The 72,089-nt window shown below is 43.0% G+C and overlaps 3 long non-coding RNA genes across 4 annotated transcripts; 1 reads left to right on the forward strand and 2 right to left on the reverse strand.

Moving 5' to 3' along the window:
* Positions 1-7,984: 7,984 nt before the first annotated feature.
* LOC122919206 lies at positions 7,985-12,099 on the reverse strand. 2 transcript variants are annotated; one of them, XR_006386764.1, is made up of 3 exons: positions 11,884-12,099; positions 11,525-11,618; positions 7,985-8,588 (listed from the first exon to the last, which is right to left on the reverse strand). It is a non-coding gene; the product is annotated as an uncharacterized LOC122919206 (long non-coding RNA). The 2 variants fall into 2 exon arrangements; XR_006386765.1 differs by lacking the exon at positions 7,985-8,588 and adding an exon at positions 9,547-9,783.
* Positions 12,100-22,917: 10,818 nt separating this feature from the next.
* On the reverse strand, positions 22,918-30,588 carry LOC122889749. The gene is made up of 3 exons (XR_006380961.1): positions 30,224-30,588; positions 27,467-27,776; positions 22,918-23,127 (listed from the first exon to the last, which is right to left on the reverse strand). It is a non-coding gene; the product is annotated as an uncharacterized LOC122889749 (long non-coding RNA).
* An 18,536-nt stretch (positions 30,589-49,124) lies between these two features.
* Positions 49,125-52,258, forward strand: LOC122919207. The gene is made up of 3 exons (XR_006386766.1): positions 49,125-49,247; positions 50,271-50,456; positions 52,224-52,258. It is a non-coding gene; the product is annotated as an uncharacterized LOC122919207 (long non-coding RNA).
* Positions 52,259-72,089: the final 19,831 nt, after the last annotated feature.

The raw sequence follows: 72,089 nt of genomic DNA on the forward strand, positions 1-72,089 counted from the left end.
TTCAGAGGACAGAGAAAAATGGAATATTTCTCAATGCATTTTATGAGACCAGCACAATCCTGATATCAAAACCTGAGGAAGACATTGCAAGAAAATTATAGTACCTCCATGGATTTAGATTAAAAAAAAAAAAAAAAAGAAGTTATCACCCAGTACTAGCAAATCAAGTCCATCAATAATATAAAGAGAATACATGATGGTCAGATGAGGTTTATATCAGGAATATAAATTGGCTTACCATTTGTAAATCAATCAATGTAATTTGCCATATCAACAGAATAAAGGGAAAGACATCTTAATATGTGCAAGAAAATTTGATAAAATTCAACAGATGTTCATCATTAAAATTCTTATCAAACAGGAAATAGAAAGAAGCTTCCTCAAACTGACAAAGAATGTCTACGAAAAGCCTACAGTTAACATCTTAACAGTAAAATATTGAATGCTTTTCTCTAAGATCTAGAAAAAATAAATGATGTCTGCTGACAGTAGTTCTATTCAACATTGTATTAGAAGACCTAGCCAGTGGAAAAGTATAAAAAGAAATTTAAGGATCAGTGGTTGAAAAGCAAGATGTAAAAATTATCTTTTACATGTCAGTTCAGACCTGACATGATGGTATGTTAGGAAGTCTCAAGGAATCTGCAAACTAGTTTAACATAATTTAGGAAGGCTGAAGGAGACACATTAATATCTACAAATCCATTATTTCTTTACACTGGTAACAAAAAGCTAAAAAATGAAATTTAAACAACAAACCATTTAAAAACTCCCCCATTATCTGGGACTACACTTAACAAAAGGAAGGCAAGACCTCTAGCTGAAAAGTACAAAACATTGTTGAGAGATAGTAAGGAAGATATAGTAAGTGGAAAGACATAATCACTCACTGGGAAACCTCAAATTGTTAAGATGTTAATTCTTATCAAATTGATTTATTGATGCATGCTATTCCAATTAAAATCAGTATTTGTAGAAGTTTATGAGCTGATTCCAAGATGCATATGAAATGCAAAGGACATAAAATATTCAGGACAATCTTGAAAAAGAAGAATGCAGTTAGAGGAATGAAAATTAGTGTAGCATGCATCCTAGACCTAGAAGTGGAAGTTAAATTTATTATACACTTTGTAGAAGAGAGCTTAGAATACACTTTGTAGAAGAGAGCTTAGAAGAATATCTTCATGATCTATATGTAACAAAGATCACTTTGGACACAAAAAGCAGTAATCATTTAAAAAAAAAATGATGAACTAGACTTCTCCAGACTTAGAAAACTTCTGCTTCTCAAAAAAAAAAAAAAAAAAAAATGTTGGTGGCTGGTTGGTTCAGGTCTTGATCCTAGGGTCCTGGGATCGAGTCCTACATCGGGCTCCGTGCTCAGCAGAGAGCCTGCTTCTCCTTCTCCCCCTGCCTGCTGCTCTGCCTGCTTGTGGTCTCTATCTCTCTGTCAAATAAACACATAAAATCTTAAAAAAAAAAAAAAGCAACAAAAAACCAGACAGTGTCGGGAAAGTCAGATGGCAAGTCACAGATTGGGAGAAAATACTGAAATGCATATATTTAGTGAAAGATTTGTATTGAGAGTATATAAAGAATTCCTACAAATCAAAAAACAACAATTCAATATGAAAATGAGCAAAATATTTGAAGAAATGCTCAACAAGTGAAGTCCCCTGAAGGTGGACTGAATATACGAACAGGTGTTTGGCATTCAACATCAGGTAAACTCAATGAAAAGCACAATGGGTACGTTTATTACTTTCAGGACAGCTAAAGAGGAAGACAATAGAAAAGTTGGTGAAGATGATGAGCAGCTGCTATACTTATATTTTTCGGGTGCGAGTATGTGTTGGTACCACCAGTTTGGAAAACTCTTTGATGATTTCTAATAAAATTAAATATATACCTATACATACATATCTATGACCCGGCAATTCCACACCAAAATATTTCTGCAAGGGATAAAGGTATATGTCCACAAAATGACTTGCACAAAAATATTCAGCTGAATGCCAGTGACACCCAAATGTCCATCAGTAGGGAAATAAACAAGTTGTAGCATATTTCTACCATGGGATATTACACAAAAAGAACAGACTACTGATACATTATAGCAACATGGACGAATCTCAAAAATATTACATTAAGTGAGAGAAGCCAAGCACAAAAGAGTATAGATACTACATGATTTCATTCCAATAAATGAATCTGTTTCTGTGGGGTTAGGAATAATCAAAATGGGGCACCTGGCTGGCTCAGGCAGGAGAGTGTATTACTACTCTTGATCTCGGGTTTGTGAGTTTGGGCCCCATGTTGGGTGTAGAGGTTACTTAAAAATAAAATCTTTAAAAAAAAAAGAAAAGTAAAAATAATTTTTTAAAAAGATTTTATTTATTTATTAGAGAGAGAGAGACAGCACAAGCAGGGGGAGCTGCAGGTGGAGGGAGAGGGAGAAGCAGGCTCCCCACTGAGCAGAGAGCTAGACGCAGGGCTCCATCCCAGGACCCTGAGATCATGACCTGAGTCGAAGGCAGCTGCTTAACTGACTAAGCCATCAAGGTGCCTCTAGTCAAAATAATTCTATGGTGTTTAGAATCAGAACAGTAGCTGCCAGGAGTGGGGGATGGATTAGATTGGGAAGGGGCAGGAAGGCGTTTATTGGGAAGATAAATGTTCTTTATGTTGATCAAAATATGATTACACATTTGTCAAAATTAATCAAATGATACACTTAAGGTTTATGAATTTTACTGTGTGTAGATGATTCCTCAGTAAGTGCATAACACAAAAAGCGGATAGTGAGTGGAACAAGACTGTACAGACAGTGAGTGCTGCAGGAAATCGGAGGAGAGAAGCATGACTCACCAGGAAGGATGGATTAGTAAGCCTTCAGGGAGTAGGCAGAAAAGGAACTGAGTGCTGTAGGACTGCAGGTATTCATAGGGAAGGGATGAAAGGGCTGCGGTGGGTGGTTTCACCTAGCCCAACCCCTGCAAAGAGCTTCTAGTAATTTCCAATCCCGCGTACTCACACCAGCACTGTGGCTCCTGATGAGTCAGAATCACCAGAATGCGCCTTCAGTAGATCTCTTTTTGTAACTTACTGACAGATGGAAAGAAGGATAAGGCGTACTAAAAACTCTAGGCCAATCAAATAGCTTTGGTGCTTGCAACAGCCCTACTCAATAATTCACCAAGTTCTGAGCTTATTTTGAAATCATCTTTCTGCTTGGTTAAACAACACACAAAGTAATGAGTTGGGCAAACTGGAAACACCCCCAGAGCTTTTTGGGAGCTGATGAGCTATAAAATATAGATAGATAAGAAGGAAAATAAAACATCCCTCTTGAGTGTTAATTTTCATATTTTAAAAAGAGACATTTGACATCATTTCCTAGGCCTCTTCTACTTCTAAGAACATTAAGGTAAAGCTATGATTTGCCGGGCGCCTGGGTGGCTCAGTAGGTTAAGCATCTGCCTTTGGCTCAGGACATGATTTCGGGGTCCTGGGATCCAGCCCTGCAATAGGCTCCCTGCTCAGTGGGGAGCCTGCTTCTCCCTCTCCATCTGCCTGATGCTCCCCCTGCTTGTACTCTCTGTCAAATAAATAACATCTTTAAAAACAAAACTCTGTGATTTGCTAATTAACCTAATCATATTCTCTGTCAAATAAAATCTTTTAAAAACCTTATGATTTGGTAATTAATCTGATCATATTCTCTCTCTCTCTTTTTGTTTTGGAGAGAGAATGAGCTGGCGGGGGGGGGGAGTGGGGCAGAGGGAGAGAGAGAATGTTAAGCAGGCTCCACACCTAGTGCAGATCCCACCTCAGGGCTTGATCTCATGACCCTGACTCATGACTCAAGCTGAAATCAAAAGTCAGAGCTACCCAGGCATTCCATTCTAATCATATTCTGAAATGGAAGGTCTTTTATAATATGACCCCAAGATCCTTTACCATTGAAATCCTACCCAGACCCCCAATAACCACATCCTTCCTCAGACCTTGGTCCCTCTGAGCCCTCCTACTTCATTATGTCCTTCTGTGAAGAATGTGTTTCCATCCAAAATGCTCTGCCCACTGAATCCTTCCCACTCTTCCAGCCCACTTACTCAATAGCGATTCCTTTACTAGGGTTCCCCCTTCCCTGCATCCCTACAGTTTTTGGAATTACTATCATTTATTTGGCAAGTATCATCTTTTGCCTTGTGTTATCATTCACCCTTCAATGCATGTTATGTTTTCTACCATCCCTAAATTTAAGAGGAATTAAGATAAAACTTACAAGGTATCTCTCCTCATCCAAATTTCCCATGGCCTCTAGATGTGTTATTTATAATAGATGTTCAACAAATACTAATGGTTAACCAGCTGGTTCATCCAGGTTATGAAAGATCCCTCGGACACTACTCACATTTTAGAGTATATGATTATATGATTTTGAAAAAACAGGAATCAAACATGCGCAAATGCCAGTCCCCCAAAGAGGGGCACATTTGCCTAGAAAGGAATGTTTTCACGAGAAGTCTGGGAAGCAGTGGCAGTTCCAATCTCAAACCCTGAGATCTTAGATTTACAGTGATGTTGATGAATTGGGATAGGTTATCAACAAAGGCAGACCAGCTAAATCACAGACGGAGAAGCATAATAAACTTTGGCATCTAATATGCTTTGCTAAATTAAAGTTTAAAAAGGAAGACATGAATAAATAAAATAGCTAGTTGAAGGCCAGCCTATTAAATGAAAATGAATCCATGAAACCTCCAGAACAAACTATATGCCGCTTTGGATACCACTTAATCATGAGACTAAAAATATCCCTCAAACTCTCAGCTCACTTGTAAGTTTGCTGAGGATGAATTAGACAGCAAGATGAGAGAATTGGTTGCAAAGGAAATTTGAATTTCTTTAAAAATTCTAATCTGCTCATCATTACCAGGTAGGTGGAGGCCACATAAATGGGGCACTCTGGTGACATCAATACCCTGCTTATAACAGTTTAATAACTTTCCATGGCCCTTAATATAAAATTCAAAATCCCTCACACTCCACAAAGCCCTGCAAGTTAGGAGGACTTTCGTCCATATCTGCACTCTCATCCCGGTCAACTTGGGCTGCTAAAACAAAATCCCACAGACTAGGTAGCTTATAAACAACAGGTACTCACTGCTCACAGTCGTGGAGGCTGGGAAGTCCCAGATCAAGACATTAGAGCAGTCAGATGAAATCCCTCCTTCTGGGGCGCCTGGGTGGCTCAGTGCATTAAGCCTCTGCCTCTGGCTCAGGTTATGCTCTCAGGGTTCTGGGATTGAGCCCCGCATCGGGCTCTCTGCTTGGCAGGGCACCTGCTTCCCCTTCTCTCTCTCTGCCTGCCTCTCTGCCTACTGGTGATCTCTCTGTCAATTAAATAATAAATAAAGTCTTAAAAAAAAAAAGGAAATCTCTCCTTTTGCCTGATAGCTGGTACCTTCTTGCCATGTCTTCATATGGTGGAAGGTTTGGGAAGTCTCTGGAGCCTCTTTTACAAGAGCGCTAATTCCATTCATAAGAGCCCCACCCTCATGATTTAAATGCTTCTCAAAGGCTCCACCCACTAATACTAGCACCTTTGGGGATTAGGATTTCAACACATGCATTCTAGGGAGACCCAAACATTCAGACCACAGCAACTCTCTTCTATTTCCTTCTTTCTCTGTGCTCTAGTCCACTGGTTTTTTAGTTCCCCAAACGCCGCACGTTACTTTCTGCCTCAGGGCCTTAGGACATGCATTTCTCTTCCACTTGGAGTACTCTCCCCTTCTTGCCTAGATACTTCCTACTCATTCACTTCCCTCTGGCCTCATGGTTTTTTGTTGTTCGCTTGTTTTGTAGATTCATTTATTTTTTTGAGAGAGAGAACATAAACAGAGGTGGAGAGTGAGTGGGAAAGGGAAAGAGAATCTTAAGCAGACTACCCCCTGAGTGGAAAGCCTGACACAGGGCTCAATCTCATAACCCTGAGATCATAACCTGAGCCCAAATCAAAGTTGGACGCTCAACTGACTGAGCCACTCAGGTGTCCCAGGCCTCATGTTTTCATGTAGAAGTGCTTGAACTGGAGTCATCCCCATGCCTCTCTATCTTTCCCTTCTCAGCTAGTTTCTTGGAGAGTTTCAGAGGAAGAACTAGGTATGCGTAGCTTAGCTCTTTGTTTTCCTGGTTTGCTGGCCGGAATGACATCTTGAACTGCTTGTGCCCTGGGTAAGAGACATATCCCTGAAGTAAGAAGGGAGGGCCTGCACTTGCCCAGCAGGGCCAGTGACTAAGTAACAGAAGATCCATGAAGATTAATCAATAATATTGCTGAAATTTTGATCTTTGTTTCTTTGCTTGCTATATTTAACTCGTAAAATACAAAACTCAAAAAGGGAAGAAAAAGATGCTGAAAATCCCATTGGGTTCTAAGCTTGGATTCATCAAATGTAACCCCAGCACGCAGCCCAGTTTCTGCAAATAGTGAATGTTCCATAAATATTTATCAAATGTATGAATTATTTAACCTCTCTGAGCCAGTTTTCTCAAATGTAAAATGATGATGAACCCTGCCAATCTGGCAACATTATATGAGTTTTCAAGATACTATGTTACAGCAATCAGTACAGTATCTGGAGCGTGGTTAAATGGGTAAATGAGCTGTGGCTGTTACTTTCTGGCTACAACAATTGAGAATAATTCCTCTTTAAACTGTGCACTTCAGATATAGCCACAATGTCATTGTGGGGGCGCTGGAGTGACTCAGTGGGTTAAAGTCTCTGCCTTCGGCTCAGGTCATGATCTCAGGGTCCTGGGATTGAGCCCCGCATCGGGCTCCCTGATCAGTGGGGAGCCTGCTCCCTCCATCCCCCAACTCTCTCTCTGTCTGCCTCTCTGCCTACTTGTGATCTCTGTCTGTCAAATAAATAAATAAAATCTTAAAAAAAAATCTTCACAATGTCATTGTGTCTACCTGACTGGTTCTGATATTGTTCATAAAAATAACATAAAGTTGGGGCACCTGGGTGGCTCAGTGGGTTAAGCCTCTGCCTCCGGTTCAAGTCATGGTCCCGGGGTCCTGGGATCAAGCCCCGCATCAGGGACTCTCTGCTCAGCAGGGAACCTGCTTCCCCTCCTCTCTCTCCTGCCTGCCTTTCTGCCGGCTTGTGATCTCTGTCGAATAAGTAAATAAAATCTTTAAAATTAAAAAAAATAACATAACGTTGATTTTAACCTAATATTACATATACCAGAAAGATAATCTACAATATAGAATGAAATACCACTGATCTATTCAATGTGCACAGAGAGACTTAAAAGCAAATTACCCAAAATATGCAATAGTCTCCAGTTATACTCTGATTCTGATGTCCCTTACAAATATTCCCAATCTAAGTTACTGAAAAAGCGCCTTCAAAATCACAGGGTAATACACCTTCTGGACCTAGTTTAAATCTGCTTCTTATGTTATTCTATGTGAACTGCACTGTCCACAGCATTCTGTCCCCGTCCGTACCGCACGAGCCATTCTGGGTAACAAGACTGTTGTGCTAGCTGTGTCTAGCTGTCATTTTCTTGGTGTATGATTTCGCAAACCCAGTGCCTGCACATCGACCTTTTGTATCAGTTAAGCGTTTCAGCAATACATGCGGTCAGGTGGTGCCTCCGGATGGAGATCAGAAGACAGGAAATGATGCATTATTACTGAGGGCCAGTGGGGTAAGAGAAAAAGACCTTTTGTATCTGATATCTGTTGGAAGTCACATTCTGATAAATATGGAGTGTCTCCAATTTCTTACATGACTTACTGATAATTTTGTCTCTTTGTATTAAAGATCTAAGTGACGTCTGCTTCCAGTCAGGATAGAGAAGAATGTGAAATACCTTTATTGCTGAGGTAACTACCAGAAAAAAAAGAAACAGACCATAGAAAAATGATAGTTTGTTTAATGGAACTAGTGAAGGGCAGTAGACGCAAGCCAGGAAATTTTGATGAACTGATGTGTAGAGAAAAATCTACCATCAGTGAGAAGAGAGTTGTGGATCACCCATTCTTGAGGGTGGATGCCTGGTCCAGGGGAGATGAGAACAGTCAGCCATGGATGAGAAGAAAGCACCAAAGTCTTGAACGATGGTGAGGGCTCACTGGATGAGTTGGACTTTGAAAGAGTCCCAAAGACAAAGTCAAATCACTTGTTCCAAAAATCTACCTTGGCCCCCATTCCCCAACTAACACATTTGAACCCTGAATTTTGCAGAGAAAGCAATAATGGCAAATGGTTAGCAGAAAGATCACATTTGCAGAATTTTGCTCTTATTCTGGGGCCCTGGGAAGCTGGAATTCAAAGATCAACCAAAATTATCTAAAACTGAAGTGCAACCTATTCCCAGTTCAAAATATTGATAAGATCCAAAACAATCATCCCTTGGGCAGTGGGCGTGGCACTGGACTCCTCAGCCTAGTTAAACATTTGGTCCTGCTCCAGCTCAGATGGATTCCAGGTGAAATCTGAATGATCGGCAGTACCCTTCTTCTTCAACCTTACCCGCAGACAGAGGAGGATTTTCACTCTCTGGGGAAGAAAACAAAAATATAATACACCAATCTCTACTCTTTTTTATTTGTTTGTTTTTAACATACAACAAGATTGTTGGGTCTGCAGTTCCGGGAGTGCATGAGAAACAATGGAAATGACTGCCTGCAGCCTGTCTTCCAGCCCTCTACCCCCTCCCCCTTTCCTTAACCCTTGACTCTCCCGCCAAAAGGTTGTATGCCCAGGTCACATCTCCATAGGTAACCTGATACCTATGCCGGAAACAGAAGTATCAGGACCCTCCACCCCATACCCTCTGATCACCAAATACCCTACCATATATGGGTGTGAGCCCATGCCCTGCCTTGGCCAGATAAAAGACCTCGCCCCCAGCTCCCTCCCAGTGCAACTTTCCCCACTCCCCTTTCCGGAGTCGAGGAACCTCACCCAAGGGTGCCCACCTCCTCTGGGCACATGACTTTCCTGGCTCCCCTTCTCCTGAGCCCTGAAACTTCCCCACAGAGTGCCTTTAATAAATCTTTCCTTGCGCCCACCTTGCCTGGTGTTGTGTTTACCTCGCCTGCCAAACTTTACAAGGGATCGAGTCTCTCTGCTCAGCGGGGAGCCTGCTTCCTCCTCTCTCTCTCTGCCTGCCTCTCTGCCTACTTGTGATCTCTCTCTGTCAAATAAACGAATAAAATCTTTAAAAAAAAAAAAGTTCTGATACATTTCCTGAAGAAGCCAGAAAGTGTGACCGTTTATAAAGAGAAGAGCAGTCACAGGAAGCAAATCCAGTTAGAATTAACGATGACTTTAAACAACTTGAACCATTAAAACAACCATCAAACAAACATTAAGGAATTTCTAGGAAGAGATGGATGTAACAGGTAAAGAGATAGAGGCATTTTAGGAAAGAAATTGAAACTTTAAAAAAAGGACCAAAAGGGAATTGTGGAATTGAAAAATATAAAATCCAAAAGTAAAAACAAAAAACAAAACAAAAAAAAACACCAAAAAAACCATTAAGAACAGATTGAAGGAGCGTCTGGTGGCTCAGTGGGAGCTTCCTTTGGCTCAGGTCATGATCTGCGGGGGGTGTTCCAGCCTCTAGGGAGCCCAGCATTATGCTCCCTGCTCAGTGGGGGGTCTGCTTCTCCTCCTGCCCCTCCCCCATCTCGTGCATGCGTTAATGACTTGTGGGATAAGATAACGTGGTCCACATGTAACTGGAATCCTGGAAGGAGAAACAAATGAATGTCACCAGAAAAATCATTTGAAGAAATAAGGCCCAACATTTTTCCAAATTTGATGAAGAATATTAATTCACAGGTTCAAGAAGCTCAGCAAACCCTAATCAAAATCAGTACAAAGAGACCCACACCTGGGCATATTCAAACTATAGTCTAGCCCAGCTCAACTTAGCTCCAGAAGGAATCTGCTGGGTAGCAAGCCCCACTCCAACCTTAACTAGCAGACTTTTGCTCTCTCAGAAATAAACAAAATGAAAAGATCATATCTAGTTATAGTCCTAGTTTTCAAACTGCTGAAAATCAATAGTAATATCTTGAAATAGCCAGGGGGAAAAATAACTAGGAGAATTGTTATTCTGGACCTTAATCGAACAAATATATAGAGAGAGTAAATAATGGAAAGTTTGAGCAAAATGTTTATACAGTTTTGGAATCCGTGAGAAACAGAAAAATCTGGTGTGAGTGCATTGTTTCCAGAAGGTAGCAATGAAAATTGAAGGTAAGCATGGAAAAGAAGCTAACACGTGACACTCTCACATGGGTATTTATGAATGTTCACTTGTGAGAAGTTTCCAGGAGGAAAGGTGTGGTTTTTTTTTGTTTTTTTAAGATTTTATTTATTTATTTGACAGGCAGAGATCACAAGTAGGCAGAGAGGCAGACAGAGAGAGAGGAGGAAGCAGGCTCCCTGCGGAGCAGAGAGCCCGATGTGGGACTTGATCCCAGGACCCTGAGATCATGACCTGAGCCGAAGGCAGCGGCTTAACCCACTGAGCCACCCAGGTGCCCAGGAAAGGTGTTTTTTTTTAAAGATTTTATTTATTTATTTGTCAGAGACAGAGGGAGAGAAAGCGAGCGAGCACAGGCAGACAAAGAGAAAGGTGTGTTTTTAAGAGAGACCAGAAGCCCACAATAGGTGAAAGAGACCCCATTACGTTACAGGAGTACAAATCTTTTTGCCAAAAACCATTGTTTCCCAGAGCACTGAGAAAACTTGCAAAGTTTCCAATTCCTATCCTGCAAGAATACATGGGCACTGCTGGTGTTTTTTATTAGTCTTGGAATCAGAAGAGCATAAGAATATTAGAGATGGACAAAATATGTTCTGATTTTCAAAAGGGTAAAGAAGCTGCATTCTTAAAATGTTAGGTAAGTAGTTGACATGGCCCTCCATGATTCAGAAATGTGGGATTACTTGATGAATCTTTGTTCTTACCTGGAAGTAGGAGCACTTAATTAAAAACATACAAAGCCGAGTTAACATCCCTTCCTTGAGGAGGGTAACAAGATTCATCAAATTGGAGCACAGCTGCTAACATAGTTCATCTGGAATTTAGCAAAGTATTTGGTAGTCTTTCATGAGGTTTTTGTGGAAACATTAGAGAAATATAGAATATATTTAAGAGTGAATAGGTAGGGGAGCGCCTGGATGGCTCAGTGGGTTAAAGCCTCTGCCTTCGGCTCAGGTCATGATCCCAGGGTCATGGGATTGAGCCCCGCATCGAGCTCTCTGCTCAGCAGGGAGCCTGCTTCTACCCCTCTCTCTCTGCCTACCGTCTGCCTACTTGTGATCTCTGTCTGTCAAACAAATTAAATTAAAAAAAAAAAAAGAGTGACTAGGTAGTTTAATAGCTGGTTGAAGAGTCATTCTCAGAATGGGATGATCCATGGACAAATGTTAATCAGCATACAGAAATGTCTATGCCATCCATTCCCCTTCCTCACCTCTCAGTGCCACGTTAGCCCACGGCGACTCCGATCCTTCCCACATCACTCAATGGAACAACCCTTGCCAACTTCCCCAGTGACGGAGTAGTTTCTAAATACAATGAACATTTTATTTCATTTGCTTTCTCTGGGGCATTTGACACTCTGAATACATAATTCTTTTGAAAATCCTCCAAATTTGACTTTGAAGTTGCCACTACCCCTCGGTTTACATCCTATAGTTTTGCCAACCTCAACCTCACAGGGTTCTGACCCCCCACAAACCCTTCAAGGCTGGTGCCCTCCAGGGTTCTGTCCTAGACTTGCTGCTTTATTTTAATCATTTTCCTTGGGTTTTCTGATTCACATGGACTCACCCTATGTGCTCGCTGATAGTGCTCAGGTTTGTGTCTTCAGCCCAGCTCTGTCTGCGGGAGGCCAGGCACATTCATCGGCCCTTGGGTGTTCCACGGCTGGCTCACAGTGTTGTAGACTGAACTTATGGCTGCTCCCATCAAAAGTAGTCTTTGCCCCCTTCCTGTATTCTCTGTATCCGTGAATAACACCCTGTCTGCCTACGAGTGCAGTCTCATTCCTTCTTGCAGTATTCCGTGGGTCACGTTGTGCTCACCACCACGCCCCCTACCCCTGGGCCCAATTCCTATGTTGAAGTCTCAAGCTCCAATGTGACTACATTTGGAGATAGGGCTTATAGGAGGTGATTAAGGTTACATGAGGTTGTAAGGGTAGGGTCCTCATCTGATAAGATTGTTGGCCTTAGATGAATGAGGAAGAGAAAGAAAGGTTGTGTGAAAACGCAATGAGTAGGCAGTTGTCTATGAGCCAGGAAGGCGGCTCTAACCAGAACACCACCATGCACACATCCCAATCTCAGACTGCCAGTCCCTACAATTGTGAGAAAATAAATTTCTCTTGTTTTTTTTTTTTTTTTTAAGAATTTATTTATTTGACAGAGAAAGATCACAAGTAGGCAGAGAGGCAGGCAGAGAGAGAGGAGGAAGCAGGCTTTCTGCAGAGCAGAGAGTCCGATGTGGGACTCGATCCCAGGACCCCGAGATCATGACCTGAGCTGAAGGCAGTGGCTTAACCCACTGAGCCACCCAGGCGCCCCAGATTTCTCTTGTTTTTTTTTTTAAGTCCACTGGCCTATGGTATTCTGTTCTGTCGGCCCCATTGGACTAAGATGCCATGAACAAAGTCAATGTCCTACCTACTCCATTTCCTTAACATATGCAGAATACTTTCCTACCTCAAAAATCTCAGTCTCACTGACAGAGAATCTCATTGTTTTTTGCCTTAATGACCTCCATGAGCTTTCCTGGTCTTCACTTTGTACCCACCCCCCTATTAATTCCTTCCCTTAATGTCAGAACCACTCTTCTAAAAATATGAACGTGGCCATGTCATTCCCTGGCTTAAAATGTGTCATTTGATCTCAATTATTTTCAAGATAAAATCCAAATTTCTTAGCAACACAGCTGGGGTCCTTCCTGTTCTGACCCCTGTCTAATTCTCCATCCTTATCATCTCATTATTGACCCCTTCAGAGCTTACGTCCCATTCATACCCCCAAAATGTACATTTTTCCTAAACTTTAATATTCAAAATCTGGTATACTTTTCTACACTTTAATATCCCTGGGAACCCTGTTTCAGGAAATGGTAGGTTCAGATGAAGCATCCATTATAGGAGTTAGACAAGCTTCATACCCCTCTCATGAGGAAGACAAATAAATAGTTACATAACACAATACGATCAAGTCATACTAGAGATTTGTTCAAAGGGTCATAGATCACAAAGGAAGAAAATAAGCAAAACAAAATATTATGCCCAGTCCTCTGCCCGAGGCTGCAAGAGGCATTTTGTAAAGAGGAGCTGTTGCTTTTGCATGATAGAGATTCAACAGAATCTTCAAGGATGAGTAGAATTATCTCCTACCTGTTCTACACGCCTCCGTAAGAATAGCACCGGCATAGAAGGGGCTGCACCCTCCCTACTGAATGCTTGATCATCTTAATAAAAGTCTTGTCCACTTCCACCTAGCAAGGCCCTAGAACATCAGTGGGTACTGAGCATCCTTCCCCTTGACTAATGAACCATTTTATGAAAAAAACTGTAGGTGTGTCCCTGTATAGTAAGTGTCATTACAGTTCCGGCCAATAAAATAGCCATAACAGGAAGAATATTTGCATTCACACAAGGCACTTTTAAATGACTGATCGTTGCACTTATGCAATGTCCTGAGAGGCCTATGCTGTGATTTCTCGGTAACGGTGTGGGAGACCGCAGATGCCGGGGATCATTTCTGTTGGGGATATTTGGGGGGAAAGGGTCTGATCTTCATCTGTGTGGTGATCTGTTTTTATCCACTGACAGTGAAGGTTTTAAGCAATGGTTCTTTATGGTAATAGCTACACTGATGACGTTGGCGGTAATCCTGGGACCAAGACATCCCACAATGCTCTAGAAGGGGTCTTGATAACGGTAAGCCGTGATTTTCATGCAGGCATCCTATTAATTTAATGGATGTTGTATAACGGTTGTTATATTTTGGCATAGGAAATCTATCCTAAATGTTAGAACTGGTTTGAGGGAACATAATAGGATCTAGAATACATGTTCATGCTATTTTTGCTATCTTACTACAGGAGAAAAAAATACATCACTTACAAGATACCACCCTTTCTTTCAAAACAGACCAAAAAAAAAAATAGAGTAAGGGAAGTAAGAAAGGAGGAAGGGAACAAATATTCATCATCCGTGTCAGATATTTTTTACAAGTTATTGTGTGTAATCTTTTTTTCCAAAAATTATTTTTACTAACATATAATCTATTATTTGCCCCAGGGGTACATGTTTGTGAATTATCAGGCTTTGTGTAATCCTTTTTTTAAAAAAGATTTTATTTATTTTAGAGAATGAGAGAGAGAGAGAGACAGAGAGAGTGAGGGTGCGCGCAAGCAGGGTGTGGGGTAGAGGAAGAGAAAGAAATTTGACAAATTACTCCCCCCTGAGCAGGGAACCTGATGCAGGACTTGATCCCAGGACTCTGAGATCACGACCTGAGTCCAAGGCAGACACTTAACTGACTGAGCCACCCAGGCACCCATATTTTGTGTAATCTTTTTGATAATTCTGCATGGTGAGGAAATTTTAGATACGGAGAAACTGAGACTCAAAAAGGGAACTGGCCAGTGGCCAAACAGAGTTTAACTTGGCTGTGACATCAGGTCTGTGTACTTGCCAAACCCTCTACAAGCGTTGGTCCCTACTGCACCCAGACAGCAACGCACTGATAAGGCACAGGGCACACACTTGAGGCAGCTTCGCTCTCCTCCGTCCCTCTGTCCTTCGGTGCTCCAGCCCTGTTCCCAAGCCTGTGTGCCCGTATTCCGCAGGCCGGACAACACAAAGGCGAAGTCATTAGGAAGGTCAGAATCAGGCCACCGCCCCACCTCCAGGCTCTGCTGCTCGCGAGAGGTAGGATCCGGAACAAGTATCCACACTCTCTTCCCCGGCCTCCTTTTTCCCTCCTGCAAATGAGTAAATAGGCTTGGTTTCTGAGATTCCCACCAGCTCCTAACAGTCGGTGATTAGCAAGTGCCTGCTGTATTACTGATCCTCCTACAGTAAATTACCTTAACAATGAGATCATTTACATAATCGGGGAGGTGGCCGGCTCCTGCCGAGCTAACGGCTGGCGCGTTGGCGGCTGTACCTTACCAACAGCCGGGAGCGGGCTCCTCGCTCCCGAGGACCGCGAAGCACGCTCAGCCGAGAGGACCTCACGCCGGCCGCAAGGACACCTGACTCCCAGCGGTCAGGGCTGGGCTTCCCGGCCGAGAGCGGACCAAGCAGCCTCCAGATCAGGCTGCACCGAGCCGCCCGCTCCTTCTGTGCTTCTGATCCCCAAATAAACCACATTCCTGTTTCTCCTATTCATACAAAGTCAGGAAGGGAAATTTCCTTTATTTTGTTTTTGTTTTTGTTGTTGTTGCTGTTTTGGTGTGGGAAAGAACAACAGTAAGAAAAACACCACTTGGGCGCCTGGGTGGCTCAGTGGGTTAAGCCGCTGCCTTCGGCTCAGGTCATGATCTCAGGGTCCTCGGATCGAGTCCCGCATCGGGCTCTCTGCTCAGCAGGGAGCCTGCTTCCTCCTCTCTCTCTCTGCCTATTTGTAATCTCTCTCTGTCAAATAAATAAATAAATAATATTAAAAAAAAAAAAAAGAAAAAGAAAAACACCACTTGCAGCATAAATGGGAGAGAACATTTGACCTTAGAGAATCACCCAGTGCTGGGATGGAAGGTGATTTTTCACTAACTCCCTTGGTTGCAGATGGGAGGGGCCAGGGGGCAGTGCCCCAGCCTAGACTAGAAGCCAGCTCCATGGCTCCTTTGCGAAAGATCTGGAAAGAGCATTTAGGAACTCTGTCTCCGCCTTGACACACTCCCCAGCTGTACCACCCCAGGGTTTCCCACCCCCCAAACTACCAAAGACATCTTTCCGGATGTACTGAGGAGGGGGTGTGGGAAATAAAAACGATAATTAAGACTCTGGAGGGTTTTTATGGTTTTATTTGTTTGTTTTGGTTTGGTTGGTTTGGAAACTAAAGTTTTAAAAGTTATTTTTTGTGAAACAGTATAGAATTTTTACGATTGGTGAAAAGGAACACAGAAAATGAACAGCACTTTGTGCTTCTTAACAGTGAAAGAAAAACCCCTTGACCTCTTCTCTAAATTTCCCTTTAATCAATTTGCAAACCCAAATAAATGATGGAACTTGGAGGAATCCCATCCTCGGCTCTAAGGACGATTACATTCCTCCCTGTTTTAGAAACAAGAGACTATTTGTTAGTTGTATGTAGAAGGTTTGCCTTTAATGTGATTGCTCTGTCAGAGTACAAGCTATCTGACTGCTAAATGTATAATTCTGCTTTTCTTGGAAACATGATTAGGCTTTTTATCTGGAATTTTTGCTCAAATTCCAGTAAATGCATATTTGCTTTTAAATTCTTTCAAAGAAGAAACAGGTATTATTAAAGGACCCTGATCCCCATCATAAAACACTGAAATAAAGGCACAGTCATTGCCCAGAGGAGCAGTGGAAGAATTTTATGTTGTTTTTCTTGCTCACTAGATGGTTTTGAACAGAAAGACCGGGACTGGTTTTGAACAGAAAAACCATAGGAGTCTGATACACATGCTTATGAGGGTTATTAAATGGGAATCAACTGCAAGAAACAGCCATGTGTTACACGGTAAGAGGACACCCAGCTTCACGAAGTGCCTTTTCATTTTTGTGTTGCCTCTGAAGAGCCTTTTAATAAGCAGAGATCTTCTGTAAGAGCTTGAAAAGTAACCGAGAAGTTTTTTTCTTTACTGAGGAAGAATTTGCCCACCCTAGCCCTCCAGCTCCTGGGACTACGGGAGAACAAGGTTGGCCTCTGAGGTAGTGACCTTGGTTTCAGTCTGGGGTGTAGCATTTCCTTTCAGTCAAGCTGGAATCATCCCAGCAGCTCTTTTGGTGGTGTAATAGGCCAAGGCATTTCTTTAGGATCCATGCTTTTGGAAAAATGTTAACCTTCCGGTAGTTGAATATTGACTCCAGGAGGCCATGGAGGGAATGAGAGAATGACCAGGTGCTTCCTGCTGCAGCCACAGGTGGCACAGACAGGTACAACCCACCAGTAAACCTCCCCCACCCCAGGCAGAAGAGGTGGGACTAGCCATCCACCCACCAGCACCTCACCCTTCCATGATTTGCTCCACCCCTGTTCGTAATGACCCCACCTCTTCTGGAGGGATTAGGGAATAGGGTGAGGGTAGAGAGGTTAGGGAGAAGGGGTGTGGTTAACTCTGTGGGGTACTGACAAGAAGACTGTCTTCTCACCCTTTGTTCTTGGCTACATCTAAGTGAAAAGCAAAGAAATTCAACCTCCTCACTGTTTTACCTGCTGTCACAGTGGCTTCTGGGCCCCTTCTTACTCCTAACTTCTCATCATTTACAGGTTCACCCCCACCCTTGGTTTCTGGATGGAATCTGGACCTAACCTATAATCTAGGGTATTTAGGTCACTCTACCTCTGTGTTCTTGTACTCAGCACCAACCTTGGACCTCAAGGAGATAAACGACTTCTGCTGTCACTCCTGCCCCCATATTCCCATCTGTGCCGTCTGCTTGCAGAGCACCACATTCCTTTCTGAGGATGAATCCTACCTTACTTTTGCAGTTCCCTTTCCCAGCTGAACGGCCAGTGTCTGGTACACTGAACACTTCTCACGTTAGCCCAGTGGGTCTCAACAGGAGGCAGCATTTGGAAATATGTTTCGGTGACAGGAAGGGGGGGGCATTTTTGGTTGTCACAGGGACTGAAGAGTACTGCTAGCATTTAGAGGGTGGGGGACAGGGGAACTAAATAATTTGTCCTGCCTAAAATGCCAGGGGCACTGATGTTGAGGAACTGCTCCTGCCCCATGCGGATGCATGCCTGTCCTGCTCTGTCAAAAGTGCTTGAAGACCCTTAGTACCACCTGGAAACTTCTTGGTCTGCTTTCCTACTGTGGATCTTCTCTTCTCCCAACTTGGTTTTGTGAATTGGAAGTGCAATCAACTCCTTTATTCTCTCCTGGAAGATCAGCCTTTCCATGAGTTGGGCCTTAGAAAGGCCCAAATTTTCTTATCCTTGCCCACTGAAGCCTATTTCTCCAACTTGAGATATATATATATAAAATTTATTTGACAGAGACACAGTGAGAGAGGGAACATAAGGAGGAGGAGTGGGAGAGGGAGAAGCAGGCTTCCTACTGAGCAGGGAGCCTGATGTGGGCTTGATCCCAGGACCCTGGGATCATGACCTGAGCCGAAGGCAGATGCTTAATGACTGAGCCATCCAGGTGCCCCCACAACTTATTATATTAGCTTAAAGTATGTTTACTTTACAAGTTGCCAATTTTGACTCTACCCTCTCATTGAAATTCTGCTTTCTCTCTCTTGTTCTTGAGCTTGGGCAGGTGTAATCTTATAGGTATATGGTACCAACTCTAGCAACTCATCTGTCTTCTATCCTTACTTCCTTGGGCAGCCTGGCTTCAGGGGTCTTCCATACTAGTCAATGGAGAAAGACAACAAACAAATATTAGTTTGTTTGGGTCGCCATAACAAAGTACCACAAGCTGGGTGACTTAAACAAGGAAATACATTGTCTAGCTATTACGGAGGCTGGAAGTCTGAGATCAAGCAGTGAGTGGGGCTATGAGAGAAGGATGTGTTCCATACTCCTCTCTTAGCCTCTGGTGGCCTACCACCAATCTTTGGAGTTCCTTGGCCTGTAGGACCATCACCCTGATCTCTGCCTTCATCTTGATGTGCATTTTTCTTGCACACAGGTCCCTCTATCCAAGTTTCCTCTTTTTATAAGGACACCAGTCATATGGGATTAGGGACCATCCTATCTCAATATGACCTCATCTTAACTAATTTTATCCACAATGACCCTATTTTCAAATAAGGTCATATTCTGAGATACTGGGGGCTAGGACTTCATATGAATTTGGAGAGGAACCTAAGTCAACTCATAAAAGTTTATTAGATTGTGATAAGTACTAAGGAGAAGAGTAAAGCAGGGAAAGGGGTTTGGGGAGCATAGAAGTTGGGGAGCATATTGTTTTTAAGGGGGGTCAGGAAGAATGTCACTGATGAGATGAAATTTGATCTGACCTGAAAGCAATGGAAGAGCCAGTTATCTGCATATTCGAGAGAAGAAAATTCTAGGCAGAAGGAAGAGCAAATGCAAAAGCCTTGGGGTGGGAGTGAGTGAACATGTCTGAGGAGCAGCAAGGTGGCCTTTGTGGCTGGATTGGAGAGTGACAGGACGGATGTAAAGAATGGGAGCAGAGGGAGCTAGGGGAACCAAGACCATATGGGCCTTTGAAGGCTTAGTAAGGCTCTTAAAACTATTTTCTCTTCAACTATCTGGACCTCTTATCCAGATAGTTTAGGCTGAATAAAATACCAATAGCTACCAGTTATTGAACATGTGCAAGTGACTAGCACCATGATGCACTTATTTTAAATTTTTTAGCATATTTTTCCTCATTTCATCTTATTTTATAGACGAGAACACTAAGACTCAGAGAGATTCAGTGATCTGTCAGGTATCACATGCTCAAGTAAGTGAAGCAGATTGGACCCTTAGACTTCTTGGCTGTTTGACTTTAAAGTCCATGTACTTGACCTCCATGCTGTATGGCTGTTATGGGTCAAACTGTGTCCCACCCACATTCATAAGCTCAAGTCTTAACCTCCGAGCACCTCAAAATGTGACCTTATTGGAAATAGGGTCATTGCATGTGTAATTAGCTAAGGTGAGATCAAACTGGTGTGGGGTAGGCTCTTCATCCGCTACGACTATTGTCTTTATAAAGAAGGGATATTTGGACAAATGCAGACACAGATACACACGCAGGAAGAATGCCATGTGAAGATGAAGGTGGAGATTAGAGTGACGTTTCTATAAGCCAAAGAGTACCAAAGACCACCAACAAACCACCAGGAGCTAGGTGAGGGGAATGGAACAGATTCTCTGTCACATCCCTCATAGGAACTAGCTTTGCTGACACATTGACATTGGAGTTCTGGCCTCCAAAACTGTGGGATAATACATTTCTGTTGTTTAAGCCTCTTAGTTGCTGGGTGCTTTATTCTGGCAGCCCTAGCGGATGAATGTAACGTCCATCTATGGTTATTTATATTTACTCATTGTGGTGATTTATAGCTAAAGGCCTTTTCCATCTTCCACAAGACGTATGTTTCTAGAATATATCATCAGAGGTTTATGAATCAAAATTCCATAAATGTGGACTTACAAGTTTACAGATGTGGCTGGATCTTGGAGAAAATCTTCTTGAAGATACAAAAATTGAGGCCCAGAGAGACGAAAGGACTCGCTCAAGGTCACAAAGGAAATCCCATTTGTTTGTTTCCTTGCTCTTGCACTCTGTTCCAGGCCACCCTGACTTTTCTCCTTTTTGGCCTGTTTAGAGAAGGGTCTATCCTCCTCTCTTGCCAGGAGGCAGTATATGTTGGCCTTTGTGTTGGGACAAGCTCCTGCTCCCTTCTTCACCAGAATTAGCCAGAGTTCCCTGAGGTCAATAGACAACGCAGACCTCCTTATTCTAGCACCAGCTACAGTGGATATTTGAAGATCATCGATCACATTTCCACACACTTTCCTCATCTGCTGTTCTAGGAGAAAACTCTCTGAACCTCTATGCTCTAAACCTTGAGGTCTGAAGGACTTTTGATTCTATGTGGTACCCGGTACACATTGCTTTACTCAGAATGTAGTAATTAGTCTTGGGGGAAGCATATGGAACTTCTTTGTCCAAGCATAACCTGGGAGTGTTTGATGATTTGCCTCCCTTCACCTTCTTGAGAATCTGCGAGCAGAACTAGTAGAGGTCTGGTTGTCTCCATCATGCAGTCCATCTTGCTGTGCTCTATTGAATATATCCAGGGGACTGGAGCAGCAGCTCTGTGGTCCTGGACTGCCAAAGTCAGCGAGCGGAGGTCCTAGAGGGAGAGTCAATCAAATCTGGGATTGAGACACCTTGGGGAGCCTTGCTGGCTCCATGCTACCTTACATGGTTACCTCCCATGGTTGCCACATTACCAACAAATCATTTATGTAAGAGGAAGAGGAAATGGCTTCTCACAAGAGCTGATCATGCTTTTCCTCCTTCTCTACATCCCCTAGGGATAGCCTGAAACTCCAAATTTGAAGTCAAATATGTCATCCTGATTCAGCAAGATATGAACTGGGTGTGGGGGTTTTAAACTTCTTAAACATTGGCCTTGGATCAACAACTCATGGATTTCAGTTTAATTTTGAGACTCAGGAAAAACACATGTGCAAAAGCAAGCTTTTAGTCCAGTCTAGTATAAGGAGGAACAGAGAGTCTTGCTCCAAATTGTTGTTTGTCTGACTATTGAAATGTCATCGTCATTGTTTCATCCATGTATTAAAAATACACACACACTTACTTGGGGGAAAACCTTAATATCAGTTGCTACATCCTAATGTGATTCTGGGATCTGAGGGAGAGAAGGTTCTTTTAGCTGGAGCACAGCTAAGCCAGGCTGCTGCTGGGCGCATACGTTCTGTTTAGTTCTCACTCCTGCATTCAACATTGGTTTGGTGATAAGAGGCAACACGGAGGAAGGGGATGTTGGAGGGGGAGAGATAATTATTTCCAATGGCACAACTTTACCACGGCCTGATGCACAGTGAGAGGGAGGTGAGAAGTCTGGACAATCTCCCATCTCCCTACTGCCTCTCAAGCTTCAGGCCAACGAACGGGTGGGTTCCAGAACGCAGGCCTAAGGACTATGTTCCATCAGTCATCAAATGTGCATTAAACATTGACACTGCACAGAACTCTATTACACAGTTTAGGTATAAGAATGAGCGTCTAGGGACACCTGGATGGCTCAGTGGGTTAAAGCCTCTGCCTTCGGCTCAGGTCATGATCTCAGGGTCCTGGGATCGAGCCCCGCATCAGGCTCTCTGCTCAGCAGGGGGCCTGCTTCCCTTCCCCTCTCTCTGCTTACCTGTGATCTCTGTCTGTCAAATAAATAAATAAATAAACTCTTTAAAAAAAAAAAAAGAAAAAAAGAATGAGTGTCCAATCTATGGTTTCTTCTCATGAGGCACTTAGGCTCTAGTTAGGGAGATGGGATGTCTGCAGAAGGTCTCTCTCAGGTAACCTCCATGAAGCTGAGTGGTTCCTAGTGGCCCAAGAATGCATACATGTCTGGAAAGCCCTGGAATGGTCTCTACAGTGTCCCAAGTTCTTTTCCAAACAAAGAAATCCCTAAGATCTGTCTGGAACTATCATCAGACTTGGTCTGATGGATCATTTGATACGAAGGAACTCTAAAAAATTTTTTTCCATGTGGTCCAAACAAAGTTCTTCTCCGGCCCATCTACCCACTTAGAATGACCACATAATTTCTCTCCCCCTCCCCCTTTTTTTCTTTTGAGGGCATGGCGGCTTGCAAATAAAGCCAGTTTGCTACTGATGTATGTTGGGAATTTTCTGTGCTTCTCTGAGTCCAGACTCTACCCAAAAGGGAAGAGACTCGGCTCCCTCCATGTGGCCTAGACACAGGTAGGAAAATTGAGAGACAGGAGCAAGTGTCCAGAGCCAATGGGACTTCAGGCTGGCAAGGAGAACGCTGGACAGAGGAAGAAAGCTGAAAGATTGCTGCTTCACAGCTGGGCTCAACATCAGACCAAGACACATCCATTTCTACGCAGGCTGTCCATTCCCCATTTCCTTGGCATCATTTTTTCCCTGGTAACAAACTAATTATAACAGACCCATCACTCAGCAATTAAGAATAATTTATATTCCTTTCTCAAGGGAGAATCAATCCAGTGTCCCAGGCAGAATCCCTTAATCATTCTGTTAACTACAGAAGAAGCGGGGAGCTCCTTTTATCCAAGCCACCTCCACTATTGTCTGGCCTGCTCTACCGCCGCAGGCAGTAAATACCCTGCATTTTGCACCAGATGCATTGAGTTCTCATTCTGTAATCTGAAAACAGAAAGAAAACAGAAAGAAATTTAATAGTAGCAGGAACAGACTGTGCTGCCCTTGCTTCACATTAAATTATTCCTTGCCTCCCGGCATTAAACAATAGCGGGCAATAAAGAAAACCCCAGGAGCCCAATATTCTTGGGATTGTATCAGGATGGAAGATTAAACTCCTAAACCATTCAAGATGTCTCCGCTTTGTCCCTCAACATAGAAGCCCTTATTGCTATCCCCACTGTTTCCGAATGAAATATATTTCTGCAGTGTTACAGAGAATTTATGAGTAGCTCAAGGCCTCCTGTTTGAAGACACTTTCTTTCAAAAAGAGGCAAAGGAAAGAGAGAGAGAAAAAAAATCCAGACCTGAAAATTAGAATATACTTGCTTTGTGTGATTTTATTTAAGAAAATTTGATACCTGTGTAAAACCTAGGTTGCCCATGTCGGTGTCTGAACTAGAGCAAAGAGAAATGTTCGGTAAAATTTCTAGTAAAGCAAAACTTTCATAGAATCAAAATTTAGGCTTCCTCTCTGAAGTGATGAGTCATTGAAATTTGGAAGCTGTGGTTCATTTTTCAGTGTAAGTAGGAAATTAGAACAATATCAAATACTCCAGCCTCATTTTCACTACAAAGTCAATTCCAATCAATCTGTTCTCAGTTCAAAATAACATGTCAGGTTTGGTAAAGGTATTTCCAAATCCATTTTTCTTTGCTTTCATCTAAATTTAAATTGAAAAGCTTTCAGGTTTTAAAACATTTTTTTTTTCTTTTGTCAGAGAGAGTGAGCACAGGCCGACAGAGTGGCAGGCAGAGGCAGAAGCAGGCTTCCTGCTGAACAAGGAGCCCAATGTGGGACCCAATCCCAGGACGCTAGGATCATGACCTGAGTCAAAGGCAGCCGCTTAACCAACTGAGCCACGCAGGCGTCCCAAGTTTTTGGGCTTTAGATGATAGGTAACTCTTGAAAGCTGGAAGGTAGGTGCTCCCGGGAACAGGAGCAGTTTGGAATGGGAATGGGTGGTTGGGCTGCTGTGGGCAGGAGGAAGGAGGGCAACAGTATTAACTAAGCTTTGCAGGAGTTCTAGGAGTCACCAACCACAGTCCTCCAGAAGGCGCCCCAAGTGGAAGGAGGAGGGCAAGGTGAAAATGTTTTAATTTCTACACAAATCCTATTCAGGTATACACACCAGGAAACTACCATAGTGGCTGTTTCCCAAATCAGAACACATGTGTAAGGGCCTATTTAGCCAGAGTGGCCCCACCTTGTTTGAGCAGCCATTTTGTTGTTTATGCAACTTAATTGACCCTACCCCCCCCTCCCCCAGGGAAACTTACTTAGAAAGCAAGTCGGGAAAACCAGTGCCAGGTAACAAAGCCCAAAGACAAGGGTGGGTCAGGTCAGGTGGAGATAACAGCCCAAATGCGGGGATGAGTCAGGTCAGGTGGAGACATCCGATCAGTAAAGCGCGCACACTGTCTCCCTAGCTACCAAGGAGTGTGGGCCCCACCTTTTGGGCGCCAATTCTGACCAAGGAGATAGACTAGTTCAAATAGCTACTATGGGGTGAACTGTAATTCAATTGGCCACCCGTGTGTGACCTAGCATGACTGTGCAGCTTTCTCTGTGTGTTACAATCTCATTGGCCACCCATGTGTGGCCAGGCCCAACCACGTGGCCTTTGCTCTATAAAAGTTAGTCTGTGAGGCAGGGAGGGGTCGCCTTCTCTGTAAGAGGCGGCCCGACCGGTCCGTTTGATTCTCAGTGCGTGGCGCGAAATAAAGCTTTGCTTGGCCTTTGCTTTATATCAGTGTCTCTCCTTTGATCACGGACCTAACACGTGGTTCCCTATTGGAGACCCCAGGTGCCACGATTCCATAATTTGTGAGCACAGCTTGCTCACAGAGACAACCATTTATCCGATGTGCTGCAAGCACCAAGGACCCTTCTGCTCGGTATCCCCCCCAACTGCTGACCTTGGGACCCTCCCCATAGTATTGAAATCATCTGCATCTGAATTACTTCTGGTAACTAAAAAAAGAAAACCCAAGGCAGATGGGGTCTTACCATAAGACCAACAATAAAGTTGTTGACAATTCTCTAGCCCTTACAGAATCCATACTGTACTCTGGACTTTGGAGGGTGTTACCTTTTGGAAACGATGTCCCCTCTTTCCAGAAAAATGTATAAATACATGGAAGTTTGTAATTAACCTAAACGGTTCTCAGACCTCCAGAAGACCCCACATGAAGCTCACCCAGCTCTGAATGTCCTCTCTTCCATTCATTCTCCACTCCTGTTCAATCTGTCATTCAGTCTCCTCCATGAAATGAAGTCTTCCATGGTTTTCCCCATCTGAAGCCCTATATCTCTCACCCCTGCATTGCTGCTTTGTGTTGTCTTGGAAAGTGTGTTTTCTTCTCAGTCACATATGTCTTGCCTTCCTGAATGGTTATCTGCTCCTTGGGAGCTGGTATGTTGAGTTCTTCAATTTTGTATCTCCAGACCACTGTGTGGGAAAGAGGCACTCTGCTATGCCTCTTACCCAATGCATAATTTCCCCCCACTATGATATATTTCTGATAAGTGCACAATTTCCCCTTAACATTAGAAAACAGCAACTGATACAGCAGCTACAAGTCCATCACTTGCCCTCCCTGCACCCCCCTCCGGCAGCACGTTTTGCTATTGTCCCATAAGTCCTTGGGTTTCTATTCACATTTTCTTCAATCTTTTTTCTGTTGTTTCTTCAGACTGAAAAACTTCAGTTAATCAATTTTCAGGTTTACTGGTTCTCTTTTCTCGCCATGTCCAAAAATCAATTAAGCCCAACAGTGAGGTTTTTTTCCCATTACAGTTATCAGCGAGGTTTTCACTTTAGTTCATTTAGTTGTACTTTTCAGTTCTAGAATTTTGATTTAGTTATATTTTTTAAAATTTTCATTTCTCTATTGAGATTTTCTATCTCTTCCCTCATTAGATCATACTTTTCCTCTCCAATTTTGCACATATTTTTATTTGATTCTTTGAACATATTTATTATAACTGATTTAAAACTGTTGTCTGCTCAGTCTAACATCTGAATTACCTCAGGTTCCGTTACTATTGACTGCTTTTTTTTCTTGGCTATAAATCACATTTGTAATTTTTTTTTGGTGTGATTGTTTTATTAAATATTGGATATTTTGAATTGTATTTGTAAAGATTCCGAGTTCTGTTAACCTCCTCTAAAGAGTGCTAATTCCTGTTTTAGCAGGTGGTTCAGTTACCAGCTGATCCCCTGAACTTGTGTAAGCTGAGTTTAGTACTTCGTTATAATGTCTGTGGGAAGTCCAAGGTCATTTCCCAAGTTCTTCTACCTTAATGGTAGAAGAATCCTGTCAAATCCTGTCCCCTGTCCCTGAGATTTGTCAGGGCTTAGTTTAGCCTTTGTTAATGCAGGTCTTGAATAGGTCTTATTCTAGAATGTTTGGTGATCCTTAGGCCAATCTTGCCTACCTCCCCAGCCCCCCGCCCCATTTTTGAGAGTCAAGTTTTACTGAAACACAGCCATGCTATTCATTTATGTATTGTCTTCGGCTGGTTCTATGCTACAGTGGCAGAATTGTGTTGTTGCCATAGAGACTATATGGCCTGCACAGACAAAAATATTTGCTACGTAAATAAAATCTTTAAAATAAAGGGGGGGGGGTGCCTGGGTGGCTCAGTTGGTTAGGCATCTGCTTCTCGGCTCACCTCATGATCCTGGGGTCCTGGGATCGAGCCCTTCATTGAGATCCTTGCTCAGGGGGAAGCTTGCATCTTCCCCTGCGCATCTCCCCATGCTCGCTTTCGCACTCTCTCTTTGAAATAAATAAATAAGATCTTTTAAAAAGTATTTACTACATTGTCCTTTGCAGAAAAGTTTGCTGAGCCCTACTCTAGACTATAGTCCTTATTCCTAAGTCAAAGCCTTCCTGGTGTCTTGGCTGGTTTCCAAGGAGTGTTTCTAAAATGCTACGGACACCTGTTGATTCTTGGGGGCTTAGTACTCTGAAGTCTTTGGGAACGGCTCTTCCTCCAGCATCGCTAGATCGGTTCATTTTCAAGGCTAGAAGCCTCTAGCTGGTGAACCCAGGTGGTCCCTTCCTGTTCATTTATAGTCCAGGCCTCAGACTCCGTCTCACAGGGGAGCCCTCTCTGCATAGCTCCCTCCTTGCCCATGCCCTATTCAGCAGATTCCAGCCCTTTCAGCTGTGCTACACTCTGTTCTCTGTGTCAACTTCCATCCTGCCTGGACTTCAGTGCTCTACTTGGAGAACTGTCCCTGGCAGACAGACAGCTGGATACTTGTGGGTTTACCTTTAAGTTTTTCTCTCTCAGGGATAACAGTCTTGGGCTGCCTGTTGTCTGTCGACTGCCGACAAACAGTTGCCTGAAAAATTTTCATCCAGTTTTATGGCTGTTTGCTGTGGGAGGACTAGCCTGGGGCCAGTTACCCCATCATGGCTGGAAGAATAAATTCTCCCGGTTCTTAAAGCCCCATCTCCCTTTTGGCAGATGAGAGCTTTCATAGTCGGTGGCTGTTTCTCGTTTCTCACTTCTCCATTAACTCCCAGCTTCATGCATCTTCTCATCTTCAAAAAGGCACCAAGCTACTTGTGATCTCTGTCTGTCAAATAAATGAATAAAATCTTTAAAAAAAAAAAAAAGGCACCAAGCTCTCCAAGGGCCCTGCTAGTCATTTTCTGTTTTCTCTCAAGGGGACATCTGCAGTTTACAGCCCATTTGCAAAATGAACCAACTAACATTCCCTCAGTGCAGTGACTAATACAGCCTTTGGGACTTGTAACTAGCCCCCCCCCCCCCCCCCCCCGCCACGACCTTTCTCGACCTTTCTGGTTCCTTAGGATGATTCAGGACAATCTCCATCCCCCTCCCCCATTCATGGTTATGAGGTTTTAGAATTATACTTTACAACATCAGTTTGTGTTAACATTAATATAAGTGCTCATTTCCAAGCATGGAAGATGACCACGGTCTCCTCTACAAAATAATCGATAGACAACCCGGTTAATTCTCATTGTGACAAAGGAAAGAGGGAAAGTAAACCTTTATTTATTGGGAGACAATGATGAGTCAGGCACTCTGCTAAGCACTTTCACATATAAAATATCATTTAAGTCTTACAGCAACCTTGAAGAGATGGTGTTATTATCCCCATTTAAACAATTTTTAAATTTATTACTATTTAAATTCACTTAACATATAATGTATCAGAGGTAGTAGTCACTGATTCTATTATCCCCATTTTGAATAAATGAAAAGTGGGAGGCTTTGAGAGATAAATAATTTGTGCCAGCTCCCGGTAGACCTGGAAGCTGTGTGGGTCTCTATGACTTTGGAACAATTTTCCAGACACCAGACAACTCAGTGAAGAACAAAACTGGCTTTTCCCTCCCTACATGCACAATTCATAAAGCTGTAAGCTTTGTGATTTACTCTTGTAAATCTGTCCTTGGTTTAAACTGATTTTACTTGCATATGAATGCTGAGGAAAGGGAAATAGTACACAGGATGATTTCCTCTCAACTGAAATTAGGCCTTCTGCCTCCAGAAGGACAAGTCAAGAATAGAAATAGTAGAAGTGTAGGTAGTTCAGGAAGCCAAATTTTCACTCCCCTTTCTTTAACCTCAATATTTATAAGAATGAATATCAATGAAGCACCTTCTGTTTGCCCCTGTGCTAAACACTGCAAACCCCTCTGATTTCATCCTGTCAGCAAACCTGTGAGGGTTGCGTTATGGCTAAGCTTTGTCTTCAGATTAAAGCAATAAAGTCGGGCGCCTGGGTGGCTCAGTGGGTTAAGCCGCTGCCTTCGGCTCAGGTCATGGTCTCAGGGTCCTGGGATCAAGTCCCGCATCGGGCTCTCTGCTCAGCAGGGAGCCTGCTTCTCTCTCTCTCTCTCTCTGCCTGCCTCTCCATCTACTTGTGATCTCTCTGTGTCAAATAAATAAATAAAATCTTAAAAAAAAATAAAAAATAAAGCAATAAAGTCTGGGGAAGTGAGTAGTTCGTAGTAGCCCATTATGAGCAGAATCAGAGTCTGACCCAAACGACAAGATTTTCATCTGTGCTTCCAAACCCCTACACTGCACCCATTTCTAACTCCTTTTATCCTAAAAACTGATTCCATAATCTTAGATTTCCTGTAATTATAAACAACTCCTAATAGTCTTGATCGCTTAGCCTCTGTGCCCATAACTGTTTTCCTAGACTATGGAAAGATTTTAAAATAAGTCTGGTTCAAATTCAGACCTTGGTACCCTCCCTGAAACTGAGGAAAATGATGCCTCCTATGCCAGAGCTCTGAGGGTTAAGAGCATGTGAACACAGAGAAAGGGCTCAAATGCCCATTACTTACTATTATGGTAATAAGCAAGCGCTCTGAAGATACAAGGATGACCCTCTATTTAATTTTATCTGCCGCGACTGGCAGGGGCGTGTGTCGCTGCTCACAAATAAAGCCTTCATGTATTATGGAATAACGCCGCCTAATCTCTCAAGAAGGAAGATAAGGCAAGCAACCACACACCGCTAAATGAGTAGCCTTCTCCTCCACGATGCCAAAGTCAATAATATAATCTGCTCGGGGCATGTGCGAGACCCACAGGAAAAATCTAAAGTCAGTTGTGGAAATTTGATAAGAAAAGCGGGAAAACAAACTGATTCCTGGACCAGGGAGCGGAGCTGTCAACAGTTGAAGTGTGGCTCTCATTCCAAAGAGCTGTGAGGACGAGCCATTCATCCCGAGCCCTGTCCAATCGACCAGCAAAAACTGGCGCGAAGGCACGGGAGCCTGGAAGACTGGACCTGTTCAACAGAAATCAGGGTGGAGAACTGAGGTGGGGGCGGGGGCAGGACTGGCAACGCGGGGACTGCAGGCTCCGGGCGTCCCTGCTCCCTAGCGCCGCCCCCGCGGGAGCAGCTCGCGCGCTCTCTCCTGTGGACAGCGCTCCCTGGTTCAAAGATTCCCGCTAATATGGAGGGCTGGGCAGTTTAGCACACCGTGAGATCCGCACACCCGGCCCGTGGGTACCCAAGGAGAGAGTTCTTACCCATAACCCGCTCAGAAAGCACAGTCGCCCCGATGCTCTGGCCTGGCGCCAGGCGGCGGCGTCCTCAGTAAGGGCGGGCCGGGCTCTGAGCGATAGGAGGTCTTTGGGACCCGCCTCCTCCTCCGCCAGCGCAGCCGTCATCTCGCCGTTCTGCCTGGAGAAACCGCCAAGCAGAAGAGTAGAAACTTCACAAAGTTCCTTAAAAGCCTCATTACTAAGAGGTCCAAAAACGTGTGTATCTAAGTGGGAGAGGACCAACAAAATCGTGGGCGGGTTAGCACACGTTTCCCAGGACGCTGGCGGTACTCGCGGCGTAACCAGGAGCCTGAGCCCGCCCGGCAAAAGGGTGGGGTGCCCTGAAAAGAAGAGAGGACCTGGAAACGGGCAAAGGAATTCTCTCTGGGGAACTCTCAGGAATAACTTTAAAAGGGACGGGAAAGATGCTTCCTGCAAACCACGGAGTGTGGTCATTAGATGGGGAGACACAGAAGCCCAGGAATAAATCAATGTTAAAGTGCAAAAGCTACAGCAGCAAGGTTAGTGTAAGGCGCACCCGGGACCCCAGCCTGGGGGAAGCGCTTTCCCTCTCCCGGCGCCATTTCCCCAGCTGTAAAGGAAAAGGGATTACGGCCCGGCTGAAAGTCTGAGCCCTCCTTCTGAGTCTAGAATGACTTTCAATTGCGATGAAAGGTCGGTAGTCTTTCTCCCAGAAAACTGCGCCTGTGCTCAAATATACATCAGGTGGGGTGCACTCTCAAAGGGTTCCTGCAAACCCCGCCCAAGGTGGCCTACGGGGTAGAGGCCAGACTCCGGCCGCCAACTGGAGCTCCTTTCCTGTGCCAGTCACAAGAGGACCCAGAGCCCGCACTGCGGAGAAGGAATGACTCAGCATCCTTTGGCCGCCTGGAACGGGGACTGGTGGGGGGTGGGGGGACTGGCACGGCCCTGAGCCGGAGCTTCTCGAGGCTTGGCGTTTGGGGATGTCACCCCCAATCCTCATGTCTCCTTTGACCGTCTCTTCTTTCTTTGTCCCGGCATGCCACCGGCTCTGGGTGCGGTTCCCTGGCCATGCTCGCCGCGCCCCTGGATTCGTTCAGGTCCAGGGCACCCCCTAGCTGGCTCGCCCCAACCCGCAGCAGCTTGCACCCCCCAGGTCACTGGCGGGAAGAAAGTCCACCTGCCCCACCCATCCATGGGATTGCCCTTTATCTCTCTGCGATGCCTTCTGACCTGCTCTCCCTCACCCGCCGGGTACTAGTGTTTTTTGTTTTTTCCCCCAGGCAAGTTGCAGCGGTACTGAACTTTGCCCGAGGGACTCGGGGCGCGGCAACCTCCCCGAGCCCGCGCTGGGGGAGCCGGCTTGGGTGCGGGCGCGGGCCTCCCACTCTGGGGGAAGGGGCGGTTATGGAAAACAAAGACCTCCCGCACATACTCTGCATCAAACAGCTCAGTTATGGGGATCCGCTCCACCCCACCCCACTTCTGCTTTTACTGCAGGCGACGCCCTGGGAAGCCTGTAGCCGCCCTGCTCCCTCTCACCAGCAGGGGCGCTGTCGGGGAAGGCAAACAGCGCACTCCGCAGTGGGCTGCTGGGGGTTGCCGAGGAGCCTTCTTCCAAAAGGAAGGCATTTGGCCTTTTAGAAAGACGGCGGTGCCCAGCATGGGACGTTCTTTGCACAGCTGCACAGGTTCATGGAAGAGGGATCCCGGAAAGCTTTTACAAAAGAAAGACGTGAAAACTGTTTTTGTTTGTCTCCCATTGGTTGCAAGGCCAAAGGTCTCATTGGCAGTCAGCCTAATTAACAGAAAATATAAGTAAGGATGCTGCCTTTCTTCCTTCTAAATTATGCCACTTTCTAGCTCAGCCTGCTTAAATATTTATCCCAGGGCCCACCCTTGATGCAGCCAAGGATCAAGAATTTATGGAAAAACTCTATATCCCTCTGTTCCTACCCAGATCCATGAGTCCTCTGACTTCATTTCTTTTAGGCGGGGTCCCAGGCCTCATGTCCCCCTTCCCTCTTCCAGGGCTTTGTATTGTGTCCATCACCTATGCCTAGCCAAGAAAGGGTGATTCATTCTTTCGTTTTTACATAGAGCAAGCACTCTCTTCGCAGCCCATCCCCTCAAGCCCCCTTTTAAACAGAGAAATTTGGACCTTTCCTTTTCTGTCACTAACTTGGACATTTTATAGTTCTACCATTCTTTTCATTCTTTTCTGTCTTGAATTGGTTAATCGCAGACTCTTCTTTCCTGCATTGCTCTGAAATGATTGCCTAATGACATAGCAGAACCATAAACCAAATGGGTGTCCATGACAAAGCAGAAGCTCTGTGCCTGGGAGACTCCTAATGAGACGCAATTTCGGCCTCTGGCGAGACCTGCGGATGAGATAATGTCTCTGGCAGATACAGTGAACTTGGGCTGTAACCTGTTAATGGCCAGACCCATTCAGACCTTTGTGGACTCTCCCCAGCACCACTGTGAGGCGCACTGGTGCCTGTCTGCTTTCTTCTGCTGCAGTTCCGATTAAAATATGTGCCTTCTGAGGACAGTACAGTCAAGATTGCAAATTGGACCCACCAAAGTCTATACTGTTCATGAGAGACCGGGTACCTGGGTCTCAGGCAGGCATGTAAGTCATTTTCCAGTACTACACAGTAGAGACGAAGGTGCTGCAGAAAAGACTGCGCTTCCAATACTCCTCCCATTAACGGGAAACACGGCCCAGGACCTTGGAGAACTGATTCGTCCTGTCCTTTGCCTAATAGGAAATGGGGAAATTAAAAGGCTTCCTAACTTTAGAAACCAAGGCTCAGTTCTCTGTGCTGCATCTTTACTGCAGTTCAGTTCTTTCTTTTGCAATCAAGAGCAGGATGATGCTCTTTTATCACACATGCACACAAATGCACACCCAAGCACCTGCCTTTTAGGAGGATCGATATACTAAGGCATTAATATCATTTAATACTTTATTTATTTTTATTGAGATTTAATTAATTTATTTATTTGACAGACAGAGATCACAAGCAGGCAGAGAGGCAGGCAGAGAGAGAGAGAGGAGGAAGCAGTCTCCCCGCCGAGCACAGAGCCTGTTGAGCTGGGCTCGATCCAAGGACTTTGGGATCATGACCTGAGCCCAAGGCAGAGGCTTTAACCCACTGAGACACCCAGGCGCCCCCGTTTACTATTTTAATAGTAAAAAAATGTGAATTCTTTCAGTATGACAGGTGAGGAAATTCATGTCTTGGAGGAAGAAAAGAGTTGCATGGAGAAGTGAGTGGGGGGAAAAATTGCTGCAGTGAGGTCTCTTGGGGATGCAGTTGGCATGGGGGTGGAGGAACTGGGGAAGCAGGGACGCTAAGGGGCAGCAAGGCAAGAGGAAATGGAGAAGAGTGTCCTGCCTAATATACAGTCTGGCTGGAAGACGGACGTGGCAGTCTTCGTTCCAGTCTGTGTGCCGCTCAGACAATTGCTTCGGACACCCCAAGATGTATTGTTTATGAGCCTTCAGCCACTTCGTCTTTCTTCCTGCCACTGAGGAGTGGAGCCGGGGAGTGGGGGGCCATTATGCAGCAGGGAGCTGCACACTTAAGTAAACACCCCTAGCTCTCAATTTAAACTGTCCCAGTGTCTGACATTTTGATCCATCTAAAAGCTTTCTTCCTAAGTGAGCCTGGTGCAGGCGGTGACTTGTCAGCTCTAAGGAGTGAGCTAAGCTAAGAAGCATTGCCCCAGTAAAGCAGTTGCATTTAGATTTGCAAAGTGGGAGCTATGCAGGGCAGCTGCGGGGGGGGGGGTGCTGATGAGGAAAACGGCATATGGGCTTCAGATTCTCAATATTCATGCCAACTTTTTCCTCAGCGATTTACTTAGTCCTTTGTGTACTCTTACGGAGTTTCTATGCATCAGAGTTTTATGGGCAATAGTGCTACGCTTCTGTCAGCTCTGCGGCTTTATGGAATCAGAGGGACTGAGGGAGGCATGTATAGGATTTAAGAAATATGGGCGTCCTGACCATCTCTTACTTTTTCTTTTTCTTTTTCTTTAATAAGCATAAAGGCAGTACACCAATAATTCAAGGATATTTATCCCATAGTCATCACTTCCGTAGTCCCCTTGGGTCTTGTAATGTCACCCCTCTGGCTAAAGGAATCCATTTGCTCCTAAACGATGTCTTAAATTTTACCCTAATTCCATGCTTTATGTATAGGGTTTATTATGGGTGGAGGAGAGAAATAGATAAACCAGGTTTCATGTATAATATGGCCATTAAGTTTGTTCAGATTTTGCTTTGTCTAGAAATGTGGTTAAATATGAAGACCATTTGATGATTTTGTGTTTTCATGAAATGAGGGTCTGAGTGTACTCAATCACCACAGTTTCCAGAAAGAACTTTTTTTTTCCCCCAGAAAGAACATTAAGGAATAGAGATGCGGCATCAGAAATGGCGCAAAGTATTCAAATAACAAAATCCTCTTTCTATGTATTTCCATCTTCATAAAAATGGCTCTTTTAAGAAATGAAAGCTTTTAGTTAATGAATTTAATTAAAGAGTTTGGATATCCTATTAATTGAGAGGAAAAACAAAAACCATTCAATTAAGGTAGAAATAGATTTTCTCTTCCTTATTAATTCTTAAACAGCAAATTGCCAACTTGGTTCTAATACATTCTAAAAAATGATACGTCCCATTCAGGGCAGTTCAGAGCAAAAATGTGAAATCCTCAAAGTTTCTTGTTTTGGGCGTTTTCTGGCTCTGCCAATCTGCCCTTTCCCTGCCCTTTATCCTGTCACACTCCCTTCTCCTCACCCAGCCAAACCCTTACTCAGGAAAGACTCTCCTATGAGTCACTTACACCTTCATGGGCCAAAACACATCAGAATAGAAGCCAGGGGCTGGCATTTTAAGACCTATCTGCTTTTGAAATGAAAAGGTTCAGATTCCAGAACTTAAAATATTCTGAATCATCAGAGGAGACAGAGAAGGTAACTGGGAGACAAAAATTCCTCCCAGAGTACCTTGGAAACAGTTCTGCTGAGGATCAGACTGCTGGGCCAGGTACAGAGGTGTGATCTCCTCTGATGACCTGTGATGGCCCACACGTGCCTACTGCCTACCGGTGCACGGCTGTATTCGTGAAGCTCTGAGAGTCTGGGAGACCCACACGGAGTCCCCTCGTGCACTCACCAGTTGCTTACTTTTGGGCAAGACTCCATCCTCTCCTCTACAGTGCAGTGTTGGCAACCGTAGAGAAAGGATGAGAAATAGCCACACACAGTGTCCACCACGTGATTCCCCTCAATCATTCTGGACAGTATCATTTTTCTGTGACAAATGAACACAAACCTAGGACACCAGGCTTCCTGTTTATATACTGGTTTTGCCTGGGTTTTCTTTCTTTAAGAATTTTCTCTTCTCGGGGCGCCTGGGTGGCTCAGTGGGTTAAAGCCTCTGCCTTCGGCTCAGGTCATAATCCCAGGGTCCTGGGATCAAGCCCCACATCAGGCTCTCTGCTCCGTAGGAAGCCTGCTTCCTCCTCTCTCTCTGCCTGCCTTTCTGCCTACTTGTGGTCTTTGTCTGTCAAATAAACAAATAAAATCTTTAAAAAAAAAAAAGAATTTTCTCTTCTCTTCAATTTGCTTTTTTCTTTCTTTAAGAATTTTCTCTTCAGGGGTGCCTGGGCAGCTCAGTCGTTAAGCGTCTGCCTTTGGCAGGGGTCATGATCCTAGGGTTCTGGGATCGAACCCTGCATCATCTGGCTCCCTGCTCGGTGGGAAGCCTGCTTCTGCCTCTCCCACTCCCCCTGCTTGTGTTCCCTCTCTCGCTGTGTCTGTCTCTGTCAAGTAAATAAATAAAATCTTAAAAAAAAATAATTTTCTCTTCAAAAGTTTTCAAGTCACTTGGCAAACATATCATTCCAGTGTCCCCACATCTTGGGCCAGTTATTGCAGTAAATTACCCTCCAGGGGAGGACCTTCAGATTCCGGAAAGGGCCTTAATCTTGCCAGATTGGAATTTAAAGCTTTGTAGCTGCCACTCATTTGCCCTCCCTTAAATTCAAATTCAGCCCACATTTATTGGCCTGTGTTTGCTGAGGGCTGTGCTGGGAACATGATCTTGTTAACCATCACGACACCAGTGTAAAGTAGGGCTTATTGTCTGGATTTTATAAATCAGGAAGCCAAAGCTTCAAGAGGCGAAACCCTTGTCTAAAATCACACATTAGTATTTGGCTAAGACAGAGAACCGGGCACAATTTTTTTGAGATTCAAATCCGGGCCTCTATTTTTTAGGGTTCTTTTGAAGACCAGTTCTGTGTGTAGGACAATTGAGTTTTCTTTAATCTCTCAGTTTTCAAAAGGATGAAAATGGTTTATCCTTGTATCACATCTCAAACAAGGACAGGAAAGAGTGGATGGCAGAATGCGGGTTGGTATTAAGTTGGCTTCGTAACATGAAAACACCTGCTGGCTTCACACACACACGCATGGGGGTGACTCAGCTAAGCCTAGACGTGAGGAAAGAAAGGAGTTTATCCCAGCTTTCTTCAGAATGGGGAACAGGTTTCCCTCATTTGAAAGCAACCTCTAGATGTTAGAGAGCAAAGCAGAAATGAATACAAAAGGATTGGATTCACTGAATTCTGCACGCGTGGATTTCTTTTAATGGGTAGCCACAAAGATGTGTCTTATCTCAGCATGAGACAAGATTTCACGCATGTGAAAGCACTAAGAAGAATTTTGAAGGGAAAATCCTTGTCCATTTATAAGTCAGTTATTTGCCACAAATATAAGAGAAAAATTTTTGATTTTTTGATGAGAAATTGATAAGACATAAACGATCCAAAAGAGAAGAAAGGAAAGGACATAAATGCCCTATTTCCAGAAAAAGAGATAATGGCCAACAGACTAAAACAAAACACGACACAAAACTTAGCTCCCTAGTAATCAAGGAACTACAAGTTCAAGCAGTGAGACTATAGACTTTGTCTACAAAAAACAAGGATTTAAATAATGATTATTTTTGATGTTAGGATTTGAAGAATTGGGCGTTTTCATACTCTGCTGGTGGGAGTGTGAGCTTAAAAATTGTCCATATACACCAAATAAAATATAGAGACATATCCTGAGGAAAGAGTACAATATGGGACAGAAATTTATGTAATTTATGTATAAGGATATTTATTGCCATATTATTAATATTCATAAGAAACCTGAAATCTATTTGTATGCCCAACGAGTTGGGATAAATTAAGCAACATTATGACTCACACATGTGAAAGAATATTTTTTTTTGTTTGTTTTTTTTTAAAGATTTTATTTATTTATTTGAGAGAGAGAGACAGTGAGAGAGAGCATGAGCGAGGAGAAGGTCAGAGAGCGAAGCAGACTCCCCATGGAGCTGGGAGCCCGATGTGGGACTCGATCCCGGGACTCCAGGATCACGCCCTGAGCCGAAGGCAGTCGTCCAACCAACTGCGCCACCCAGGCGTCCCAATGTGAAAGAATATTAAGAAATCTTTTAGATGAGTCATGGAATATTTAATGACTTGAAAATATTCTTTAAAAATGTGTAATATTAAATTAGGGGTACCTGCGTGGCTCAGGTCATGATCCTGGAGTCTGGGGATGGATCCTGCGTGGGATCCCTGCTCAGCAGGGAGTCTGCTTTTCCCTTTCCCTCTGCGCCCCCCAGCTTGTGTTCTCTCTCTCACTCTCTCTTTCTCTTAAATAAAAACATAATAAAAATCTTTTAAAAAATAAACCATATTAAATTAAAAAATAAGATATAATGTTACATAGGGCATGATCTCAAGGCAAAATTTTGGATAAACATATATGTCTGTGTTGAAAAGTTTGGAAGGCGATACGCTGAGATATTAACAGGGAATTTCTTTAGGCTTGAAGAATTTTACTTCTTTACGTTTTGAATTTTCTACGCTAGGCATGTAGGACTCTTCAGCCCCGCGCCCCCATCCCTCACCCTTTGTGAACTGAAGAGAGTTTCTGGTAGGATCATGACTCATCATTCATTCAGTTTTCATCAGACGTGTGTGTGCCTGTGACTCGGAAACCAGAGTCTGACTCCAAGGCCTTATTCTTCAGATAGCGTCAGACAGGCTGCCTCTTTTCTTGTTGGTTTGGTGCTTCACGGAGGGGATTTTTATGGTCCAGATTTTTAATATTGGGCTTTCTAGACAAGAGGCCCGATAAAGACCATTTAGTGGGATTGTCTGGACGGGATGCATTTCGTCTGTCCTGAGTCTCTGGGGACGGAAAGCAAACGGCCGTTCAGCCACAGCTCACCCTGACCGTCCTCTGCCCCTGAAGCTTTCCTTGGCTGCCGCTGTCTTGTGATCAGAGGCACTGTGCTTTTCTTGCTTCTACCCCATTTACTGGGCGTGCGCTTTGCCGCATTGGCTGTGGACTGAAAGAAAGGCTTGTCACATCCTAGAATGGCCCAAACTGCGGCAAAGTACAAGGGATGAACAAACACAGTGTCTACAAAACACGTCTACAGGAAAGAAATAAAAACCTCCGGTTATACCCTTTTCTAAGGACCACACTCAGCCTAGACAAATACTCTCTTTGATGGAAAAAAATGGGAATATAGTATTCATCTCTTCCTCCCTCCCTCTCCTCAGTTCGGTATCATTTGGATGGATGGAAACAGCAGGGGCGCCAATATAATTACTTTATGAATAATTAATAAGGTACTATTATTACTACTTTAAAAAAATCCCATTCTGCAATGTGTCTCTTGAGAGTAGCTGAAGTTTAATTTAGCCAAATAACTGTTCTGCATTAGCTGATGTGGCCCATTATTTTTAGGCTCAGAAGATATTTCCAGATGTACTGAGACGTGATGATCTGTTACTCTTTCTGGGGCCACTTTCTTGGTGTGCCAGTGACATATTTGGCTGTATTACTTTCCAACGTAATGGTGCTAAAAACAGTTTAATACTCTATTATCCAAGTATCTGTACTAGAACTCAGCTCACTCAAGTCTGTGCTTCTGGTCTTCACAGAACTCGTGCTCAACACACTCCTTTTTCACACTTGCGAGATGAAGTCCAGTGAAAAATACCACACACAGGTAGGTTGTACAGATTAAGCCATTTAAATATCTCTAGTTGATTATAAAGTACACGCATTTAAAGGAAACCTACCAAAATGAACCGTGATTGAGTGAAAATTTATTAAAACCATAATATTTGTTTTCTTCTGTATACATCTCTGTAGCTTCTATAATAGGCACAGGTAACTTTAATAATCAGGAAAAAAAAAAAGAATTGGTTAAAAAAAGTTTGTCTTTTTGAGACCTTTGCCCTGATCTCACAGAACACATGATGAGACATTTCCACTGCATACAGAGGGATTTCAATTTGATGACGGGGCTCCTAGCATATCATCAAAAATAATTGACTGAAAATGCAATCCTGAGAGCTTTATTACCTCTCTCTTGGCATCTGCGGTTTACAGCAGGAGTAATGAGAAGGCACCTGAGACCCTGATCCCAGGCACACTGTCAGACTTGTTACACTGTGAGCAAGAGCCTGTCTAAATAAATCTGGCCAGAAGATCCAAAACCTACTCGTGTCTAAAGAACACAGAGGTTTGCCATTTTTTCTCAGAAGCGTCTTTAGTATTTACTCTGGAGACAGGAAGTCCCTATGGTGAAAATGATCACATCTCTGCTTACATCTTGCCCACTGATTCAAAAGAAGCTCTTAAGCTAGCCCTCCACCACCCACGAACGTGGCTTGTAGCCACAGAATACTGACTTGCTTTAGATTAAAATGCCGCCCAGCTCTTGGCCCAGATTGTTCCCAGACACTCACGGTATGAGCACTTTTGGAAGCCAGAAGCCCTTAGGACCAAGAACAAGTCCCTCAGGTCCGGAGGTTACCCGCAGTTCCTCTGTACCTCTCCTCATTCTACCCCCATCGCTGGGCTCTGGCACCCAGGAGCACTTTGCCCCCGGTTGAAAAGATAGGACCTGTTCTTTCTTGTCCCTTTGCCAACCAGGAATTCCAGTAAGGCGTTGCATTCCCAATGCATTTTTACTCTGACTTTCCAAAGCTACATCCCTAAGCTCCTAGCAAACCTGCTCAGTGTTAGAAAGCCTGTCTGGCACCAGACTCCCCTGTGGCCTTCATCTCTGATGCTCAAGCCCTTGGTTTCTGCTCTTACTTTGACTCCTAGCCCTTTTAGTATCAACCCCTCAGAGGGATCTCTTCCCTTTTTACCTTAAAAGCTTTCTTTCTGGGACTTCTTTCTAATGATGGCATCTAGCCAGCCACCCCAGCACAGCTTTTCCCACCTTTTCGCTAAAAATAGTCATTCACTTAAAGGTGCAAATATACCACTTCCTAAGCTAGCACAGATATCCAGCTGAATGCCAGAGCCTGGGAGCAGGAGGAGAGAGAAGCTCAGACGGGTCAAGTACTCATGTCTGCCTTGCTCTTTTTTTGCATAGAGCGTATCTTACTGGTCATATTAATATTGAATTATGTTTATTCTACCAGGAGTAAACTATAAATGTGGCACAGTACTATCATATGCCAACCCAACAATTTTTAACTTGACAAAATGCTTTGAAGAAGAATACATTTTTCTAGAAGAACAAGCACTTGATAATGACTAAAAATATTCTGGAAAAGGAAAATAATGATGGGTAATTATCATACCAGATTCTGAATCAGATAGATAAAAGAGAATAGAAACACAATATAAACTCTAGTGAACACAATATTTTGGTGTAAGATAAAAAAAATGGTTCAGGAAAAAATGCATTATTTCATAAATGATGTTGGGATGATTGGCTAACCATATGGTGTTTTTAACTATCTTCTACTTCAGGAAGAAAGCTTGCATTTCTGTGTTTTTTTTTTTTTTTTTCTGTGTTGTTTTTTGTTGAGGACATGAAGTACAATGTGGTGACTGTATTTATAATACTATATTGCATACTGAAATTTAAGACAGTAGATCTGAAAAGTTTTCATCACAAGAAAAAAATGTGAGTGTATGAGGTGATAGATGTTAACTAGGCTTACTCTGGTGATCATTTTGCAGTATATATAAGTGGAATCCTGTTGTACACCTTAAACTTGCACAATTTTAAATGTCAGTTGTATCTGGAAAACAAAGATTTGTGACACATATTACGGGCAGAAAGATGCCTAACATATTTTTTAAAACTAAATGCGTAAAGAACTTCAACAAGTGAAAACAAAAGCCTGAATAGAAAGTAACAAGGAACATTGTACTAGTTAGGGATTAAATGTAGCAGAAACCCAAATAACGATGACAAACAAGGTAAGGGTTTATTTTCTCTTGTAATGATAAGTCTGATGTTGTCAAGTGGTTGCTGACACAACTTCAACACTTACAGATATCAGAGCTGAGTTTTCAGGAATTATCTTGACCTATTCCTCATGGTCACAAGACGGCTGCTACTTCTCCAGCATTGTGACTATTTTCCAAGCTGGAAGAGGAAGAACAACAAAGGGGCATATGCCAGCTGAGTTTCCTCCCTGTCTTTAAGGAGATTTTGCAGAAGCCTCAGCCTACAAATTCCAAGTCTACGTGTTTTGTGAGATTTTGCAATATGAGCATCCCCATTTACAGAGCAGGCTTTGTAATGTCATTTTTAGCCAGGTGCCATCTCCAATAGAATTAAAGTTGTTAGTGAACAAAGAAGGGGAGAACCCTGAGTAGCCAAGTAGCAATATCTACTGTAGTCAAGAACAGACAATTTATTAAAAGAATAGATCTGGCTGGTAAATAAATAAGCATATATATTCATTAATAATCAAAATACAGTTTAAAGTGAAACTTGAAGGACAATGTATAGGCTTGGTAAGAACATGAAAAAACCGACATATTACTACTTACAACCCTGAGGAGGGCAGAGCAGAGAAATAGAACAATTTTAGTATCTTCACCATTGTTGAGCTGCTAAAATCACAAACAAAAAGAACAAAAATTCTAACTCACCCATTTCTAGAGATTGTACCTAACAAAAATCTAGAGATTTTTGTTATATAAGATAATTTTTAATTGTTTATCAGGCTTGGTTTGGGGATATTTATTTACTTACTTATCTAGATTTTATTTATTTGAGAGAAAGAGAGATTATGAGTTGGGGGAAGGAGCAGAGGGAGAGGGAGAAGCAGGCTCCTTCCTGAGCAGGGAGCCTGACGAAGGGATCATGACAGAGTCAAAGGCAGAATCTTAATCTTCTGAGCCACCCAGGCTTCCCAGGATTTTTTTTTTTTAATTTTTAAATTTTTTATTTTATTTTTAAAATATTTTATTTATTTACTTGTCAGAGAGAGAGAAAAAAAAAGAGAGAGCGTGAGTACAAACAGGGAGAACAGCAGGTAGAGGAAGAAGCAGGCTCCCTGCTGAGCAGGGAGCCCCATGTGGGACTCAATTCCAGGATACTGGGATCACGACCTGAGCCCAATGCAGATGCTTATTGACTGAGCCACCCAGGCATCCCAGGGTTTTTCTTTTTAAATAAAAGAATGGGAAAACGATTAAGCCAAGAGCAATAATATTTAATATTTATGTTGTCTCTTACAAATGGGAAGTCGAGGGCACCTGGGTGGCTCAGTCGGTTAAGTTTCTGACTCTTGGTTTTATGATCTCAGGGTTGTGAGATTGAGGCCCAGGTAGGGCTTGGCACTCAGGAGTCTGCTTGAGATCCTCTCTCTCTCTCTCCCTTCCCCTCTGACCTCTCCCCATACGCATGTGTTCTCTCTCTTCTCTCTCAAATAAATATATAAATAAAATCTTCAAACAGGGGAATTCCAAGTGCACACAATCCATATAGATAAATATGAACATATAGATAAGGGTGTATAGAACTTGTCCACTTCCCTTCTCAAGTGCTTCCAAGCTTCTATGGAAACTGTTAATTCTCCTGCCTCCTCATCTTGGTCCCTAAATCCTCCTTCCTACCCCACCCTGTGAAGCCACTTGAGGAATATAATTTCTTAGGCCCAGGCTCTGTTGTTGTTGTTTTTTTTTCTTTTCATCCTTACAGATCAACAGCAGAGAAGAAAGCTAAGCAAACAGGGCCTGAATATAATGTTTCGGCCAAGTGAAGGAAAGAAAGAAGTCCGTGAATCCTCAAACATTAATACTCATGCATCAAATATTTCTTGAGCACCTACTATAAGCCAGGCACTAAGCCAGGACCTATGTGTCAACGGTGAATAGACAACTGTGATCCTTATACTCAGGAAGCATGGAATTATTGGGAAAAGACAACAGTAAGAAAAGGAAGTGGATAAAGCATGGAATTACCATTTGTGCAGGAAGCACACAGAGTGCTATGAGAGAAAGTAACAGAGAGGAAGGGGAACTGACTCTTGATTGAACGGCCATCGACGTTTTCTGAGTGAAGTATTAATTTAAGCTGAGAATCGCTCAGGTGAACAGTGTGGGGAATGATACCAAGTGTGATGGGAGCAGTGGTCTCCCAGGTTTTTGATGGGGCAAGAGTAGGTGGCAGGTCACTCACGGAGGTGAGGAGATCAAGGCTTAAACTTCAGAGATGTAAATTTTGGGGAAATCTAATTACAGATGTAGTGACCTTGCACTCAGAGAAGAAGTGTGGATGGGGGGATATAAATTTCAGATTTACTGCACAGAGATGATATGTTAAGCCATGGAGTGGCTGAGATCCAGGGAGCATGGATGAGAGAGGAGAAGTGAGGCTGCTTGGGAGGAAGGAAGACTAGGGGAGGGGTGGGTCATGAAAGCCAAGAGAAGAGAGAATTTCAGAGTGGGTGAGCTCAGTGATTAGGAAAGAGCAGATGCTGGAACACTGGACTTGGATCTTTAAGGAAGAGGGAAGGGTATTCCAGGAAAAGATCCCTGTTTGGGTAGGGAGGTACCTGGGTGGCTCCGTCATTAAGCATCTGCCTTTGGCTCAGGTCATGATCCCAGGTTCCTGGGATCAAGCCTCGCATCAGGTTCCCTGCTCTGCAGGAAGCCTGCTTCTCTCTCTCCCCCTCCCCCTGCTTGGCATTCCTTCTCTTGCTCTATATCTCTCTGTTAAATAAATAAATAAAATCTTAATTAAAAAAAAAAAAAAAGGAACCGTGTATGGGAAGAAACAGAGAAATCAGGAAACACCACTGGGTGTGTTTGAAGCATAGGGAAAGTTTGGGACATTTTACAAAAGGCATTGAATGCAGGCTGAGAAGCAAGCCATGAAGAGGCGTTGAGTAATTTGAGTGGGGCTTCAAAGAACTTGCTCACTGCATTTAGGTTTCTACCTGACTACGGTATTGCCTGAGAACCTTGTCTAGAGTCCTCTTCTCTTTTTCTCATGGACTCTCTACCCTGCTTTAACTTTCTTTTCAGTATTTGATGCCACACATCATCATTATATATTATGTGCTTACTTGATACTTTGAATTCTAGAAAGGCAACCAGATGAGCACAGGGACTTTATTTAGTTTGCTGCAGTATTTCTAGTGATTGAACAGGACCTGTCTCCTGGCAGGTGCTTAATAAAGGGTTGTTCATTAATAAATGCATTTATGCAATGCGAGAGAGTATCTGAAAGTGAGGAAAAATGGGTAGAGTATGGGTGGGAATTTTGAAGATTAAAGTAAGATTATGAAATGTTCATCGGTGGAGAATGTGAGAACAAGTTTACTAAGGAACCATGTTGCAATGTCTGATCCGTGTTGAGTGCTCATTTGAGAAAGTAACAGTCTAGTTGTCTTCTCTTTAGTAACATTCAAGCAAACCAGAACTTGGGGTCAAAAAGTCAGATATCTGGGTTTATCCACAGCTGTAATTTTGCTACCTTCACGATCACGCAGCAGAGAGAGAGGTGGACAGAGCTGAATGTGGTAGATTGTGGCAAATATACTAAATAAAGTGGACATCAAGACAGGAAAGTGGGGTGCTTGTGTGGCTCAGTCGGTTAAATGACTGCCTTCGGCTCAGGTCGTGGTCTCAGGGTCCTGGGATCAAGCCTCACATCGGGCTCCTTGTTCAGCGGGGAGCCTGCTTCTCCCTCTGCCTGCTGCTCCCCCTGCTTGTGCTCTCTCTCTCTCAGTCAGTAGGGTGCCTGCTTCTCTCTCTCCCTCTGCCTCTCCCTCCTGGCTTGGGTTCTCTCTCTAGCTTACTCTCTCTTTCAAATAAATAAATAAATTATTTAAATCTTAAAAAAAAAAAAGACAAGAGAGTGGGTTGATAGGAGAGGGAAAATTGTGGAGTCAGTGGTGCAGATGATGTTCAAGAATTTTAATAATTACATAGCACATGAACTGAAGTGAGGGTCTGTTGTATTTGGGGAGGGTGATGTTTGAGTTTGTGATTTAGTCTTTTTTTTTTTTTTTTAAGATTTTTACTTATTTCTTTGAGAAAGAGAGAGAGACAGAAGATGAGCAGGGTCGGGGCGGTTGTGTAGTGCAGAGAGAAGGAGGGAGAAGCAGGGGAAACCTGATGTGGGGCTCCAGCCAAGGACCCTGGGATCATGACCTGAGCTAAAGGAAGACACTTAACCAACTGAGCCACCCACGCACCCCTGAATTTGTGATTTTGTATTAATCTTTTTCCCCCCAATTAAGACATAGATACAATAAATTATGATATATGAATATAAATACATATAATTATAATGAGATGTTATATACACAAAGAACACTTAATAAGATACAAACAGTAAATGTATTCCTGCTGTAAAAGTGATGAAAAGGAAACTACCAAATAATATAATACCATTTTAGGAGCTTGAGTGGAGTAAAGACTAGAGGAATGCATACTAACATGTTAAAGATTGATTATCTCTCAGATTATACATTATTTCAATTTTTATAGTTCCTAAATACTAAAAAATATATCAACTTGGACTCAGAATAAACCCTAGTATTTTCAAGAATTACTGGTCTTCAGAGTCTTCTTTTAACATGCAAAACTCCTGGGGCACCAGGATGGCTCTTTCCATGGAGAGTGCGACCCTTCAGCTCGGGGTTGTGAGCACAAGCGCCACAAAAATGCACATTTCATATAAAGTGGAAAAGATATGGTACTTAACAGTAAGTGTTTACACATTCTCAGTCGTAGGGGAGATTCTTACCCATGAGAGAGGCCATCTCTGTGATATTCAGATGTGGGCTCTGCAGGTGCAGAGAACAGCTGTCTCTCCCCCACAGTTAGGGTTACTGGGCGGCACCCTCTGACCTCTCCAGTGCTCTTTCAACCCCCCCGCCGCATGCTGACTATCCTGAGAACCACATCATGAGACCAAAGAAAGCAGGACCTTTCTCACCCTACAGGACATACGGTAGGAAACCACCTCAAGGTATTTGTAAGTATGTAAGTAAACAATGTCCCAGGAGGCCGCTTGGCAGAGGGAAATGGATTTTATTTTATTTTTTTAAATTAAATGTATTTATTCGACAGAGAGAGAGAGAGCTCACAGGTAGGCAGAGAGGCAGACAGAAAGAGAGAAGGGGGGAAGCAGGATCCCTGCTGAGCAGAGACACCCCACCCCCATGTGGGGCTCGATCCCAGGACCCTGAGATCACGACCTGAGCTGAAGGCAGAGACTTAACCCACTGAGCCACCCAGGCATCCCGGGAAATGGATTTTAGAAAGCATTTAATGGGCTGGGTCTATTTCCCCTCCTGGGTCACTTCTTGTGAAAGAATAGGTATTTCTGCCCCACTTTAAAATCAAATTTTCACATTTCATCCATTAGGAGATTATTGCAAAAACAAAAAATCAAAGTAACAAGTGTTGGTGAAGACCCAGAAAAATTGGAACCTTCGCGCACGGGTGGTGGGAATGGAAAATGGTGCAGATGATGCGGAAAACGGTAGGGTGGTTCCCCAAAAGAACTAAATATGGGATTACCATATGAGCCAGAACTTCTACTTCTGGATGTCTATCCAAGAGAGTTGGAAGCAGGGGCTCAGGCAGGTATTTGAACACGAACGATCATAGCAGCATTATTCACAACAGCCAAAGGGAGAAACAACCCAGTCCATGCACAGCTGAACGGACAAACACAATGTGGTCTCTCCATACAATGGAACATTCAGTCTTAGAAAGGAAGGGAATTCTGACACAGGCTACCACATGGCTGGCCCTTGAGGACATCACACTGTGTGAAATAAGCCAGATACAAAAAGACACATGTTTTGATTCCACTTAGGTGAGGTACCCAGAACTGGCAAGTTCATAGAGATGGCAAGTAGAATAGTGGTTGACAGGGGCTGGGGGAGGGCTAGTGGGGAGTTATTGTTCGATGAGGACAGAGTTTCAGTTTGGGAAGATGAAAGCATTGTGGAAATAGAACCGTCAGGTAGTGATAGTTACACAACATAGACATACTGAATGTGCTGAACTGTACCCTCAAAAATGGCTAAAATGGGAAATATTGATATGTAGTTTTTACTAAACTTAAAAGAAGATTTAAGAGACATATAAAAAAAATCAAGTGAAAATAATTTCCAAGTATTTCCCACATCTTTGTGAACGCAATGGCTTTTACAGAACCCCATTACTTCCATAGCCAGTGATATGTTTTGAGTCCCCTAAAATGGCGGTGCTAAGGCGTACTAAGGTTGTAGTCTAGCGATGTTTAGGTCTTTAAGACCTACCAATGGGTCAAGAAAGTTCATTTTTCAAGACGGAAGTCTGGGACATTTTAAATGAATGGTTCCTTTCACCTTGTTATACGTTAACTCATTGGCTGAGATCTGTTTTCTTTAATCCCCCATGGGAAGAGGGCTATAACCTTGGAGAGTCCTCCTGGTGACTCTCCATTCCTCCTCTCACTATATTTCATCATTTGGGTGTTGATGTTCTTACGAACACAAGAGTTCTAGAGTATGCATCACAAGAACCCATGGTAGAAGTCAAGAACCTGATTCCATAAATGAATCCAAATACAAGGTGGAGGCTCCCAGGGTCCTCCAGTCCTTGGGGCAGAGTGCTCTCCCCCTGGTCTCTCTGCCTCGGTTTCTCCTCCCCACCAATTCCTGTCCAGCCCATCCCTTGGTGCCAGTGGACACTTCCTGGAACCCACCTACTCAAAAGTAGTCCTCGGATCTTTATTAAGCTTCTGTGAGCTGCTCCAAACCTGTGTGCTTTAACCAAACTACACCGTGCTCCCAGATTTTCCAGTTCTGTCCCTCTCGCAGTGTTCCCCTTTCCTGGACAGCCTTGCCATCCTTCAAGGCCTAACACAAATGCTGGTTCTTCAAGGTACCTTTTTAGATTCCCTGACCAGAGATAATCTTTCTCAATCCTGGGAGCAATCTTGCTGGTTCTTTCTGTCCTACAGTATTCACTGTTTTTCTCTTTTGACTTAAGATAATTTACTTACATGATATAATTCCTCTGCAGGTAAGGTTGCTGGTAGATGATAGGGATATCTGCCGTGTCATCTACAAGCCAGGAAATGGGCTCTGGCTCTCACCGCACACCAAACCTGCTGGCACCTTCATCTTGGACTTCCCAGCCTCCAAAACTGCAAAATGAACTGTGAAATAAATGTTTGTCGTTTAAGCCACTCAGTTTACGGTATTCTGTTATAGCAGCTCAAACCGGCTAGGTCAGTCTCTTATTAATACCCCTATTTTCCGGAAAGCCAGGCACATGGTAGTTGTTGATGGACGCTGAGTGAATGTCGAACAGAAAGTGCAGAGATCCAATGACCTATTTCAGGAGTCCCTTGTAGGGCATGTGCTCAATTTAAATCCTCGGCTGCAAGTATATTTTTTAAAAACCCAGAATGCTTCATAATGTTACTTTGTTGCCATTCTGCCCTGTCCTTCCGGGTGAGTCCTGCCTCCCACCCATCCCCGACCGCTATTGGCTTAAAACGATAGCAGTGAGAGCTGAGCTTGAAGGATAGTGGAGGAACCACGCCCATGACTGTCAAAAAGGGAAAGTCGCTGTGGCGCCGACTGACAGCAGGTTGCTGCATGACTGGGCTCAGCATGTCACAGACTGATTGGAGCTGGAGTGCAGTGTGGAGGTAATAATGCCCCTCCCTGCTCTTCTTGGCAGAGAAGTCCTTTGCGATGCTGGTTTGGGGGTGGGACCGGTGTTTGGACTCCTTCTCTGTGGAGCAGATATGTTCTGTGCGGTGGAGGGATCCAGATTGTAGCTGAAGCCTCACGGTTCCATGATCACAATGTTTGCATTTATTGCAGTCTGACAACGTGCTACGTACTCGTACTGTGACGGGCATTCTAAGTATCGCTGGCTCTCCTGACCACCCTTGCTGGGAGGCATTACAGTTGGCTCCAGTCACGGTCCTGGAAACCGAGGGTTGTGGCAGTTAAGTGACATGTTCTGGGTCAGAGCAAGGGTCAGGGGATGAGACCGACTGTGAGCCAGCCTGGCTGCTGCCAAAGCCCAGGCTTCTTTCCCATCAGCAGGTCACACTCTCGGTCATGCAAAGCCCAGATGAGGGTCAAGACTCTGGCGTCTCCCAGCTCGGACGAGGAATGGAAAAGTGCATTAACACAGAAACCTGTCAAAAATACCATTCTCAAAATGAGTGCTTCGGTGGTTCGATATTTTATTTTATTACTGTACTGCAATTTTGCAAATTGTATGTTTGGCTCTGATAGATCTTTCACACCATAATTAGTTCAAGTGACTGCTTTAATGTTTTTAGGCACACAAGGAGAGAAATACACCAGGAGTCCTGCAAACTCTCTTCTCTTCTCTCTCAGCGCCCTTTTATGAGCAGGGTTTGCTGACCAGAGACATCTAATGAATCTCATTTCTTCCTGAGAGCCTAAATGGGCCACCAGAAAAGCCAAGGTTCATAGCTTTAATGATAATACATGAGCGCTTTCAATCAGGCACCCGCTTAATTGCCATACCCATTCTGGCTTCTTTTCTCAGTACTCTCTCCAACACATCCCAAGCTCCCGCCAGATTGAGCCACACACTCCTCTTGCTGTCATCTCTGTGCTGGGTGCATGCTATCCCTTCTATCCAAAATACCTTTCCTTACTGCCTGACCATTGGATATGCATTCGTCAAGACGCAGGTCGTTCCTGGCTTCCGGAGAAAGGCAGATCTGCAGCAGTACGGTGGCCAAGATCGCTGACTTGGATATCAGACAGACCTCACTCAGAATCCTGTCCCTGTGACCTTGAGAGAGCACCCTAAACCCAGTAATCATCCATCTTCTCATCTGTTAAGGAGGAACAAGAGGAGAAGCCTCAAGGTAGAGCAGCTGTTGGGATTAAATAGTTCATGTGACTCTTTACCATAATGAGTAGCACATAGTTAAGCACTAGGTGAGTTCTGGATCTGGTTGCTGGGGGTGGGGGGCAGGGCATTCCTGACACTTCCTTTCTCACCCTCAAGTTCAAGAAGCTGCCCCTTCTTTATGCCCTTAGCATAGCAGCTACTATAATAGTTATTGTCAGTTTGTCTTTCTCCTCTAGGCAGTAAATACTTCAAGGACAGGGACTGTGAACTCAAATTCTTCAGTTTGAAGACCTGGTATATACCTCATTTATAGTAAGCTCTTAATAAGTAAAGAAATGATTGATCTTTTGTAGTTTATTTATTACCTTTTATCTACCATGATCTCAGTCGAGCGACACAGGAGGTAGGCACCGCGGAAAAGCACATTTTATAGCTGAGGACAGAATGAAATGAGTTTTCCGAGGTTAACGGCAAATCACAGACACAGTTTAGATTCAAATGATCCTCTGTTCAGTGCTCCTTCAAAAAAGGCAGGAGCACACAGGTTAAGATCATCGGCTTTGGAGGTCGCCAGACCCAATTTCAAAATTCACCTCTCCTACTCACCAACTGTGACCTAAGCCAAGTTACTTTTACATCCAGAACACCCATTTTCTTGTCTTTAAGTGCTAGTAACCAGAGTTCCTTTTTCCCAGGACAGCCCAGTACCAGGTGCACAGGCAGAGCTCAGTACACGATAGTCATTACCATGAGGCTGAAACAGAGGTCCCTCATTACCATACAGAAGCCAAATCCCACAGGAGGCATCGTAATGCCCAACCAGCCCATCTAATAGAGCAACGCAAGCCTGGGATGCGGGGTGGGCTGCATCCCAGGGCACTTTGCCTTGGAGAAAGCGAAGGGACAGTCTGTATCTCTCCCCACTGCCTTTCTGCTCTGCCTACCGCTGAGTTCACGGGTGCAGGAGCTGCTGGCTGCCTGCACTGCGGCATCGTTCACCGTCCAACCACTTAATTATGCCAGTCACGGACCATTTCTCCAATATACCTCAAGATCGGCTCTTACGGCTCCATCTTAACTTGGAGAGGGCGTGGAGGGTGGAAATCGTTTGTCAGGGATATGGGAGAATGAGATATCATACATTTTCCACTAAAGAGGGCGAAGCCCTGTTCTCCTCTCCTGCTGCAGCGGAGGATTGAAAGTGAACACAGGCCCTGTGAGAGGCTCCAAAAATTAAAGTCACTGGATCTCTGCCCTTTTTAAAAGATGTTTTACTCACTGATTTGCTCGACTCCTAGTAAATACCAGGCTTGGTGGTGAATTCAGAAGTGAAAGAGATAAACAGTCAAGCCCTTGAGCAAACCTCTGCAAAAAAGGAAAATGAGACAAGTAAGGAAATTATTCTAAGACACAATGGAAGGCTGTGGGGGCTGAGTTACGGCTGTTCAGAGGAGAGAAAGGAGCTGACTTTTGAATTCAGTCTTGAAGGGTGGGGAGAAGGCAAGGCAGGGAACAGTGTTGGTGATGGCTGAGCAGAGAGAGTCAGACCACAGAGCTTGGTCTCAGTCTGGGGGATGCAAAGGGAGGTTGGGGGCACCTCCTGGGAGGGGGTAAGAGAAAACAATGAAAGGCCAAGGAGAATGCTGTTGAGTAGGGGCTGAGGACAATGCCAGATCTTTGCTCCAGTTTCCTTTGGTGACGGTGGGTGGCCTGAGATTGAGGGTAAATTGAGGCATGGAAATCTTTGGATACTTGTGTTTTGTCTGGTTTTGTTTTTTAGTGAGCTCTATGTCCAGTGTGGGGCTTGAATTCACTACCCCAAGATCAAGAGTCACATGCTATACCCACTGACTGAGCCAGCCAGATGCCCCTGAGTAAGTGTTTTTTTTGAAGAGTCAAAGGACCTTGGGTGCCTGTTCTCCCACAAGTAATTTGTGCTCAGTTATGGAGCCACGTTCATAACTACACCATTGGGTCTTCTATTAAGCCATCCTGATGCTAATTTTAACATCAAAATTCAGATACAGAAAATTATTAGGCAAACAATGAAATACCATATAAAGGCTAAGTCATGGCTCCTTGCCCTTGACCAACTGAAGCAAGAGATATCAAGCCAGAAAATGACAAAAACCTGATGAAACAGCCATTTGTTTAAATGTCCCCCTCCCCCATTTCTTCTTCTTCTTCTTCTTCTTTTTTTTTTTTAAAGATTTTGTTTATTTATTTGACAGACAGAAATCACAAGTAGGCAGAGAGGCAGGCAGAGAGAGAGGAGGAAGCAGGCTCCCCACTGAGCAGAGAACCCGATGCGGGGCTCGATCACAAGACCCTGAGATCATGACCTGAGCAGAAGGCAGAGGCTTAACCCACTGAGCCACCCAGGCGCCCCACCCCATTTCTTCTTGATGGGTGGGCTGAACAAAGTACATATAATGAAGGCTAATGGGACCAGATGAGTGACAACCCTTGAACAATACCCAGCACTGTTTACTGAGAATTGTCCCATTCTCCCAGTGTGGGGTGGGGGTGGGGGTTGGTTTGAGACAGGGCAACAGAAGCCCGCCAGTTCCCCATTAGAGGCAGGTCAGAGGCAACATTAGAAGTACAGCTTAGGAGACTGCCGCGTAGACTTCATGGACCCTCCTATTCTGTTCCGGGAATGGATGGACAGACACATACATTTGGATGATATTACGCTTTCTTTAGAGGAAACCGGCAAGAGGAGGCCAGCTGGAGGATGAAGTTTGCATTTGGTTTGTAAGCCAGGAAGAGATATTTTAACCTCCCACTGCTACTTAAACTGGCTTGGAATCTTATGATTGTCTGGCTCTGGCAGACTTTGTATTTATGGCCAGGAGAGAAAAAGGGGCCTCAGGTAGCTGAGCAAAGAGAAGGGCTCTGAAAGAGGAGGAAGGTGGTAGGCAGGGATCCCTGAGAACACGCTAGCATGACTAGGGCCCTTCAGATAGTCTCAGAGCTCCTATTTTACGCTGAATCTTCCCTTGGCCCCCGGAACAATTTTATGCATCAGAATAATAAGGATGCCGAGATGTAAGTGATGAGGAATGCTCTGCGTAAGTGCTCCTAATGAGCTTTATGTATTCAGAAGAAACAGATTTATTTACTAAGGCAGTCTGGTGGCAAAAATAATATATTAAGTAATTAACTACCTGGTTAGAAGTTAATTTTTGCATTAGAAGTTTATTTAAAGCAATAACAGCTCGACTGCATGGCCAAGAACATCAATAACAATTATCAGTGATATTGAAATCATATCTTTTACACTGGATATAAAATTCCTCCAAGGTTTGGTAGAGCAACTTTCACCCTGGAGAGCTCTTAAAAATAAGCTGGGAAATCACTTGCTGTTATCATATAAATTAAATAAGCACTAAAAAAGTCACCCTCATTCCCCACCCCCCATTGTATGTCCCTTATATCACAGTCAAATGCCTAGCCTTCTACCACTAATACTTTAGTCTTTGGGGTTATTCTCTAGGAATCCTGGTTTTTGAAAACAAATACTTCTCTCAGGAAGAGGCACAGACATTGGTGACAGTTAGAAGCCTGAATTAATCCTGCAGTATATGCACTTTGCCACTAGATGTCGGTCTTGTTGTTTTGATACCTTTCAAAAGTTGTTTTGACCTCAGAAATAATGTTAAAGATTCTTTTTAAAGATATAGAAAATTTCTGGGGTGCCTGGGTGGCTCAGTGGGTTAAGCCTCTTCTTCGGCTCAGGTCATGATCCCAGAGTCCTGGGATCGAGCTCCGCATCGGGCTCTCTGCTCAGCGGGGAGCCTGCTTCCTCCTCTTTCTCTGCTTGCCTCTCTGCCCACTTGGGATCTCTCTCTCTCTGTCAAATAAATAAATAAAATCTTTAAAAAAAAGATATAGAAAATTTCTTGAAAAGATTCAACTAACCTAATTCATTCTTAATAGATCACATATAGATAAATGAACAGAAAAGTGTATGAAAATCAATCAAACAGATTGAAGCCAAGGCTTTCCCATCTAGTGCTCTCTAAAGCTGTACTTGAATCTTCATTCAGGGGTCTGTGCTGTCATTGGATGATCTACTGTGGGTTTAACAGAATCTGGGCTACCGAGTCTTATGGGTCTCCTTGGAGGCTAATACCTTCTGACTTGGTGGGATGGGGTTTACAGTGAGCTAACTGGCACTTCGGTTATCTGAATTAAATTGTTCTCAGTTCATTGGAGAAGCCTGCCTTTTGAATTTTTTTCCTGCTTCCTTTTAGCAACCAAGTTGAAGTAAGAAAAGAAGTGAACTGTAAAATGGACCCGTTCCTGGCTCCCTGTTGGTCTGAATGTTTACTCCATCAAGATCAAGCCTGAGCTATTACATCTGTGTAACTCCAGGAAGACTTAGCAAGCAGAGGGAAAGCAGAGGAAATTTTAACAGTCCAGTTTGAAAGAAGAGAACATAAATTATTCACAAACTTCCATTGCTTGATGTCTATCAGAAGATGACAGACAAGATTATAGCTGGAAACTGGTGCTGATGTCTTGTACCCAACACAAAAATGAATGATAAGTACTATACTAAATAAACAACAATATACCTTTACCTCCAGAGGAATCAAAAGATAAAGTCATTTTTAACTTAATGAGTCTTTTAGGATTCAAGATCAAGACCTTGAAAATAAAACAAGCCAACTGAGAAACTGCCAAAAATTAATCATCTACTTATTACTATCCAAATACTGCAATGGTTCACATATACTAATTATCTTCCTTCACCTTCTAAACACATGAATAGCCATACTTGACTCTGTGTCCAGATAAGAAAATTAAAACTCAGAAGTTATTTCTTCAGGACCCTCCATTTAGTAAGTTGTGGGCCTGGGATAGGAATAGCAGACTTTGAACTTAAAACCCAGCATCTTTCTCCCAAGATCTTGCAACTAAGTGGCTATTTTCATTGAGGAAATGATGCACCCAGGAACACAAAGCCTGTTATGGCTGCCTGAATGGGCTGATGGAAAGGGGGGAGCTGATCGGCAACACTGGGTCCTTGGCAGTGACTAAATTTAGATTTCAGTGATGCCAACTTTCTGTTAGAGATAACATGTTTAAAATTGTTAAAACAGAAGAGAGAGAAAAAAGAAATTTAAAAAGACCCGACTAATCCAAATGGAGGCAGGACAAGAGAAAAAAAACAAGCATAGGAAAAGCAGGGTAAACAGCATAAAACAACATAGTAGAAATAAATCTAAGTATATTAGTAATGATAATAAATGAGCATCAGAGTAGATGAAAAGAACAAAATCTAGCTATCTGCTGTTTACAAAATATTACTCAGGAGTAAAGATTATAAGTACATAATGAAAAAAGCAACTATTTACCAGAAAGATGTAACAATTTTACACCTGCACGCATCCATCCATTCGTCATCTATCTATCTGTCTGATTACAAGAATGTAAAGATAAGATAACATTAGAAAACCTGTTACCAAGTGGCGCCTGGGTGGCTCAGTCGGTTGAGCGTCTGCCTTTGACTCAGGTCATGGTCCAAGGGTCTTGGGTTTGAGCCCCACATGAGGCTCTCTGCTCAGCAGGAAGCCTGCTTCTCCTTTTCTGTCTGCTTGCCTCTCTGCCTGCTTGTGATCTCTCTCTCTGTGTCAAATAAATAAAAGAAAAGAAAAAGAAAGAGAAGAAAAGAAAAGAAAGCCTATTACCAAATCAAGGAAAAGAGCATATGCTTGTAGGGGTGCCTAGATGGCTCAGTAAGTTAAGCATCTGCCTCTTGATTTCAGCTCAGGTCCTAATCTCAGGGTCTTGAGTTCAAGCCCCACATTGGGTTCTGTGCTGGGTGTGGAGCCTGCTTCAGATTATCTCTCTCCCTTTCCCTCTGCCCCATCCACCCCCCTTCCCCCCCCACCCCGCCACCCCTGCATGTGCATGAGCGAGTGCTCTCTCACTCTCTCTCAAAAAAATAAAAAGAACATATGATTATATTTATTAGTGACCAATATGTCTATATTATTATAGATATACCCAAATTGCTTATAGATATGAATTTCAAAAACATACAAAGGAGTGAGTAATGCCAAACTCAGTCTACTGGTTGCCTCTGGGAGAGAAAGATGAGGATTCTGAGCAAAGGGACTGAGGAGAATTGAGCAGGGATCTTTGTGCTCATAGTTTCTTGTTGTAAGATCCTAAGTAAATCTGTCAAAAATATTAATACTTTACAGATAAGCAAGAGATAGATGTGTTTTTTTAAAATATTCTTTATATGTTTCTATAAGCTATAATAAAAAAAAGATTTTTCCAGAAGCTGGTATGCCTGCTTAGAATTTCTCCAATAAAATTCTGTTATTCTTTTTTTAAAAAAAGATTTTATTTATTTATTTGACAGACAGAGATCACAAGTAGGCAGAGAAGCAGGCAGAGAGAGGAGGAAGCAGGCTCCCTGCTGAGCAGAGAGCCCGATGTGGGGCTTGATGTGGGGCTTGATGTGGGGCTTAATGTGGGGCTTGATGTGGGGCTTGATCCCAGGACTCTGGGATCATGACCTGAGCCAAAGGCAGAGGCTTTAACCCACTGAGCCACTCAGGCATCCCTGTTATTCATTTTTTTAAAAAGGCACATTACCAAGAAACAGACGGTACACAGGTATGGCTTTAAATTATAAATAGAAAATATAGCCCATGAAATACACACACATCTACACACACACCCACAGAGACATATATTTTTAGGCCCTTGATGCTTACTGCTTTTGATTATCAACTCATCTGACACTGGTCTTTAGATGGGGGCTGGTGGAAATGTGGAGTAAACTTTTTTCTACACATGAGATGTAAAAACTGAATAAGAAAGCTGCCTGACTCAAGATGTGAGCTGAGCATGTTCATCCTCTCTGCTGAGACACCATTAACATGATGATTGAGAAATTAAAATTTACATAATCTCACAACAGTTTAAGGGACAAAGAGAGTTCAACACAGCTAGGAAAGTCAGTTGCATGTGAAAGGATTGTGACATCTGAAGTGAAGTGAACAAAGCCAAGCCCCAATTCTGCAGGGTGCACCCGCAAACTTCCCACAGGAAGGAGGCTGCTGACCTGCCCGGAAAGGACTGGGGAGGGGCCCCAGTTGCAGAGACTGGAGATCAAACAGGGGGGCAGGCGTGCGGGAGGTCACGGATCCCTGAGACTGATGGGCAGTCTTCTGGAATGTTAGACCTCTTCCCTGAGCCCTAATTCCTGTTACCAGCCTCAAGCAGGACTGTGGCCATTCAGGCATGTGGACCACATCCCCTCCCCTAGCCTCATCTCATGACATAAAGACTAGGGGGAAAGGAAAGGTTTTCTGGAGAAATTGACCAACCTGTGTAGGGAGAACTACACAAGCGTGGGTATTAGCACCTCAGAATAAAATTGTCTGCATTTTTGGCGGTGGTGGTGCTAAGCAACTTACAGAAGCCAAATCTCATCCTGTCACAAAAATCATTCAAACTCCACCCAGATCTACAGGTCTCCCAGGAAGTGCCTCCATTTTATTAGTCTTAAATATGAATAAACAATCGTGGATTGTTGAAAGCAGACTTTTGAAGAAACCCTTGTAAAGAGAAGAAAACCAAGGAAATGGAAAATCTAACCCTGGAGGAAACAGTAATCCAGTAAAACTGAAGTCAGCTTCTTTTTTAACTTTATTACTGTTCATAAAGAAATTAAAGACTAATTATGCCTGTAAGACAAGAATCAGTACTGCGATAAAGGCAGAATAAGAGGCGTCCTTGGTGAGTCGGTGGGTTAAGGTGTCAGACTCTTGGTTTCAGCTCCAATCTCGGGTTGTGAGAATCAGCCCCAGCTGGGGCTCTGTGCTCAGCACTGGAGCTTCTGGAGATTATTTCCCCTCTTCCTCCCTCTCTGCTACCACCCCCTTCTCCCCTTCTGCCCCTCCTCCCTGCTCCTTCCCTACTGCCTCTCCCCCTGCTCAAGCTCCTGGGTACAAGCTCTCTCTCTCTCTCTCTCAAATAAATAAAGTCCTTTTTAAAAAGAAGAGATAATAAAAAAGCACTCTTAGAAATACAAGTGAATGTACAAATACAAAAAAATCAGTGAAAATATTTAAATACTCAGGGAAAGTGTCATTGCAGTAAGAGGGCAAACACACATTTTCAGACACACAGGGATTCAGGAAGTTTACCTCCTGACTCTCACTTGTTTCACAGAAACAAATTTTTATTTTATTTTATTTTAAAGATTTTATTTATTTACTTAGGAAAGAGAAGGAGAAAGTGAGAGAGAGAGAGCATGAACAGGGATGGTGGCAGAGGCAGAGGGAAAAGCAGATGCCTCGCTGAGCAGGGAGCCTGACGTGGGGCCCAGTCCTGAGCTGAAGGTAGATGGGGGTGGAGGTGGGAATTGGGCCATCATGCAGTCCAAAAACAAAATTTCAAATAGAGAAAGAAGAAAACATGTGACCCAGGAATGGATGCAAACCAGGACTGAAAATAAAGAAACCCGGGATGCCTGGGTTTGTGGAAGACCATCAATCAGACTGCAGCAAGGGAGTAAAGGGGCTCTGAGACTAAAGAAATCTTCTTGTCCCTGTACTGTGTTAAGGAAACTGGGCGAACGGAGGGCATGAGAAAGGCCACGACTAAAGAAAAACAGAGAAGTGAAATGAGAAACTCCAAAGAGATCGAGAAGATGGTCAAGAAAGGAAATATAGCATATCTTTCCTCTGCAGAGAACAATATTTACATAGTTATAAGAATCTAAACATCACAGGTTTGTTTTTGACTTTTGGAATCATCATAGACAAAGCACAGAACACTATTTTTGGGGGTGCCTGGGTGGCTCAGTGGGTTAAAACCTCTGCCTTTGGCTCAGGTCATGATCTCAGCGTCCTGGGATCGAGCCCCACATTGGGCTCTCTGCTCTGTGGAGAGCCTGCTTCCTCCTCTCTCTCTGCCTGCCTCTCTGCCTACTTGTGATCTCTGTCTGTGAAATAAATAAATAGAATCTTAAAAAAAAAAAAGAACACTATTTTTGGTTAATATAGAACACAGTATAAAGGTTCCCACCTTAACAATGTTCAAGTAGAAGTACAGATAGCAAAGTTGCGGGGGAGGGGGAGAGACCAAAGCGAAGAGCACAGACTTTAATATTAATATTCTCATATTAAAAGATGAAGCTCTTCATCGTCTCTATCTGATAAACCAGTAGAGGTTTACATATAGTTTTCAAATTTACAAATGTAGCCAATTGAAGAACTTAAAAGTGTTGTATGTTGTGAGAAGGTAAGATGGTCCTGATAAAGACACACACCGTCACTTACAATAGAGTCTCGAGTTAGCATATCAAGAAATAGGTGTAAAAAAAAAATGACTCACAGATACGAAGGTACATACTTTGTCAGGGAGAAGGGACATTCCAGATATGGGTGGCAAGTTTGTTTTGGGGAATGTCCTTAGAACATGTGATAAATCCCAGTATTTTGAAAATTATCGGTAGTGGCCCATTTTTATCTTTTGCTTTTTGGAAATGGTCAAAAGTCATGGAGAATCCAAACTAAAAATAAAGTCATAGCTGAGACTGGGTAGCACTGTAAGAAGAGCTCGATGGAACTGTAAGGTAAAGGTAACCGGTTTCTCTGTTGCTTACCTCCCGCTTCTAAAGCTCAAGCAATGACTTCCAAAGGGATCCTGGCGTGACGGCCCTCCCGTATACAATGTTCTGACTCCTTGTTTTATGAGGCACAAATTCAGAAAATGTATGTTCAATGCATCCTAAACTTAAATTGGAATTTATGAATTTACTTCTTTGTATTCAGTTGAGAGGCAGACAAAAGCAGCTATCTTTGTAGTGTTTGCAGAAAGACTGAGAATTAATTGCTTGTCTCTTTCCTGTCTCCTACTCCTGGATGCATTATAAACAAATTGTTCTCCTTTCCAGTGCTGATAATCTGTTGGAAAATCCAACCCAGTCTATTGGTGGAGGGCAACAGAAGGAAATGGTGTAAATTCCTTCATGTAAAAGAGAATGCTGTTCAGCTCCAGTGGCTACTTTCAGCTCTGACCATAGAAGAGACACCTGGATATGGAGGATAAAATCTATAATCTTGACCTTAAAACATGAAGCATTGGGACTAACTGTCCGTAGACGGCTCTGCCCAGTTCTGCCCTGGGCTGAACTCTATGCTGGGCCAGTTGGCTTTCCTGGACACCTTACCAGTATGGAGGGACAGGGAAATTGTCTCATTCTTCCCCTCATGCTCTCAAAGAGTTTGATCAATTCCTTTTGTCTCCAAGCAAACGGAGTAAATATAATGAAAGAACATTCATTTATTCTTTTTAACCAGTAGGTCTATATGTATGTATGTATTGCATTTGTGGTGTTTTAAAACAGCTTTACTGAAATATAATTTACACCCAATAAAGTTCTTCAGCTTCACATGTCAAACTTAAAAGTTTTAACTGTATTTATGCAGTTATGCAATGATCACCACAATCTAGGAGTAGATTGAACTGCTGGATCATATGGTAGTTCTGTTGGGCATTTTCTGAGAAACTGCCAAACTGTTTTCCAAGGTGGTTGTACCACTTAGCATTCCTTCCAGTAATATTTGAAGGCTCCAATTTCTCCACATCCTTGCCAACACTTGTTAGTGTCTGCCCTTTTTATTATATTCGTTCTAGTGAGAGCTCATGGTGGTTTTGATTTGCATTTTGCTAATCACCAATGATGTTGAGCATTTTTCATGTGCTTATCAGTCATTCATTTATTTTCTTTGGGGAAAATGTCTACTCAAATATTTTGCCCAAGTCAGTGTTTTTCAAACATTTTTATTCACACAGCCCCTAGAAGAATTTTGGAAATCTGTGTAATCCTTTTTTTTTTTTAATTTTAAATTGATATCTACAACTTTTCATTGTAAGTTCATATCATGGCAAAACATCTAACTTCCAATGTATTTTAAGTGTAGGCATTTCAAAATAAAATTAAGTTACCCTTTTAAATCTATCAAATGGAATCTAAATACAATACTAACAAGTTACTCATCATCATTCATTTTAAAAATGCATGAATTGGGCTCCTGGTGGCTCAGTCAGTTAAGCATCTGTCTTCAGCTCAGGTCATGATCCCAGGGTCCTGGGACTGAGTCTCACATAGGGCTCCCTCTCAGTGGGGAGTCTGATTCTCCCTCTCCCTTCTCCCTCTATCCCTCTGCCCGGCTCATGCTTTCTCATATAAATAAATAAAATCTTTTAAAAAAAATTCATGAATAAGCTCTTCTTTACCCTTCACCAATTTTGTAGCTCTTTTTTCTCTTTCAACTCTTATTTCTGTTGCTCTTTTCCACATTATTTTACCCCCAAATAATATATTTTATGCTTGTAAATCTTGTATTAAATCCTATTGTTCTTTTCTCTTACACAGATAGGTATAAGCACGTAAATGAAATATTGTTATTTCATGTAACCATAAGCATCTAAATATTATAAAATTTTCTGGATTGAATTAGGATTGTGAATACTAATAGTACACAATTGTTCAAAACATGGCCATCTTACAAATTTCAGTAAGTAATCATTAAAATAAAGACTAAACTTTTATTTACAATGCATCACTTAATTAATCCATGTATGCCTGAATGAATATTACTGATTTTGAGAATAAATGATAAAGCAATTCTGTTCTTTCTTTTCATAAAATTCAAACATGTGCATATATATACATGTATACAAACAATGAAATTGCTGAGAAATCTTATTTACCTAAATAAGTATTAAAGTTTACAATTACACACAAAAGTATGTGAGCATGAGTAAACAGGAATTCAAGTTTTTATGTTGTTTTATATCATTACAGCAATGTTAATTAATATTTGAAATCTTTCCAGATTTTAAGCCAAAAGCACTTATTGACCCATTATAAAAATATTTTGATGATCTATCAATTAATCAATTAAGTTCTCCCTTAATTTTGTTAAAAGCAAAGACTTTTGTTAAAACCAATCACCTAACTTGCATATGAGTTTATCTCTAGTTGATTAAAGTAATTTCCTCACTTCATTTCTGGGAACTATACCAAAAGACGCTTCACCAAGCCTCTTGGTAATAGTTAACCAAATAACTATGAATTAGACTTGTTTATTTTTCACTTAGAGGCAACTTATTTAACTGATTATACTTAGAAAGGGTTGGAATAGGAATGCTTTTTGTTTCAACACATTTTTATCAATATAATGTTGAAAATAAAATTATTTTTATCATTTTATGTAACTTAAACGCATTTTTGTCAAAAGCTTATTGCTGAAGATTTAGCTCATTCATCTTATGGTGACGGTGGGGAGAGAGAATTAGCACATGTTTGCAAGCAAATAGATCTTACAAGAGATTGCATAGGGCCATCAGGGGTCTACAGATAGATTCCCTTAGTACTATCTATGCTTGTGCATCCCCCGGAAAGTCCTCCAACCCTTCCAGGGGAAGATGTGGCCGAGTCTGAAGACAGTTGTGCTCAATTAGCGATAGAGCTAGATCTAGGATTAGATACCTCAACCTCAAGTCTAGTACATTTTCCGTTCTTTTATGCTGTTTCCCGAAACTATGTGGACTTTCAAAAAATTTTTTTTTCCAATTTATTTATTTTCAGAAAAACAGTGTTCATTATTTTTTCACCACACCCAGTGCTCCATGCAAGCTGTGCCCTCTATAATACCCACCACCTGGTACCCCAACCTCCCAACCCCCGCCACTTCAAACCCCTCAGATTGTTTTTCAGAGTCCATAGTCTCTCATGGTTCATCTCCCCTTCCAATTTACCCAAAAGCACATACCCTCCCCAATTGGACTTTCAAAATTATCTGTAGAACATCATGTACAAAACATTCAGTTATCTGGAAAAGATGATCCTTGTGGCATTTTGCTGAATTAGATGGTTGCCCCTCTTTTTTGAAGTAACAGCAGGCTGTACTCATCATCTAGGAGGGTTGCCATAGTGATACCTAGAGATTTTTTCCATGTCCTCTCTCCAATCCCAGACTGCACACTCTACTATTCCCTGAGGATTGAGTTTAAATTTTGAGGCTCCTTTCTTCAAAAGGAAACTAGCAGTACACAAATTTCAGGAAGATACAAAGAACCAAAGACTTCAGAGAGAGAGAATGAGAGAGACAGAGATGGAGAGACAGAAAGAGATGGGATCTGTTTTTCATGTGAAGGTTTAGGTCCTAGGAGAAAAATGTAGATGGATCTAATATTTGCTCTTTTTCAACATTTAATTCAGAAGTAACAGTAGGAGAAGCACCTGCTTTTTTCTCCTTTTTTTTTTTAATCGTCAACCCATGAAAAGAAATGATCAGAAGTGAGAAAAAAATGAATTCTATTGTGTTAGGTGAATGGGAACCAATTCAACTGATAAAAATACTGACAGTTGTTCAGCTGTTTATTATTAGCTCTATTCTGTTCTATTCTATTCTCTATTAGCTCTCATCTACTCTGGAAAGATGAATTTAATGCAAATAAAGCAAATAAGTATTCCTCCAAACTTCAACCCTATCTTTCTTTCCTCAAACATCTCGTTCTATTGAGATTTGCTCATATTTTGTCTTTGGCTCATATCCGAACTAAGTTATTAGCAGGTCCCAGTTTGGGGAGTAATGCTACGCTTTTAGACTCTTATTCATGATCACAGTGAGATGTGAATGCTCCCCAGTCCGAGCTTATCCGGTGCTTTTCACCTTTTCGAGTATTTTAGAATCAGAGAATCTCAGGTTGGCAGAGGAACTGAGAGGCCATTTAGAGCCAAGGTCATCTCAGAGGTGGAGTGATTCCCTTTTGAACTGCTATTGCTTTGCCCCTAGAATAGTTTCTTTCACCTTTGGACAGCTCTGGATTTTATATAGAGCTGACCTTTCCACCCGTCTGCACATTTAAGTGTTAGGACAGACCCGTGTGCCTTACTTAAGTCATTTTTCTAAATTGGGGGATTGATTTGGAAGAAAATTTTAATTTGGATAACTTTTTTTTTTAGAATTTATTTATTTATTTGACAGACAGAGATCACAAGTAGGCAGAGAGAGAGGGGGAGAGGGGGAAGCAGGCTCCCTGCTGAGCAGAGAGCCTGATGTGGGTCTCCATCCCAGGACCCTGGGATCATGACATGAGCGGAAGGCAGAGGCTTTAGTCCACTGAGCCACCCAGGTGCACCAATTTGGATAACCTTTAAACTAAGTATTAATGTAATGGGCAAAACTTTTTTTGGCATAAGGAAAAGAAAACACTTTGCAAATTGAAACATCTCAGACCTGTTCAAAAGCATGTCTGTTATCTAATGTAATTTGGTAGTGCAGTTTATTAAATTTGTCTGATAAAGTGATACTGAAGGATGAGGGGAATCATTTTTAGTGTGTGTTTTTCTCTCCCAGACAATATAATAATAAAAGGGATTGCTAGTTAGCAATAGGCATTAAGCCTGTATCTGGAAAGAGATGTTCAAGTACAGTTTGGTTCTTATAAGTTATTGCAGTGATGGATGTCTATTTTTGGAACCTGCTAATAGAGCAGAGCTTTGGCTTATTTGGTTTCTGTCTGTGGTGTTCTGCCTAGATGACCAGTATATGGGTTCCTTCACTTGTATGTGATTCTAGCATCCTTGACCCTGATTATGGCAGCATGTTCTTGCATCACTATGCAAATTTAAACTTCACGGGGAGGTGGGGGGAGGTAAGAGCTCTTCTTTGCATAACACCTCTCAAGAACAGCCTTACACTTCGGTCATAGCAGGAAGTGAGAGAATTAAGACAGACTTTGACCCTGCTGTGTGACCTTGACCAACATTCTTGAACTTTCTGAACCCCATTCTCCTCCTTATAGAATGAAAATAATACTTCCTTCGTTAAAGTTCTGTTAGAGTTAATGACACAAGACCGTTGAGTTCTCTAGGCATAGAGTTTAGGCTCTAGTTTAAACCTTAGTTGTCTGCATGTTTAAAATGAGGGTGTTTTCATACTCAACTCATCTGGACTTTGTGATGATTAATGAAATTATCCAACTAAATGAATTTGCACAGTGTCTGACATAAAGCTATTATTAATATTATTGTACACAATTATACTCACTAAATGCACATTTTCCTTTCCCTTCAGCTCTTCTTCTGCCATTTTGCTGTTTCTCTCTTTGTTCCATTTGGCCCTTTCTGCTTGGCGAGCCCTTTCATCGAGTATGTAGGAGCCAAGAAGCCCGGACTAACTCAAGTGCAGTTTGGTTCGTATAAGTTATTGCAGTGATGGATGTCTATTTTTGGAACCTGCTAATAGAGCAGAGCTTTGGCTTATTTGGTTTGTGTCTCTGGTGTTCTGCCTAGATGACCAGTATATGGGTTTCTCCTGCACAGAATTTCCTTGGACAAAGTTCAGATGGGAGAAGACAACCCAAAATAAAGCTTTGGGAGTCTTCCCCGATTTAAACACATCTTGGCTATCTCAGGATTAATTTATTTTAACTAAAATGGGTTATATCCCAGTCAAATCATATCACGGGAGTAGAGGTTCTCCTTAGGCATGGTGAACTTAAAGTCTACGAAAAATATTTTGTTGCCAGTCCTGCCACCACGTTCTCTGACCATCACCTCATTGTCATAGCACTTACTGTTCTTTCCCCCATCCCACACTATGCTCTCTGCTCAAGGCCTTGAAACTTTTGCTCTCTCTGTCCTTCTCTTCTTTCAGAAGCTATTAACAATCTCAGGTACAATCTTAGGAACAAAGGACTTTAATCAGCTTTCACTCTGACCTCTTCCATTGATATTGGCATTGTAACCGTGATCAAAGCAAATAAGATAGGGCTATAATATTTGTAGTTATGCACAGGTACCCAATCTGAAGGTAAGAAGCAGTCAAGCCTTCCCTATCTTTTTGGAATGGCACCAAGAAGGGATCCGAAAAAGGATAGGCCTGGTATGTAGGAAGCTGTGAGATTGCAGGGAAAATTCCCATTGAATTTGATGACAGGAACCCCGAGGTATAGCCCTGGTTCCACTGTTAAAGCAGGTATGGTTTGGGGTACATCACTCTCCCTCTGCGGACCTCTCAGCATCCTCATCCAGAAAGTGGGGGTGGTAACGCCTGCCAGTCTGCGTCTGCCTCACAGGATTGCTGCAGGGACCCAGTGATATGATACAGAAATGCCCGGGAAACCTTTGCTTCCCATGTAAATATCACCACTATCGTCTCTGCTCTTGCGAGGATGCCATGAGAGTCACACAGAAAAGAAGTCCGAATGGCGTAAGAAACGGAAAGTGAAAAACCAGAACTCATTCTTGGGTGCCAAAGCCTCAACCTCCCGGGGAATCTGTGCTCTGTTGAGAAGTAATGTCCAGTGGCTGAAGTGTGGAGGGAGGTGATCCACTCTGCAGAAGGGAGGACCAGAGAGAAGGTGATGAGCTGCTGAGGACAGAGCTAGTGGATTTAAGTGGAAAATTTGAAATCACTTCCCAGTCCCAAAAGCCTATGAAGCATAGCATATAGAACATATTTCTAATGGTGTTGATTTTAAAAAAAATTGGGAAATTCATTCTTACTGAATTTGACATAAAGTTAGGAGGTTTTAAAACCATGACAGCAGATTTGAACAACGGTCCAAAAATGTTTATATTAAAGATTAGATCTTATAATAAAGATATATTAAAGATTAGATTTATATTAAAGATTAGATTAGGGGCGCCTGGGTGGCTCAGTGGGATGAGCGTCTGGCTTGGATCATGATCCCAGGGTGCTAGGATTGAGCCCCACATCCTGATCCCTGCTCAGCGGGAAGCCTGCTTCCCTCTCCCTCTGTCTGCCGCATCCCCTGCTTGTGCTCTCTCCCTCTCTCTCTGGCATATAAATAAATAAAATATTTTTTAAAAAGACTAGATTTAAAGAAAATAAATGAAAGTCACATTTTTATTTTTATATTTTTTAAACAGACACAGTATAAAGTAGTCACCATAGCTTTCCAAGTTTTTTTTTTTTTTATGTCCATACAAATTCGATGTAAGCAATGTGAGATTGCTAACATATTTCATGTGGTGTTGGAATGGACTAATAGAAATACAACAACTCATCTTTAGAACAATGATAAGAGCATCCACTCCACAGAGCTGCTGTGTGGATTAAACAGGATACTCACGCAAAACATCTAGCACAGTAACTAGCCACAGAAATGTTGATTCATTCCATTCGCTTGACCTCTCCCCCGTCTAAAATCACAGCAGCTACTGCTTGTACTGTTCTTCTCTTCCTCGTGACACCTCTTAGCAGTTGGGCTTTTATTATGTAACTTTTGCATAGTACTTTGAGTTTCACAGACATGGGTTTTGTCTGTTTCGCTATTTTTTTTTTTAACGCACAAAATCCCGTTACATTCTGCGTTCAGACAAAGGCACGCACTTGCACAATCCAAACTCCGAGATCTGGAACAATACCTTCACCCCAGAAAGTGCGCTAGTGCTGACACCTAGTCATTCCCCGACTTGCCCCCTCTGAGACCACCACTGTTCTGATTTTCTGTCCATCACAAATGAGTTTGCCTGCTCTTGAGTTTTATATAAACGGAGTTATACGATATGTTCCCTCCCCTGGTATCAGTACACCATGTTTGAGATTCATTCACATTGTGTGTAACGGTAGCTGGTCTTTTTATTGTGCTCTGGTGTTTTCCAAGCCCTTTGGAGGCAGGGACCGCGCCGTAACTACTTATACCCCCATCCCCTGCCCCATGGCCCTTGTACAGAACTGTGCACATTTGTAAGTGTTCTGCTGACATTTGGTGATTCAATGGATGAATGAACATATGAGTTATTTAATCAATCAACAAGCCATTTAGACACAATCAAGTTTCACTTTTCTATCCCAGACAGTCTCTTATGTGCTCAACTTACCAAACAGCATGTTACGTGTTCCGGGGCAAGCAGCCTGCCTGCTTTACTGTAGGAATCCAGGGATCCGCCCATTTGCAATCGCACTGCAGTGTTTGCTGCATTCATTCGCGCAGCAGCGAGATACTGGCGAGAAAGTGAACTGCTGTCCTGGATGGGCTCCAGCAGGGCTGCAAGACAGATCCAACCTCGGGGCTTTGTCTCCTGCAGGCGGAAATGCTCATCCTCTATCTTTGCAAACTGTGAACCTCACATTTCTCCACCTGATTTATTAAATCACCGGAAAGGTCAGCAGAGAGAGCCAGGTGCCGCATGTGATGTTTCCGTGGCTGGTTAGTACCCAAACCACAGCAGCGCCGTGCATTCCCCTGTAGCTATGGCTGAACAAACAGAGTTAGTACTGTGGGATTCTGCCAGAGATAGCTATGACCTGCCTGAAATGACTACCAATTAAGCCCTTCAACGTTGCCAGCATATCCTCTTACCTCTGCGTCCGGTGACTGTGATTAAGGGCCAGACACCATGGAGCAGGCCTCTGGGGAGGAAATACATTACCTACGCTAGTTCTGTGGAGCAAGCATTTAGGGTTTGATCCCATCGCCATCATTTCTGCTTGGACAGCAGCAAGTTCCCGTCATTTTGACTATTGCACGTGTTTTGAATACAAACCTGCTTTTCATCCTTAAGCTATTCAAATGACATTGCTTTCCTGCTGCCATCTAAATTTTATATAGCTGCATAGCACACTTTATGATGCATTACTTCACAACGTGATGCTATGAAATGAGGCATATTTTGTCACAATGGGGCAAGTTTTCTTTCAAATATATTGCCCAGAAGATGGGGAGATTCATGAACGGTAATTCCTATGGTGAGCATAACAGATAAAGAAATAAACTGGTGACAAGAAACAGAAGAAATCTATGTGTGGCTTCCCCTAACGAGACATTTTGTTGATTTTATTCATGTTTCTCTTTTAAAAGCTTAAGATCTATAGAAAGCATGATACACTCCAATAAGAGATTAAGTGCCAGCATTTTTTTCTTATTCTTTATAGCAATATTTAAAGTCACTTTATCAAACAAACCCTATCTACAAGGGCAGAAAATGAAAGGATTTTAAATAGAAAAAAGGCACAAGTCACAACATGGTCATTTTAAGGAGTTTAGATCAGTGGAGTGGTATTATAGCTCATTAATCCCAGGAGAGGTGTTCTGTAAACCGATGTTTACAGCAGTGCCGAAGAGGAGACATCACCAGTTATGGGTTCACTGGTAGCCTCCGGTTTGTTTTACGTGGGGACACTTAAGAAATCTACAATAATCATAGTTGATCGCCATCACGAGCTGTCCCAAGGAAACGTTCTCGTTAACAGTCTTCCTGGTGTCAATCAGTTCAGATTGGTGTCCTGAAAACACGAGAGGTTTACGACATACACACACTGCAGATTGTGGCATGCGATTATCAAATTCCACGGAGACATATGGAAGCAGCAAATGCTGCGGGCTGCAGTGTGTGTGTGTTATGAGTACAGCACTACTCGGGCTGGAAGCTGATTGAGCTTCCGTCTGAAGAAACTGTGTGAGTTGGCAAATTATCTAACCTCTCTGGGCCTCAGCTGTTTGCTGAAGAATGACCACGATCTCAGGGGGATTTGGTAACTATTAAATTGGTATATATCAAAGGCCTGTCCTAGGGTCGGGATCCTGCATCTTTGCCAGTGTTGATTTCCTTCTTCCCTCCTGGCTTCCAAAGGATGTTGACTTTGGTGTGCCTACATGATGGTGAGGTGGCTGGGACCCCACTGCTATTCTGGACCAGGACTATTCCCATAGCTTCTGGTGGCAGGAGAATTTTGCTCACTTGCCCCACCTGCCCCCCAGACTGTTGCTTTTCTGAGACCTGCCTCCTAAGAATTTCAGTCTAAATTTCAGACTGTGCTTTTCAAAACAAATGCCATTACAGAACTTCCTGCTGTCCCAGAGTTTTAGTGTAATGCAATCAATAGTGACCAGGTCCTGGAAGCTATCTGAGTCTTTTGGTTCAGTGACCAGGTCCACTCGAAGCTATCTGAGTCTTTTGGCCCTGGAGAAGCAACATTTTCTCAGTGGTTCTAAGAGTTATATTTTATGAGCTCTGTGGCAACAGGAATATATTTTACTTTTTAACTAAATTACCTCAAACAGTTTTTGAGGGGATTATGGATAGAATTCTATTAATGAGTTTCATCCACATACTTCTACATTTGCTTTTAAAATAACTTGTATCTCCTAAGAGTGTGTTTTATTGGCAGCCTTCAACCCATTTCATGTTGGTGGAGAATATGCTTAAAGGAAAATAAACGCTCAAGCGTGTATCAAGACCCAAAAGCCTTCTTCTGAAGAAATAACGACACCGTTCCAAACAACACTAATGCAGAAACATTGCCGGTAGGGGAAGGAAAAGTCAAGATCCTTTTTCCTAAATAGATTTTCTAAAGCTGCTGCTTTTACCTTTGCTTTGACACAGAGCAAACACCACATGGGCCTTCAGAGCAAAATGCTGGGAAGAGGATTTTAAAAGGAGGATGACTGGACAGAATATTTAAAAAGAGGCAGGCGCCTCGCTGAGGAAGGCTGAAAGTAGGCTAACCAAAACCCAGACACAGGCTGGTTTCAGGAACCCCCAGAAAGCAGGCTGTAGTGGAGACTGAGGTGGCTATGCCAGGAGCTATTTAAAAAAAGGCTTGAGATCTACATTCAGAAATACCACTGTTGTGTCCTTCTCCTGACTCCCTGTTCACCGGGTCCAGCCAGGGCAAGGGCTGCCCCACTTCACTCCAGTGTACCTCTCTTGTCAGCCACCCAAAGGATGGCAGCAGGTGCCCTACAAGTTTCTTCCCTACAAGGCATTCCAGGGGCACTGAAGCATCCATCATCCATCGGCTGCCTCCTCGCTCTTGGGGCAGCACTCATCCTCCGCAGTCAAAGGCTTCAGCCAGGAGCGTTGGCAAAAACGCTGATGGACTTAAGATCTCGGAGAGTGACCTGAAACTCAGAGGGAAGGGCGCTGGCAGAAAGAAAATGAATTCATGAATACCTAAGAGTGTGGTGTCTGTAGGCAGCCTCACACACAGTGAGTGTGACACAGTGTGGCTTCTGTGGGGCACGGTAAAACAAATCCATTCTGCCACTTTTCAGCCACTCTGGGTAATTGGGACCAGGCAAAACTATGATGTATGATGTTGTTCTTTCCCTCACCCCCTCTCTCTCCCCAGAGAAGCTTTTCCTACTGTTGGATCACCTATGAATGTGAAGGCCAAGGACTGTGGGCTATAGAAAGTCATCAGAATAAGGGCCCTAACATATCTGTTAGAGCCAAGCCAAACCTCAGAGAGAGTAACGGCTCAGCCTTTAAATCCTAGAATGATTGATGTGGATGGACCTCTTGGTAGATTAAACTACCAACGTTCATGTTTCTAAAGTTGCATTATTTGAGAGTAGGTTGTTTAGAAGCCCCTTGCAAGTTCTCTAATGCAGTCTTTCTCTCTACCACCAAGGGCATGGGGTATCAGAAACGCAGGTTTTTTTTTTTTAGAGCTGCAAAGAACCCCAAAGGTTAAGTCTCATCCCACACTCTTGGCAGGCGAGGAGCACAGTACTTGCGGCAGCAACTGTGTGGTACCGGCTCCAGGCACTTCACCGTCTCAGCCTCACCGGGAAAGCGGCAGCGGCGTTTCTGTAGGAAAACTGTTAGCATGGTTTCCCT

This window comes from Neovison vison, chromosome 11 (assembly GCF_020171115.1).
Source record: "Neovison vison isolate M4711 chromosome 11, ASM_NN_V1, whole genome shotgun sequence".
Taxonomy (NCBI): Eukaryota; Metazoa; Chordata; class Mammalia; order Carnivora; family Mustelidae; genus Neogale; species Neogale vison.